The following is a 72,089-nucleotide window of genomic DNA, read 5'->3' as shown; positions in this document are numbered from 1 at the left end:
GTTTGTACTTAGCATTTATCGGAGAATGAAATGACGGAGGCAATTCTTTCTTCTATCCAAACACTTTAACCTTTGCTTCCCCTTTTGAGCCTTATTTATTATTTCATACCCCTCTTTTGAAATCAGTAATGAAAATGAAAGAAAAAGAGAAGAGAGAAAAATAATGATAATAAAGACAAAAGAAAAGTCACAAGAAAAAAAAAACAAAGGAATTGGGAACTACGTTTGACCTGATTCCTCAAAGAAGGATACGTAGGCGCCTCACGGCTCGGTCATGATGTAAAAAAAAAATCCCCAAGCAAGAAAACTGGGGCAGAAGTTGTGTTTGTAATTTTGGGAAGAAAGTTCGATTCCAAGAGTTGTAATGTTTTACCCATCAAAATGATTTTAAACCCTCTTGATACCCCTTTTTCTTTTAGCCATACCCAAAAACCCATATTGATGTCCAAAAAAGACCTCCCGATCAGTATCCGAGAAGTGACAAGTCATGCAAACGGAAGTCGGGAATAACACTCTGATCCCCAATAGAGAAGAGGATCATAAACTGGAAATGAATTGATAACCGAAAAGAATCCCCAGCAGAGAGAGTCATATCGGCAGCACTCCAATCCCCAGCTAAAAAATAAAATAAAATGAGAGAGTCTTATCGGTGAAAACCTTCACGGGCACCATAAGACGACGGGAGTTGAGAGAAACGAGAGAGTATTATTAGTGAAAACCCCTTGAAGGGCACTATGAGGCGACAAGACAAGATTGGCGGAAAGGATCCGCATTTGGCAAAGAGTTGAGTGCCTGTTTATCCCAAGCAACATGAGGCCGTCCGAAGGGTTGATTGATACAAATAGACTGGGTTGATTAATCCGGAATGCGCGACATGATCGTTGGGATCAGTTATATCATTCAGATAAGTTCTTTTCTTTCCTTTTCCCCAGCATTTGTTCAGAAAGACTTCTTCTTTTTCTATTTTTTGAGATCATCACTTTTTCATTTCTTGGTTTAAAGACTTTACCTCCCTAGCAGTTTGTTTTTGAAAAGGATTTTCAGAGCTTACTACCAATTGCCAAAATGATACAAAGCAAAATGCGAATAGGACAGGCCAAAGATAAGGCGATAAAGCGAAAAGAAGTTGGTCGCAAGACCAAATGATGAATGGGTCTAGATCCCAAGAGGACCAAATTTCCAGGGGAAGTTGGAGAAAAACAGGAAAACAACAGTTGAGAAAATTGTGGACCTAATTCCAAGAGGGCCCCCAGCAGATCATCGAAATGTAGGAGCATCCCCGACAGATTTTTGACCAAGTTCCAAGAGGGTCGGACAACACAGAGTGGGGAAGGAAGAAAAGGAAAATTCATCCCCAGCAAAATAATACCCAGCAAGTTTTGATAGCGTAATGAAACACAGAGCGGGGAAGGGAGAAAAGGAAAAACCATCCCCAGCAGGAGTGGCATGACCACTCACCATGGTTTAAAACTAACAAATTTTCTTTGATTTGAAGCAGGAAAAAGAAATCTTATTAATGGCGAAAAAACATGCCACAAGGAAGAGCACCAAAACTGGGGCAGAAAATTTTTTGCCATTGTCGAAAATTTTCTCGGAGGAACGAGAAAATCAATTCAAGTTTTAAGGGATAGTAAGACAACACGATTTTAAGAAAATAGTCGGAGGTAAGACAATTTCAAGTTTTGAAGTTGGGTTCATCCGCCCTCGAATAGGATATTTTGGGTTCATCCGCCCTCGAATAGGATATTTTGGGTTCATCAGCCCTCGAATAGGATATTTTGGGTTCATCCGCCCTCGAATAGGATATGATGGGTTCGTCCGCCGTCGAATAGGATATTTTGGGTTCATCCGCCCTCGAATAGGATATTTTGGGTTCATCCGCCCTCGAATAGGAAATTTTGGGTTCATCCGCCCTCGAATAGGATATTTTGGGTTCATCCGCCCTCGAATAGGATATTTTGGGTTCATCCGCCCTCGAATAGGATATTTTGGGTTCATTCGCCCTCGAATAGGATATTTTGGGTTCATCCGCCCTCGAATAGGATATGATGGGTTCGTCCGCCCTCGAATAGGATATTTTGGGTTCTTTCTCCCTCGAATAGGATATGATGGGTTCTTCCGCCCTCGAATAGGATATTTTGGGTTCGTCCGCCCTCGAATAGGTTATTTTGGTTTCATTCGCCCTCGAATAAGATATTTTGGGTTCATCCGCCCTCGAATAGGATATTTTGGGTTCGTCCGCCCTCGAATAGGATATTTTGGGTTCGTCCGCCCTCGAATAGGATATTTTGGGTTCATCCGCCCTCGAATAGGATATTTTGGGTTCATCCGCCCTCGAATAGGATATTTTGGGTTCATCCGCCCTCGAATAGGATATTTTGGGTTCATCCGCCCTCGAATAGGATATTTTGGGTTCATCCGCCCTCGAAAAGGATATTATGGGTCTATCTGCCCTCGAATAGGATATTTTGGGTTCATCCACCCTCGAATAGGATATTTTAGGTTCATCCACCCTCAAAATAGGATATTTAGGGTTGTTGAAATCAGGAGCCCGCCCTCGAATAGGATATGATGGGTCTATCCGCCCTCGAATAGGATATGATGGGTCTATCCGCCCTCGAATAGGATATGATGGGTCTATCCACCCTCGAATAGGATATGATGGGTCTATCCGCCCTCGAATAGGATATTGAATTTAATCCTTCCTCAAAAGGACATTTAATTTATTTCGACCCGAGTGGTCCTGCTTATATAAACATTGCCAAAATATATATTTTCATAAATCATTGCCAAATGCATTTTATTTTCAAAGTTGCTGATGAAGTCAGGAGCCCTTCTGGAGAACGGAGGTGTTACATTTAAGAAGTTGTTGAAGTCAGGAACCCGCCTGGAGAATGAAGGTGTTACATTTAAGAAGTTGTTGAAGTCAGGAGCCCGCCTGGAGAACGGAGGTGTTACATTTTAAGAAGTTATTGAAGTCAGGAGCTCGCCTAAAGAATGGAGGCTGAATTATTTTTAAGAAGTTGTTGAAGTCAGGAGCCCGCCTGGAGAATGGAGACTGAATTATTTTTAAGGTTGGAGAAGTCAGGAGCCCGCCTGTAGAACGGAGGTTGAATTATTTTTAAGGTTGGAGAAGTCAGGAGCCCGCCTGTAGAACGGTGGTTGTTGAATGTTAAGTTGGAGTCAGGAGCCCGCCTGTAGAACGGAGGTTGTTATATTTTAAGTTGAAGAAGTCAAGTTGGAGTCAGGTTGGAGTCAGGAGCCCGCCTGCAGAACAAATGAATACATTTCAAGATTAAATCAAAAATCAGTAATGAGGAGGGTTACAACAAAAATCCCCAACGTAACAAGTTTTTGAAGGAAGCAGTATCCCCAGCAGATCGAACAAAATGATGACACTTGTAAAAACAAAAGGCCAGTGTCATCCCCCAGCAATTTTTGGAAGAAAAAGCAACGGAGGAAACACAACCCACAAGAAAGCAAGGCAACAAGAACAAGTCGTAGATAGATACGATTTTTTTTTTTAAAATTCCTAGTTTAAGTCTAGCTTCTTGTTTTCTTTTGGCACGGTGTAATAATGAGATCGAAAAGCAGTAGTAACAACATGCAATAGCAGTAACAGCAAAAAGCAGTCCCATGGTAGTCCCAGCTACCAAAACTTCCCGAACTACATTAACCTGATTCCCTTCTAGCCAGAGATATGTAGGAAACCTTTGAAGCAAAGGTTCGGTTAAATCTTTTTCAAAAAATGCTTCGCACGGAGTACTCGGATGGGCAAAAATCGCTCACTTTATCTTTGCACGAAAACTCTTCATGTCTTCGGAAAAAGAGGGGCAGCTGTAAGCACATGATTTTTGCCCTATATGAGAATTACTCCCAAAAAATTCAAAATAAAACAATTTTCCTTTTGTGTGCAATTTTGAGAATTTCGTGGCATTTCTGGGATAATTATTTGTTTTTGTCTGTGCATGTTTATTTGTTAAATTAATAAAAAATACAAAAATATATCGCATTTGCATTTAGGATTTAATTCTACAATTAGGAGCAATTAAGTTTGTTTTACAAAAATGAAAAATCACAAAAAATAATGTATGTTTGCATTTTTAGCATTTAATGTCCAAATTGTGTGATTTTTTCGTAATTGCTATTTAATTGTGTGTTAATTGTTATTGAGAATTAATTTGCACTTTTATAAATTAATTATGTTCTATAGGATCATTTAGGATTTTTAAAATTTAGTTTTAGTTTAAGAAAAAATAAAAGAAGAAAAAAGAAGCATGTGAAATAAGAAGAAAATCGGATTGGGCCACCTTTTAATTAAAATCGACCAGGCCCAAACCATATAAACTCCTATAGGGTCGACCCGACCCGGTCCACCCCATAACCCCAAACAAACACCCCCTTCTTCCATTGTTCATTTTTTGAAAAAAAAATAAAAAAATTAAAAACCTAAACCTAAAAAACCTAAACCACCCGCCCCCCTCTCCTCTTTCATCTTCCCCAACTTCACGTCCTATGACTGCCTCTTCCCCATCACCACCATCTACTCCAAACGACCACCAGCCCACGACGAACAACACCCTTCTCCGTAGTCATTCTCTTATCTACACACACATCACTCCACTCGTCTCAGTCGCGAGCACCCCCCCTCCCGTCCGCCATTGACGAGCCCCAGTCCACCCTTGATGCTTCTTCGTCTTCATCTTCATCCTCACGACCAGCTGCTCCACCGTCAACCAAACAGTCCGTCGCATCCAATCACCGGAAAAAAATAGTCGACCACCCTCGCTGCTTCTTCTTCTTCGTTCAACATCCATGAACACCACCCAAAGCACCATTGCTGCCCTCCCGTCGAGCTCCAGCATCCACTGCTGCTGTTTCACCTCAACACACACACACGCACAGCCTCACATCCAAACACACAGCTGATGCTGCTTCATCTCCTCTCTCGTCAAACTGCTACTCAACACACACACACACAACCTCCTTCAACAGCCTTCCACGACCCACGCACACATATGGATAGAGCAGCAACATAGAGGTCATTGAAACAAAGTGAGAGATAGACGGAGGAAAAGCGAAGCAGTCCGGTTAAAGTCCGGCGAAGTTTTGTCAAGGTCTCGTTTGGTTTTGTTTGAGTCCGTCGTTGTTCGTCGTTCGGTGAGGTCCAGTCTGAGTTCGTCGAGGTTAAAAGAGAAGGTGGGTTTTCATTGAGTCGAGATCCGATACGTCGAGGTTGCTGTTTGAGTTCGTCGTTGTTCATTTTCGGTTAGTTGGTTTAAGTTTTATTTCTGTCCGTATTTTATTTGATATTCTCGTATTTGAAATCAGAATATGTTTGATTCTTTTCTTGTTCGTTGTTATCATTTCTTGATTATTTCTTCAGTTTGTTTATGTTCTTATTTAGTTTTAATATAGAAGTGTTTAGTTTAATCATGTTGTTAGATTTAATTTAAAGTTCAATTGATTATTGAGTTTAGTGATTTGAATCTACTTGTTTGTTATATTCAATTTGTTACTGTTATTGAATCTGAAAGTATGTTTGTTGTTAAAAATATTGTTCAGTCAAAAATATTGAGTTTCTATCCTAAATTTGTTGATGAAATCTGATTAGAAATTGGTTATAGCTGTTGTATTTTGGTTAGATTGATTAGGTGAATTGGTTATAGCTGATGGGGGTAGAATAGTAAATTGCAGTATTTTTAGGGGTAGAATGGTAAATTGTAGTATTTTCAAGGGCATTTTCGGGATTTTAAATGAGTCTTAAAAATAATTAATGAGTGCTCTGTCCACTAAGTATTAAATAATATTAAAATAAAACATAAAATAATACGTAGTGGGGGACAAGATATAATGATGGGGAATTAATATATTTATTTAATATAGTGGGGGACAAGAAATGTGATAGTGGGGAATAATGCATTTGTTTAATCAATAATGGGGAACAAGACATAGTGGGATTACGGGGCTCAAGAAAAGTTGATTAAATAAAATAACAATTGTATTTTGTATGTAGTAGTGGGTTTGGTAAGAGAAAGTGAATTGTTTTATTATTTGTTTAATTGATTAAGGGGTCTGTTATGAGGCATAAATAGAGCAGACTTGGACATAATTAAGGACGAGATTTGATCATCATAAATTTAGAGCTTAAGTTGAAAAGAAAACTGATTTGTCAGAACTTAAAAAATTCAGTCTTTGAGAATTAAAAACTGAAAGTAAAGCCTTTCTTTACTACTGAGAATCAGAATATTGTTACTGCTTCTGTGGTTTGCATTTGGTACTACTGATTTTCAGATTGGTCTTCTTGGGTTTTCTTTTGGTTCTGGAGTGCTGTTTCATTGAATTCTTGGGTTTCAGCTTGGGTTTTTGGTATTGTTTGTTGTTGGGTTATTCTTGAATCTGTTACTGGTTGTGGAATCATCTCTGTTGGTTTTAAGATCTGTCCCTGGGTGTTCAATTTGCTACTGTTGTTGATGTTGTTGTTATATGCTACTGCATTTCTGCTGATCTTCCTCTTCTTTTACTTCCAATATCAGGTACACAACTGACACGCTGGTTACTGTAAGCTGAAACATGAAGCATGAATATGAAATGAAGAGTTGAAGTTCTGAATTTATCTTAGTTATATTCTGAATTTTAGTTGTGTATATACATTATTTAGTTTCCTCTAATCAGAATCATGTAGTTGTTTAATATATAATGGAACATCTGACAGTAGCTTAGTGGACGAGCTGTCTATGTATTGCTAATAAATAAATAAATGGTGTAGTAATTCTGTTCAGTTAGTTCGTTATTGTTTGATGATTATCATGTCTCAAAAAGCATGTTAGCCGATTTAGACTATTTTTAAACATTCAACAATTAGCTCATTAAACGAATAGACCGTTTCGGAACTTGTAGGAATATTATTTAGCTAGATACTATTGGTTAATTTCAGCATGTAAATGGTTTGGGATTAAAATTAGATTGCCAAGTTTTTTTTTTTAATTTGACAAACTGTGAGCATGCCTAGTATAATGTAACTAGGTAGTAACATGTGAATGAGATGGCCCAGGTCCAGTTTTGTGTCATACACGTTGGGTCTGGGTCCACGTTGGTCAACGGGCTGTCCATATTGTGTTCTGATTTAACAAATTGCGTTCGGAACCCGACTATAACAACTCGTAAGCATGTAAATAAATTAGGACCTTTTCTCTTTCATTTTTTAGAGACAAATTTAATAGAAAAAATGTAGGCACTTTAGGATTATCCTTTTAAAATAAATGAGATGAGCCTCATCCAATAAAACGCACAAGTTGCGGGGCCCTCAATAAATGGTTAATAATTGTATAGACTTCGGGATAGGTCGTTTAGCAAATTTCACGGCCTCACCCAAAATAATGATACGCTAGTCGCTTTAGGAGTGCCTTTAATAATTTATTTTCTTAAACTCGGGTGCACATTTATGTGACCCAAATCCAAATCTCAACAGAGTCGAAATATGTCGATAACCACGGGTACATTGATGTGACGTGGTTCGAGATATATTTTCACAATGTTGCAATTCTCGATAAAAATAATAATAATGATAAAAGCGGTTAAAAGTTAAAATTCGCACATATGTTCAACATGTATTATATCAGATAATCAAGCCGAATATGACAGTTGAGCGACCGTACTAGAACCATGGAACTCGGGAATGCCTAACACCTTCTCCCGGGTTAACAAAATTCCTTATCCGGATTTTTGGTGCGCAGACTGTAATACATAGTCATTCTTTTCCTCGATTCAGGATTAAAACCGGTGACTTGGGACACCATAAATCTCCCAAGGCGACTCTAAAACAAAATAAATAAATCCCGTTTCGATTGTCCTTTAATTGGAAAAAACTCCCTTCCGCGTCCCTTCGCGGGCGGCGCGGGCAAAAAAGGAGGTGTGACACTAGTGATTTGGCACCGAAATGGTTCCCGCAAGTACCCTCGTGAATTTCTCGTAGGACGTAGTCGGTGTCTCCCAGACCTAAACATATTGCCAATGGCCCACCGAATATCCTTTTGTACAATGTTTCTTCTTCAGCCAATGTGAATCGTGCAACTTTCATTCGTAGAGTCCTCGATTCCTTAAGGTCTGATGGAAGTTTCCCATTCTTTAGATAATCGATATATTTGTTCCTCCAATCCCAAGTTAGGCTTGTGGAGTTTATTTTGGCATGGCCTTCTTCGACTACCGACTTTGAAAGATGTATGACAGTCCCCGAGCTAATTTCGTCATCTTCGACTGACGACCCCAAATTTGCAAGGGCATCAGCCTCACTGTTCTACTCCCGAGGTACACGTTGTAGGGTCCATTCTTTGAACCTGTGTAGGGTTACCTGCAATTTGTCCAAGTACCTCTGCATTCGATCTTCTCGAACCTCGAAGGTTTTGTTGACTTGGTTAACCACGAGTAGGGAATCACACTTGGCCTCGATGGCCTCAGCTCCCAAACTTTTAGCTAGCTCGAGACCTGCAATCATGGCCTCGTACTCGGGCTCATTGTTAGTCAACTTAGGGTTTTGATAAATTGTCTAATTGTATTGCCTATGAGTGGCTTCAAAACGATGCCTAGCCCGGACCCCTTCACATTTGAAGCACCATCTATGAGAAGGGTGTAAACCCTCGAGGATGTACCCCATTTTAACAATAGTTCCTTTTCGACCTCGGGCACGAGGGCTGGCGTGAAGTCGACCACAAATTCTATATGGTCGTTCGGGGTTTATACTCGATATCGTACCTACTGATTTCGACGGCCCATTTGGCCAGTCGGCCCGAGAGTTCTGGCTTGTGCAAAATATTGCGAAAGGGGTAAGTGGTTACAACACAAATTAGGTGACATTGAAAATACAATTTTAATTTCCTAGAGGCGCTTATTAGAGCAAGCGCTAATTTTTCTAAGTATGGGTACCGAGTCTCGGCTTCGCCTAAAGTTTGGCTAACGTATTAAATAGGATATTCCGTACCTTGCTCTTCTCGAACTAGGACACCACTTACCGCGGCCTCTGAGACTGCCAAATATAAGCAGAATTGCTCGTCTGCTTTTGGAGTATGAAGCAATGGTGGGCTCGAAAGATACTGCTTTAATTCTTCCAATGCCTATTGGCACTTCGGAGTCCAAGTAAAATTGTTCTTCTTTTTGAGTAGTGAGAAGAACATGCGACTTCGATCTGACGACCTCGAGATGAACCGGCCCAAAATGGCTATCCGCCTTGTTAATCTTTGTACGACCTTAAGGTTGACCATGACTGTGATGTATTCGATTGCCTTAATTTTATCGGGGTTGATCTCGATTCCTCGATTTAACACCATATAGCTGAGGAACTTGCCCGAACCGACCCCGAATGCACATTTCTCGGGATTGAGCTTTATATTGTATTTTCTCAATATGCTGAAGGTTTCCTGCAAATGTGTCAAATGGTCCTCTGCGTGCAGGGACTTGACTAGCATGTCATCAATATAAACCTCCATCGATTTACCTATTTGTTCTTGGAACATCCGATTTACTAGGTGTTGTTAAGTAGCACCAGTATTTTTTAGCCCAAATGGCATTACATTATAGCAATAAGTACCATACTCAGTAATAAATGAAGTTTTTTCCTGATCCTCCGAGCTCATTTGTATTTGGTTGTACCCGGAGTAGGCATCGGGAAAACTGAGGATCTCGTGGCCGGCCATTCCATCAATCATGCGATCGATATTCGGCAGAGGAAATGAGTTTTTAGGACATGCTTTGTTTAAGTCTTTGTAGTCTACGCACATTCTAAGTTTATTCCCCTTCTTGGGGACTACAACTACATTTGCTAACCATTCGGGATATTTCACTTCCCGGATGGATCCTATCTTGAGAAGTTTGGTTACCTCATCCTTGACGAATGCATTCTTTACCTCGGACTGTGGCCTTTTCTTTTGCTTTATCGGCCTGAACTTTGGGTCCAAACTCAATCGATGAGTGGTAATATCCAAGGGGATCCCTGTCCAAAATATGGAAGCAAACAAGTGTTTCCACAAATCTATGAAAAGCCCACATATAGCAAAATCTTTTTGTTGCCGTTGGAAAAGAATAACACGTCAAGGTGGGACCAAGCAAAACAATCCTTATTTTTAATAAGGAATTTAATGAGTTTTTTCCTGAGCTCGGGAGTTAACCGCGTGGCTAAGTATACTTTTCGATCGGGCAGATGCTCGATTAGTATGACTTGTTCCAGATCTTCGACCGTTGACTTCGTGGCATCATAATCATCGGGAATTACGAAGGTTCGAGGTATCGCATAATCATCATCCTTGAAAATTTCCTGTTGTTCCGATCTAGTCGAGGCCGACGACTGTGGTTGCTATTTGACTTCCTGCTTTTCCTTTAATTCGGTTCCCTTTGTTGATGTTAGTGCTGATATTGGTATTACTTCATCAATTGCAAACATCTCTTTGGCTGATGGTTGTTCACCGTACACCGTTTTGATTCCTTCCGATGTTGGGAATTTCAAGACTTGATGAAGTGTCGAAAGTACCGCCATCATGTTATGACTATAAGGTTTTTCGAGCAGCGCATTGTAACTCATATCACCTTCGATCACGTGGAACTTTGTCTCCTGTATAGTTTCGACAATATTTACTGGCAACAAGATTTCCCCTTTGGTGGTTTCACTCGCTACGTTGAAACCATTGAGCACCCGAGCTACACGCATGATTTGATCCTGAAGGTCGTGCTGCTCTACGACCCTCGATCGCCGAGCTACCTGGATTAATCAACACAGTTTAACTTGAATTTTATTCATAAGGATAAATATTATAGTGCGTCGTTGTGAGGCTGTTCTATTCCTTCTACATCATCATCGTTGAAAGATAAGGTATCCTCTGGTAGATAATCCCGAGTACATTTTTCCCTTGTGATTGTCACTTTGGTGCGTTTGAATATTGAGCCTTAAGTCTCATCTACCCCACCAACGATCTTATGAATCACGTGATACGGTTCTTCCTGTTCGTTTTTCTTGTTTGCGTCCTTGTCTTCGAAGTGATTTATAGCTCGGTCACTCAAGAACTCTCGAAGGTGAACCTCGTTAAATAAATGAGCTACCTCATCCCTTAACTGTCTACAGTCTTCGGTTGTGTGACCATGGGTTCCATGGTACTTGCACATTTTATTTGGATTCCTTTAAGCTAGATCGGTCTGTAGGGGCCTGGTCCACCTAGTATCCTTGATTCGTCCAATGACTGACATAGTACCTGAAGCATCGACGCTAAGTTGTATTCCGATATCCGTGGCGCTTCTTTAGGATCGACATGTTTATCGAAGCCACTCTTACTCATGAACCCTCGAGAATTTTGACTTTAATTATTCCTTTGATCATTTCGAACGGGATTACGTTCCGGTCCGTTGCTTCTACGATCTGCGCTATATAGTTGGTACCGATGTCTGTTCGATCGGGGCTCTCTATCGATGCCTCATTGAATCCTGCCTTCAGATCTACTTGGGTAAACGGAACCGTACGGGGCTCCCAAATGATCATCCTCGACTCTGATCTTTGACTGGTATCGATTATGCATATCGGCCCTGGTCACCGCTGGATATTCGATCAAATTCTGCTTTAGTTGACGTGATGCTACCGAACTTCGCTCGTTCAAACCCTGAGTAAGGGCTTGGACGGCCCAATCATTGGTAACCGGGGGTAGGTCCACATGTTTCATTTAGAATCGAGATACGGATTCCCTTAGCATTTCATTGTCCTTTTATCTCATTCTGAAGAGGTCCGACTTCTTAGTCGCAACCTTTATTGCTCATGCGTGTGCCTTTACGAAAGAATCGGCAAGCATGGCGAAAGAGTCGATGGAATTGGGCGGAAAATTGTGATACCATATCATTGCCCTCTTCTATAAAGTCTCTCCAAAAATTTTCAGCACGACAGATTTAATTTCATCATCTTCTAAGTCATTTCTTTTTATTGTGCATGTATAAGAAGTGACATGCACATTAGGATTAGTGGTTCCATTGTACTTGGGAATTTTTGGCATGCGGAATTTCTTCAGAATGGGCTTCGGAGCCGCACTTGGTGGGAAGGGCTTCTGCACGAACTTCTTCGAATCTAAACCCTTTAGAATCGGAGGTGCCCCCGGTATTTGATCAACCCGTGAGTTGTATGTTTCTACTTTTTAATTGTTAGCCTCAATTTTCTTTTCTCCTGATTCAATCCGTTTAGTGAGATCCTCGAGCATCTTCATGATGGTGGGGTGAGTTCCTGATCCATTATCGTTTAATTTCTCCTGTACATGTCCGAACTTATGAACAACTTCCCGTGATGTATCGAGTTCGATTCTGCTTGGTACACGATTCTGATTTTGGAGTTGCGCTATCGCAACCTGCTCAGTTTGTAACATTTCAAATATCATTCTAAGGCTAATACCACCTTCTTCAACACTCTGCACATTCTGATCGGCTGCCCGGCATCTCTGCGGATGCTATTTTCAGGGTCGACGCCTAAATTTCCATGAATCGCAACACGAGAATTAATATCCACTGGATCTAGAGTCTGTGGTACATCAGGATTGATTGGAGGTGCTCTGTTTCCCGGAGCGACCACGTGCTCGATCTCGCCATGAAGACCAAGGTCGGTATCTGTGTGAGTGGGTACTACTTGAGAGTTTGACAATGTTGATTCTTGAAATCAAAAACACTTACGAGAACAAGCGTAAAAGCAGTGTGTGTTATGAAGGTTAATATTAAGCAATCACTATTATCCTTAGCCCCACGGTGGGCGCCAAACTATTTACCCTAAAAATTGGATAACAATTAAACTTATAATATGGTTTTAAGGATATGTGATTTCACCAAATACCAATTGATAAACGTACAGATAAGTAATTTGAATTGACAATAATATAAAGCAAACCAACATTTGGATAGAGCCCTCGAGCTCGTATACCCTCGAGCTCGTATACCCTCGAGCTAGTTATGCAAAAATAGTTAAAGGCACAACAAGCCGATGAACAAGAAAGTAGGCTGAGAAATATTATATTGCTTTGATATTCGTGAATGTAAGCTCTCTACAAATGATGAGGACTCTCTTTATATAGTAGAAGAATCATAATTATGGCATAACTCTAATTACAGAAGTAAATCCCATGATTAGCCTAAACAACCACCTTTGATCTGATCCGTTCTGGGATCTCTGCCGTGATTTTCGACCGGTTACGGATGTTTCGCTTTCCCGTTACTGCGCTTTGCTCGAAGTCTGTCATATTCGGTCTCGATCGCTACTGGCCTCGATCTCTACAGGCACCTTGATCCTCGAATTAGCTACTTAGTCTTCGTGCTTTGGTCTGATCCATTACGAGGTTGACCCTCGACCTAATTCCGTGGTCTCGATCGAATAGCAAAATCGAGTAAGCACGGTTTTAACCGTATACACATTTTTTCTATGTTTGGTTATTGAATTAACTACTATTGGTACCAAAATCTTGATATAATCCTAGAGTTGTTCATCTTTAAATATCCCATCTTGTAACCAAATTGACTTAGACGAGTTGTTAATCTAGCAGTAGTATATAATTTGGATGTCGCACAAAGATATTTTGTCACCTTCCTAATTTGTAAAGGAGAATTAAATTTGCCGCACCGATATTAGTCAAACTAATTTCGATTCGGCTAATAGGACACCAAATCAAAAATCAAAAGTTGAATAAAGCGAGCTGAATTTTATAAGAATCGAACCGATCCGACCGACGCCCATCCCTATTCTGAGATGATTCTTGTATGCTTTCACTTGAGTTACTTCATGCTCAATCGTCTTTGATGAACAAAAGTTACCTTCCTAGAGGCTGCCCTTTCATTTATACTTCTTTACTACCTCTATACCCAAATTTTATTTACTTATCATAAAATGGCTAAATTTTAAATAATTATTAAATAGTGACTATTGATGCACTTCGTAAAAATAGCACGGTATAGTCAGTTTTTGGACTGGTCATTCAAAAATAACTAGCGTTTACCAAGTCAATGAAAAATAGTCACTATTTTGCTGCCAGTAAAGTATACCGGTCCAGCATAATATGCTGGAGTTCATATACAGGTGCACCGAACTCCAGTATATTATGCTGGACCGGTCTCTGTTGCAGCAAAATAGTGGCTATTTCTCATTGACTTGGTAAATGTTGGCTATTTGTATGAATTCCAGCATATTATGCTGGACCGGTATACTTTGCTGGCTCCAGTATAATATACTGGAGACTGGAGCATCGGTGCTCCAAACTCCAGTATATTATGCTGAACCGGTATACTTGCTGGAACTCCAATATATTATGCTGGAGTTCTAGTGTACTTATGCTGGAGTTCTAGCATATTTATCATGGAACTCCAGTATAATATGTTGGAGTTCAAATATAGTTATGCTGGAACTCCAGCATAATATACTGACGTATTTTTCGAATTTTGAACAGTGTTTCCGCTCAGATTTATTTTTACATGAAAAGTGGCTAAATTTTGATTACTTTTGAAATTGGACTATTTTTGAATGACCAGTTGTAAATGAGCTACTTTCATTAATATCACACTATTAAAAATATAATACAAAAGATTAGCATTAATTAATGATTAACAAATATGGCAGTAAAATATTTATACATATAGCAGATTTAATTCAATTCAAATCAGCAAGAATCAAGCTGTTTAAAAAGGCAGTCCTAGTATTTAATATATTTCCCTATTTTTTCTCTCCATTCTATACCATGTTTTATATTTTTTTTAGAAACCAATCCATAACAGATTTTTCCTTTCCATACATGGACTTTTTTATATAATGTAATGTAGCAAATTATACATCTTTATATTCTAACAAAATAAAATACATATATTTACAAAAAAATTTATAGTGTATGTTTGTGGTGTATATACATTATAAATCATATATTTTTTTAGGAAAATTCATATATATATATATATATATATGCATATGTTGTTTATATATGTCTTTATATTTAATTATATATCATCGATCCATTCCATAGTAATTTTTTTCCTTTTTACACATGGACCTTTTTATTCAACTTAATCCTAGCAAAATTATATATTTGTATATTCCAATGGAATAAAATACATATATTTCGTGAAAAAAATATAATGTATGTTTATGGTATATTATAAATCATGTGTTTTTTTTAGGAAAAATTATGTATATATGCATATGTTATTTATACACTTATTTATATTTAAAGAGATATTATAAATATGCATTTATATTTTGCACTAATATAACAAGCATATTTGTACAAATTATCCGTATATAAATAGTATATGTGACATATTTTTTTCTTCTATATACATATTAGTGGCATACTAATATTTTAGATTAAATTTTATGTAAGGTATATGCTAGCAATATACTTTGAATAATATCAATATAATAATGTAGTATGATATATATATATAAGTTATATATGTGGTATATATATATATATATGATGTATATATATGACATATTGATGGAATATTTACATTATAAATTATCACAATATAATATACTTTTAATATATTAAATGTATATTTTTAGTTAAAATAAAATTGTACAGAAAAAAGTTTAAAACTCAAAAAATAAAGAAATACTAAAATTCTCATTGTGTAGAGAGAATTATTTTTGAGATATTCTTCTTTTAGAATCTTTGATATATTTGGGTAAGTGTTATTTATGGAAGAGAAAAAAGAAGTTATAGAAGAAAGAGAGAAAAAAAAATGTAGTAAAAAGTGTATTAATGTAGAGTGATCCCCTATTTAATGGAGTTATCAAAATAAAAGTGCTAAAAAAATAAAAAAAAGTGCTGTTTTTAAAATAAACAAAGTCTACTATCATTTATGATAATAATTTTTAAAAAAGGACCAAGCATGTAAAAATCTCGTTGTAGAGCTGGCTATTTTTGGATTTCTCCCGTGCACTTCTCCCTAACCAACTGTAAAAAGCCCAATATTTTTCTGAATAAACTAGCCCAGAAGCCCAAAAACCCGAAGATCCGACTCTCATCACTATCGTTTGCTCCTCTGTTTTCTCCGGTTTCCAACTTCCAATGGGCGGCAAACCCTAATCCTCAGCTTTGGGTAAAACTCCATTTCTAAGTTTCTTTTTTGCTGACTTCGAATTGCTGTAATGTTTCTTATATTCGATGCAAATTGCGTATTTCTTGAACTATATACTTATGGTTCGTTCTGTCGAAGCTCAAATTGGAACTTTTTTTTCGTTCGGATCAGTAAATGCTGCGCTGTAACAGCGTATGTTTGCCATTTGATCATTTTCAGGCCCTGAAGTTGCAATTTTTCAACTAGCAGAACAAGGTTAATGTGTGAAATTACCTCTAAATTACTGTTTAACTGGATATGAAGCTTAAAATGTTAATTTGGCTTGTCTGTTTTATCAGTGATAGAACATTTTTTTAAGAAAATGTAGCTTCTAATGGAAATATCGAAACAAAGTATAAAGTTTGAAGCTTGAAACTAGTGAAAGTTACCTTCAATAATATAACTAGTGGAGTTGGAAACGAAGAGTATTGACACAGAAGGATGTGAAAGCATATTGTGCAGAATATATTTGTGTATGTGTTAGTTCTTTCAAAATCTTTAATATTGTTAAAGAAGTGGTGATTTTGTCATTTATTTGCTTGAAATGGACAAGATGTCTAAAAGAGTGATGAATTTTATACCTTTTGTCGAATAATTTTGATTTGGTTTTGCTTATGGTGTTTCTGGGGGGATTAATCCTATATTTTTTTTCTTGTAGTTTTTTGCCTTAGAAGATTTATCCGTCAACTTGACCTCCATAATGGGGCGCAGTGACTCTAGATCACCTGCTAGGGGTCGTGGATCTCCTCGTAAGAGGAGCCCTTCACGCAGGGATAGCTCACCTGCTCGGAAAAGGAGTTCGCATGCTGCAAAATCAGCTGGAGCAGAGAAGCCTTCTAGCCGTAATAGGTCCCCGAGATGTCCAAGGTCAAGATCTCCTGTTCCTCTTTCACCTGAAAGGGAGAGGCCTTCTAGTCGCAATAGATCCCCAAAACGCAGAAAATCAATCTCCCCTGCATCTCACTCCCCAATCAGAGAGAAACCCTCAAGTCGCACAAAGTCTCCCAAACGAGCTAAGTCAAGGTCTCCTGATTCGAGGTTATTACAGGTTGAGAAGTCTTCAGGCCGAGCCAGGTCTCCTAGACGTGCCAAGTTGCAGTCTCCTGAATCTCGCTCACGCTCACCCTCACCGCGAACAAAAAGGCTAAGGAGAGCAGAACGAGGGACTGAAGAAAAATCGAGGGAGCGGGAGCCTGAGAAAAATCATGGTAGAGCTAGTGATAAAGCTGCACATAATGAAAAGGGTTCCGACAGAATGGTGCCTGAATCTCGCGCGCCCTCACCACGAACAAAAAGACTAAGGAGAGTAGAACGAGAGACTGAAGAAAAGTCGAGGGAGCGGGATGAGAAAAATCATGGTAGACCTAGTGATAGGGCTACACATAGGGAGAAGGATTCTGAAAGAATAGTCCCTGAATCCCGCTCACCCTCACCACGAACAAAAAGGCTAAGGAGAGCAGAACGAGAAACTGAAGAAAAGTCAAGGGAGCGGGAGCCTGAGAAAAATCATGGTAGAGCTAGTGATAGGGCTACACACAGGGAAAGGGACTCTGACAGAATGGTGCAAAATGAAAGGAGAGAGAAAAGATCAGGAAAGGATGCACTGGAGAATGGATCTTCTAAGTCAAGAAATGATCGGTCAGCTTCACCTTCAGAACGTCAGCATAGGAGTCGACACAGATCGAGATCACCTGCAGCAGCAGATAGTAGAGCACACGATGAGGTGTCTGGTGATATTCGATCACATTAAGTGACCTTTAGCATTATTTGAAACAAATGATGTCTGCATTTCACCTGCCTATGACAAACCTTAAAACTTATAATGCTCCTTGACAAATTCACCACCGAGTTTTCCTTTCCTTTTATTTATTTTCCGTTGTATACTGGGGAAGCAGGGTAATAATGAAAGATGTTTCTTTAAGAATGGTAACATTAATAATGAAAGATGTAAATCAAGAAAATATGGTTGATATCCATTAATCTTCTTTCCGTACTTAATCTTTTCAAGGTTCTAGCAGAATGTTTACTCCAGAACAACGATTTTTAGCGCCCCCCCCCCTCCACCCCCCCTCTTCCTTTTTTTCCCCCTCGAGTACGTAAAAAACAGTCATTTTCCCCATTTTTGTGGTTGATTCTTAGGGAAATCCTTGCATAAGATGCTCTTCTTACAATTTGCAGAACAACGATAGTAGTAGAGTTTTGACCTATTAATTTTATGGTCAGGCAAGTTCATTCAACTCGGATGAGATCTGTTAAAACCTGTAATTGCATCCCTGAACAAAATAGCAAAGAAAGTTTGTAGATTTAAATTGCAATAACGCATCTCTAATTTCTTACAACTTTATCGAGGCCTACACAGTAAAGATCTCCTATACAACTTCAGGAGAGATTTATCATATAATTGCTGCATCGATAGTTGAATAATTTACACTTTGCTTTAGTTTTAAAGTTGTAGTTTTTTGTTTACTTCTGTCGGGACTTTTGCATTTCCATGCAGTTTTCTATGCTAATATCAATTGCTTGTTAACTGAATGCTATAATACAAAGCTCTTATTGGGTGCGGATGTTTTACAGGTGACAAACTCAAGGAGAGGTGAACACAGGTGAGTTGCTGAATTTGCCGGAGTAAATTGCCATCATTCTCATGCTTATTTGAGCAATATGATTTAGACTTGCTCCCTCCTGTCTCTTTTGTGAGTAGATTAAATTGTGCTTGAACATCAAGGAGTTAGCTTGGCTACAATTACATCTGTTCTAATAGAAAAAAGGTTAATTTAATTGTTTGTGTGTCTGCAAGGTCAGTCTGGAGGAGAAAGCATCACAATTACATCTTAGATAAATTTGCATTCTCTAATGAATTTAACTTTTGAGTCCTGGTGAATCGTGCATATATTAGCATCATCATTACAGATATTCCAAACATACTGGAATATTACATTTTTTTGATAAGGTAAATATTTTATTAACAATTGGGAGAAACCCCGTATACAAGCCATATACCAAAAGAAGAGAACCTACACCAAATATGGTTCTCAACAAAAGAGATTCAATCCTCTATACAAATAGGGAACTCATGAGTACACCAAAAAGAAACAAACAGTAGGCTATTTTGTAATTTTACAAAATCTTGTTCCACCCCTTCAAATGCCCTCCTATTTCTCTCATTCTAAATAACCCACATGATTGCTAATGGGGCAACACACCATGCCCTTGGACTTCTCTTCTGCCTCCTGTGAACCCAGCTATGCAACACGTCCTTCACTGTGCCCGGCATCACCCATTGCATCCCAAGCAAATTAAGGACCACCCTCGACAGCCGGTTAACCACCTGACAATGCAATGAGGAATGTTACATTGTAGAAAGCTTAACATGAGTCCTAATGAAAAGGAGTTTAAATATATGTACTAGGCTGTTAAACAATGGAAATTTGGGCAGTAAATCTCAGGGTCCTGTGTTTTCCTGTTGTACTGCTGATACACAGTGGTATCTGGTTATTATGTAAACATATATTAGGCACTAAGCTCTAAGCTCAGTACTCATAACTTTTTCTTTGAAACTGATTCTCATTACTTTTTGATTTATTAATTTACTCCATGGGCGTATATGGATATTGATACTAACATTTGCTTAAAATACTGTGTTTAGCGGAACAACATGTGTTGTATGGATGCTGCTGCTTATTGCTAAATTTTGAATCTCTCTTTTAGTTGGTGCAAAGCTTGCTAATGCGTAAATATCTGATTTTTCTCTCCTGATGTGCTTGCATATAGACTTGAATTTTTATGAAAAGTATATAGGCTTGAATTGCTGATAAGTATTCCTTTGCTTGGGCAGGAATGGTGATGATGACTCCTTATCTAAAATGCAGGCGGCCGAGGAGGCTTTGGAGTCTAAAAATAAAGTATTATTTATTTTCCACATTACCTTGAGTTGCATTTCATTTATTTAGACCCGAGGTTTCCTTTGTTTTTGTTTTAAATTACAAAAGAAAAAGGCTTTGTCCTACTTGGTGTTGGTGTGAGGATGATCTGTGTTTATTCCCACTGTATCTGATTGTTATTATGCAGATGTGTGGATCTTCAGTACCTTCTAATTTGTAGCTTTATTATTTGATAGTACTAACATAATTGTTTGGTGCTATGATATCCAGGACAAGCCTTCGTTTGAGCTCTCTGGAAAGCTTGCAGCAGAAACTAATCGAGTAAGAGGTCAGTGACTCAAGTTGCGTAAAGATTACACTTGATGAAAAAGTTTACATTCTTAATTGCAGTCGCTTCTTTGTAAGTTATATTGTCTGTCTCTCCCGAGAGTTAGTACACTTCAAACTTTCAGTGGATTTTGGGTAATCAGCCCGTCAAGCTTATTCTGTAATTTTATAAAAAACTTCCAGTTCATCATTCTATTATTACTACTGTTAAAACCACTCCACCTTAATTGGCTTCGTTGCTTTGGCAGAACATGTTCTGGACTGAACGGTAATTATTTTGATCTGCTCATTTTTCATAAGCAAAGTTCTTTTATGTTCCACAAAGTCATTATTTGCTGCCTGGCGAGGCGGGTTGTGTTCAGAACATGATTTTTTGGGCATACTCAACCATACAAATTGTTTTTGAGAGAAAATCCGTCCAGAATCTCAAGTATCTTATCTTAAGTTTGAGCAATGATGGAATTTGGAACTAAACTGTATAACCTTGATGTATACCTTGCTGCCAACAAATTGCTGAAACCCAAAGTTAGATTTTGAGGCGTAGATGAAACTGGATCAAGTGAGTTCGTGAGGCTCTCGAGCTTGTGTTGCTCTAGGCCTTCTCAGCTTCTAACATTCCGAGCTTGATCGCCTCACAAACTAATACAGTTTAATGATTGTCCATATTTCTGGTAACAAGATGTGAACTGTTAATGTATGCTGTGGATATCTTTAAAAAGAAATGGTTGAGAAGAAAATGAAGAACTTGTCGACGATAGGAGACTTTGCCCTATGTTCTAGCATGAGGGGACAGAGAGAGCATATCTTGGTCTTGTGTTTGTCAACTAACAAAGGGAATAAGCCTTTGTATTATATCCGCCTTACCTCATTGTGTGCTGTTTCATGCCAGGTATAACGCTTCTCTTTAATGAGCCACCAGATGCTAGAAAACCGGACATAAGATGGCGCTTGTATGTTTTTAAGGGTGGTGAAGTCCTCAATGGTACATTTGCTGGATCCTTCTATTTATTCATTCTTTCATCCTAGTGTATGTTTCTTTTGAATTGCTCCATATGTGGCTTCATTTATTTTCTCGTTATTTTATTCTAGTATGACTTGTAGTTCTCAAAATTTAATGAACGTATTCTATGTGCCTTCTTAAATTGTAGTGTCGATCTGCCAGTAATTAGCACATTGTATTCCTTTTTATTTATTTAATCATAGTGTTGGGACAACCTGCTTCTTGAGATGCATTATATGTATCATTTGCACCTACCAAGTACGCGTGCATCCTTTTATTTTGGGGGACGCTGTACGTATCAGTCACATCTGCCTACTGATATGTCTTTGTTTGTTGTAATGTGGTTAGTAGAAATCATAATCCGCGGATGGCATCCATTACACCTGATACTGCCTGTAATTCAAGTGGTAAACTTAGTTCAAGTTTAATGTCCTATCTGTTGCTTGCCTATAAAAATGAAATATGGCAGAACTCCCTAAGATTCCCAGCAGTTTAAAAAAACAAAATGGTCCTCCTCTTAGCTTGTAAAATTCCAGAAACCTGTATTTGCTACGAGTCGCATAGGATGGTATTCATTTTGAGAATAATTTGACTCAATTACTCTGATGTCTTATTTTGTAGGGTTTTTTGCATTTTTCAGCTGATTCATGCATTTTATCTAATTCTGTAATATGTCTAAGGTCGTGACTTCCTGCGATCCTACAATTTTCCATTCCTTTAGAAACAAGGGTAGAGAAAAAAACTCAGAAAATGCCAATGCCTTAGTCATTATGACTCCATAAAAAGCTTTGCTAAACTCGAGCCACATGTTAAAGTAGAGGGGTAGTTTCTCATTTCTTAAACTAGATGAGAGTGTGACGAAGTCACTTGGTAACTGCAGGAGAGGTATGTCTAATTGACCCTATAAATGTTGGCCGTACATGTTTCATTGAGCCGGAAAAACACACGGCTTTTGCTATATGGATGTTAGAGGGAGGGTGGGTGTCTTTGAACTTTTAATTTAAATTGTTAAAGTGGATTTTGGCACGATCAAGATGGAATCCATGACATTTCAAATGGAGGGAGTATCTCTTATATTATTTTTTGGGTGCAATTCTCGGTTATTCGTGATATCTTATGTTCCTTTAATCTGTCTGAATATCCCTCCATTGGGTTACCGTCCTTCACTCCCATCTCATTTTCATCTTTAATGGTAATGGAAAATGATCTATCTAATGTGTTTTCCATATGTTATAGAGCCTCTGTATGTTCATCGCCAAAGTTGTTATCTTTTTGGGAGAGAACGGAGGGTTGCAGACATTCCTACGGATCACCCATCTTGCAGCAAGCAACATGCTGTCCTCCAGTACAGGTACAATATAATCTCAAGTACTAGTTCAGCTTCAAGATTTGACAGTTTATTTGATTTTAATTTTTTTGGTTATTTGCTTTATAGGCAAGTTGAGAAGGACAATCCTGATGGTACTTCATCGAAGCAAGTAAGGTGCGACTATAGCGGTCAGTTGTTTGGTACAAGTTTGTGACATGTATCTTTATATATACCTTACTTACAATCGCTGTTTAATTGGTCTGTAGGCCGTACGTAATGGATCTTGGAAGCACTAATGGCACTTTCATTAATGTGAGTCATGATCTGCATTTCTGGTCTCTTCGTGTCTAGGTTGTGTAGAGGCTATGATTGGTTTCCCTATGTTTTGATGACATTAACTTGTGTGCAGGAAAATCGGATTGAGCCCCAGAGATACTATGAGCTATTAGAAAAGGATACACTTAAGTTTGGTAATAGTAGGTAAGTTGCTTTCATTAACTGTACCAATTCGCTTGAATTTACAGTATCTTTTTTATCTTATGAAAATTATGATAGTTTGAAAAGACTATTCCATGAGCTATACTTTTAGTTTTTTTTTCCCCTTCTTTTTTCCCCCCTTATTTTTGTGGTTTTAATGTAGAATCCCTGTTTTTGCTTGCTTCATTTCATATCTACAATTCCTATCAAGATCATCTACTCCAATTGCTAATTTTATCGTACATGCAATTTCTCGCACAACATAACATGATCTTTGAGTTGATTATAGTAGTTTGAATTAGCTTTTGTTTTCTGTTATTATTTCATTTACATTCGCTTTGCCTTTAGGAGCTTGCACTTGTTTGTTCTGAATTATGCTGCATCTAAAAGGTGATTTTAAGTGGATTTTTTTAGATACTCCCTTGGGACATTTTGCATTAATACTTTGACTGGAAAATTTGCAGCCGAGAATATGTGCTGCTTCACGAGAATTCAGCATGATGAGAGTCTAAAATGGTCGACAGAGGTGTCATTTGCATTGATTGGCTTTGACGTCGGAAGCTTTATCAGAAGATCAAATATTTGCTGTACCAAGTTACTAGCAGGATAGCCGTTGTAAGTGCTTAGCCGAAATCGTGTAATGTGGTCTAGAGATTTGGGCATTGCTTGCAAAGTTTTTCACTGCTAATGAAAATTTTGGTTTATGCATCAGTGATTTATCCTCCAGTTTGTTTATAAGCTCTTTGTCCCCTATATATGGGATATGTATTGTTCATTAGGTCTTAACTTGTGAATGTGCACACACATTTGTTCTAATTATTGAATGTTTCTCTTTGTCTTCTTCCATTTCTTTGTTATAGCAATTGAATCTAATGAATTTGGGTAGTCGATTAACTTTGATCTATCGGGAAAATAGCATATTTTAGTCTTTTTTTCTGATATCTTACTAAAAACAGCTAAAGCAACCAGTATTGCCAAATTTGAGAAGGAAAAGGAAAATTGGGAGGACACTAGTCGAGAAATGGTTAAGAAAATGCTAAATGGTGTGTGTGAGAGAGAGAGAGTGAGAGAAAGAGAGGGAGGAAGAGGCAGAAATACGTGAAAATAGTACGGGCAAGCTAGTTTTCGGATTGGTAATTGAAAAATAGCAAGCGTTTGTAAAGTAACTGAAAAATAGCTATTATTTTGCTGCAATACGGAAAGTTTCAGCATAATATACTAGAGATTGGTGCACCTGTGTATGAACTTCTAACATATTATGCTGGAACTCCAACACATGGAAAGTTATGAACTTCCAGCATATTATGCAAGAACTCCAGAATATTATGCTGGAAGTTCACATGTAAAAAATTTAAACTCCATTATATTATGCTGGAATATTTTCCGAATTTTGAACAGTATTTTCATTAAAATTTATCTTTACATGAAAAGTGACTAAATTTCTATTACTTTTGAAACTGTAATTATTTTTCAATCACCACTTGTAAATCCGGCTATTTTTGAATTTTGCCCCAGAAATACTATCTTTTGGACTAATCGACTTGTATTCAATGTTTTCTGTTCTCATTGGTTTTTGCTTTGGGGTTTGACTAATTCTGATTTATGGTGAGAAGTCCCACGTTGGAGGTAAAACGCTTTCTGCCAAAGAGGCGGTCCCATTGCTCGGGCTCGAATAAGAATGTAGGTGCAGGTTCTTGATGGGTAGAAACCTCAATGTTGCTGAAAGTGATCCAGAACAATTTAGTTGACTGGTTTAAAATAATCATTTTGCCTTGTTACTGTTTAAATTTGAATTTCATTAAACTTTTCTTTGTGTTTTTCTAGGATATTACCTTCAACCTTTCAACCCTAACAAATATGTATCCACAACTAGTATGAAAAAAAGGGAAGAATTTCCCCAAGTAAAAATTAGAAATGACACATAAAAGGCTAAAAAGTATTCACTATTTCTTTCCATTTTTCCCTCTTGTTTTTTCTCCCTTGATTTTTTCTAGGCAAAGAAAGGGATTTTGGTTGAGGATGACATCACTATTTACATATAACCTAATGGTATTTGGAAAGGTAGAGGTGAAAGATAAGTCCTATAAAACAACTATAAAACCGGCAATGTTATATGATACCGAATGATATTAAGGACGATCGAGGTGAAAGGTAAATTCTATAGAACTAGTGTCTGTCTGAATTTCTAGAAGTCAATAATGGGCTCACCAATGGTAAGATTTCTTTGGACAGTCCAAGGCAAGTTAAAGAGCTTGACCATAATGAATTTGAAGATCTTATTCACATTGATATTATGAGTTGCACTTGAGAAGAAGAGACTTGCTTTCATTGCTTTTGCATATGCCCTTGCCTGCAAATTAACACCATTTAAGTTTCTTAATAAACATTCCAAAATTTAGATTACCATAAACTTTATTCATAAGTAGTTATTACATGCTAAACTACACCTTGTAATCAAGGGCGGAGCCAAAAATAATTTAGGTTATAGGTTAAATTGTTAGAAGAGGAACCTTGGAGCAACGATAAAGTTGTCTCCGTATGATTTATAGGTCACGAGTTCGAGCTGTAAAAGCAGCCACTGTTAAGTCACTTATTATGAACCTAAAGAAGTACTAATAAGTTTTTTTTTGAGTTTTCCATCCGTTGTCCGGTACCCTCATTGAGGCCCAACTAAATCCAGATTCGCGTCGGGAAGTCTCACATTCGGGGGTAAAACGCTCTCTAACAAATGCAACTCCATATTCAAGGACTCGAATTCGAGACCTTTGGTTAAAAATGAAAGAGTACTTACCACTCTACTACAATCCTAGTTAGTAAAGTACTAATAGGTCACGAGACAACAGTAAATTTGTCTCCGTATGATTTATAGGTCACGAGTTCGATCTATAAAAGCAGCCACTGTTAAGTCACTTATTATGAACCTAAAGAAGTACTAATAAGTTTTTTTTTGAGTTTTCCATCCGTTGTCCGGTACCCTCATTGAGGCCCGACTAAATCCAGATTCGCGCCGGGAAGTCTCACATTGGGGGGTAAAACGCTCTCTAACAAAAGCAACTCCATACCCAAGGACTTGAATTCGAGACCTTTGGTTAAAAATGAAAGAGTACTTACCACTCTACTACAATCCTAGCTAGTAAAGTACTAATAGGTCACGAGACAACAGTAAATTTGTCTCTGTATGATTTATAGGTCACGGGTTTGATCTATAAAAGCAGCCACTGTTAAGTCACTTATTATGAACCTAAAGAAGAACTAATAAGTTTTTTTGGGTTTTCCATCCGTTGTCCGGTATCCTTATTGAGGCCCGATTAAATCCAGATTCGCGCCGGGAAGTCTCACATTGGGGGTTAGGGGGAGGGATAAAACGCTCTCTAACAAAAGCAACTCTATAAGGATTCGAATTCGAGACCTTTAATTAAAAATGAAAGAGTACTTACCACTCTGTTACAATCCTAGTTGGTAAAGTACTAATAAGTGAATATAACTTAAATCCTATACAGATTGAGAGGTTTTTAATTCTCCTCTTGGTGTTGAATAGTAAAGTGATATAATAATTGCTTTGTTAATAAATGCAAGTGTTATCCTAATCTTTTTCAGTTTGTGCTTATCTATCACGCCAACGTGGAAAGGAAGGAAAGAAAAATATTTGACGTTTGTCTTTTCATTTCTAGACTTTACTCACTTGTTTTGGTTTGGTCATTCTTTACTTTTCTACGTTGACGTTTAAAGAGAAAGAGACAGAAAGATAGAGAGGGACAGAAAGAGTAAAGAAGATATTATTACACCCTCCGTCTCGTATTAATATTCGTAGTTACTAAAAATAATTGTCTCGAAGTAACTGATAAAGTTATTGACATATGATCAGAAGATCACGGGTTCAAGCCGTAAAAACAGCCTCTTGCAAAAATGTAGGATAAGGCTGCATACAATAGACCCTTGTGGTCCGATCCTTCCCCGGGGCATAACAGAAGCTTAGTGAACCAGACTGCCTTTTTTTAAGAAGTTCAAGATAAAGCGGATATTTTTTACCCTTAGTAATAATTGTTCTTGAAGATAGAGATAACACATAAATAGAATAAATTTCAATAAAGAGAGATTATATCTTATGACATAAATAAGTAAAAATAACACGGTATAACCAGTTTTCGGACTGGTCATTCAAAAATAGCCAACGTTTACCAAGTCAATAAAAAATAGCCACTATTTTGCTGCAACAGAGACCGGTCCAGCATAATATACTGGAGTTCGGTGCACCTGTGTATGAACTCCAGCATATTATGCTGGACCAATATACTTTGCTGGTTCCAGTATAATATACTGGAGACTGGAGCACCAGTGCTCCAAACTCTAGTATATTATGCTGGACCGGTATATTATACTGGAACTCCAATATATTATGCTGGAGTTCTAGTGTACTTATGCTGGAACTCCATCATATTATGCTGGAGTTCCAACATACTTATCCTGGAACTCCAGTATAATATGCTGGAGTTCAAATATACTTATGCTGGAACTCCAGCATAATATACTGGCGTATTTTCGGGGTTTTGAACAGTGATTTCGCTCAGATTTATCTTTACATGAAAAGTGGCTAAATTTCGATTACTTTTGAAACTGGGCTATTTTTGAACGACCAGTTGTAAATCTGGCTATTTTTGAATTTCTCCCCATAAATAAGGGTAGAATAGTTCAATCCCTTTCCTAATTAATATTCCTTAAGGGATGTGTAAAAGAGAAACACGACACATAATATGAGACAAAAGGAGTATCTTTTTAATTTTTCATTCGGTATTTGGTAGCTGTATTAGGACATCGATTTATTCAAATTCGCATCACGTAAAGCTTATTAAAGAAGAAAATACTCTCTTCCAAAAAAAAAAAAATTACGGACTCATAACTCAAACCCGAGAGCTTTAATTAGAGTAAAGAGATCACATCTTTCCCACCACAATTCTTAATAAAAAGGTAGCCCGATACACAAAGTATCCGGCGTTCACGAAGGATCTGGGAACATAGGTGATTTCTAGTATTGAACCCATCATATTTCTAAAATTATAGGTTCAAATCTACTCGTTATAGCAATTTTAGTAAATTTTTACACATAAATTTATATTCTACGTCAAAAGGTATGGTTCAATTGAATATATCGGTGTTATGCTACATCCACCTTTCGGAAGGGCTGCACCCCAAATGAGAGTAATGCAGACAGCCTACCTTGATACAAACATTAGTGGCTGATTTCATGACTCGAACCCTGACTTATAGGTCATACGGAGACAACTTAACTGTTTGTTCTAAGGTTCCTTTCCCCACCACAATTCTTAATAATTTCCTTTTTTTTTTAATTTGGTATAGTGAAGAAAAGAACATTAAATGAACTTGTTCTTTGATAGTTTCACACGTCAAAAGAACTTTTTCTTTCTGCCTTTATCTTTTTTTCTTTGTTTTGATTGATCACAAGATGAGTACGACACTTTCACCCCCAAATAATGCATGATTTTCTGGAAATAAAGTTTAAAGTGGTAAAAAAGTGGCCCATTTAAAACTATTTTCTTAATTTAGAGAAAGGTTTTTATCGCAACGAACCAATAAATATATGACACATATCTTCATATATATTTTTATCACTAAATTATAATTATTTACGATTTAATCATAATAAATTATTATAATCTGGTGTAAACATCGAATGCAAATAAATTTTTACCAAAAGCTATAGCTACTACCTGCACCTTTTATCTTACTTTGGTAAAAAAAAAAAGAAAAAGAAAAGGAAGTCCAATATATTAGTCATTTTAAAGAACCAAAAATCATTAATTCTTTTTCTTTCAATTCCACTCTTACAAATCATTTATGGATCATTTGATTTAGAATAAGTTATACTGAAATTATAAACTAGAATTTAATTATAAGATTAGAATTATTACAAGTGAATATCTCATAATGTCATTAAATGATGATCTTAATGAGTGCGTCAAAAACTTAAAACGGCATAAAAAGGACTGAGGTTCAATATATTAGTCATTTTAAAGAACAAAAAATCATTAATTTTTTTTTGTATGAACTCTCAAAAGTTTTTGCAACAGCCGTGTCAGATCCTCCAAGAATAAATTATTTTTGAAGGATCCGACACACCCCATGACATTTTTAGAGAATTCAAACAACATACCGTCAGCCCAAAAATTAAAAAGTAATATGAGGAATGACTTTGTCAAGTGCAACATTTATGGAAGTGGTACCTGCGTGACAACAGACCATTGAATATCTAGTGGAAGCTGGACAAAATCATCAAACTTGGTCCCAATTAGTATTGGAATAGCAGTCTGCATTTTCCCCATCACAAACAAAACAAATAAAAAAGGATTAGATATTTAACAAATTAAACCTCAACTATTTAATAATCCTGAGGGGAGCTTTGGCGTTACGGTAAAGTTATCTTCGGATTCGAGCCATAAAAGTAGCCACTAATACTTGTATTAAGCTAGGCTGTCTATGAAGGGGAGCCTTGGTGCATCTGGTAAAGTTGCTGCCATGTGACCAGAAGGTCACGAGTTCAAATCGTGGAAACAATCTCTTACAGAAATGCAAGGTAAGACTGCATACAATAAACCCTTATGGTCCGGCCCTTCCCCAGACCCCACACATAGCAAGAGCTTAGTGTACCGAGCTGACTTTTTAATTTTATTTTTAAAGATAAGTTGTTTACATCAAACCCTTGGGGTATAGCCCTTTCACGAATCCTGCATAAACACCGAATATTTTATGCACCGGACTGTCCCTTTTTTATTTAAAAATTTCAAGTCTACTACATATCAATTTTTGATAATATAAATGAGGCTTTGAAGTAGTTCTATAATTATTGCCATTAAATTTTCTACTTTTTTCCTCTAAAAGAATGAAAGTAGTTACAACCACTGCCCTTATTCTTTCAGGCCATTCTAGCCTTTTTTAATCTGTCATTGAAGTCTCAACTACTGTATTTATATTCTTGTTATTATTTCATTGTTTTGTGGACATCCTCCCATTTTTCCTCTTTTTTTTTTGTACGATGGTGATGTTCGGACTAATTTGTGCATATCTCGACTATTTTATTCGAGGACCTATTATCTTCCATCAATACAATTAACATATCATATTTATCCGGGTTTTTTTTTTATGACAATGGGTTTCGGCTAGCTTGCACATACTTCGACTATTCCACAGATACATACTACCTCTTACTAGCATAATTACCGGTTCCTAATTTTTCTAGTTTTTTTTAATGACGGTAGTATTCGGATTAATTTGTGCGTATCTCGACTATTTTAATCGGGTACCTGCTATCTCCCACCATTACACTTAATCCCATTTTCCTATTTTTTTTCTTCTTATGATAGTGGTGTCCGGTCAGCTTGCGCACATCTCGACTATTTCAACGAATACCTGCTATCTTCCACCAGCACCATTACTAGATCTTAATTCTCCTAGCCTTTTTTTTACGACGGTGGTGTCCGTACTAATTTGCGCGCATCTCAACTATTTTATCTGGGTACCCGCTATCTCCCACCAACACAATTATCAGATCCTATTTTCCTAGTTTTTTTTCTTATGACAGGAGTATTCTGCCAGCTTGCGCACACCTCGACTATTCTACTAAATGTCTGCTACCTCCCACCTGTACAATTATCAAGTCATCTTAATTTTTCTAGTTTTTTAACTCCTGACCAGTTTACGTACACCTCAACTATTTCACTAGGTACCTGCTACCTCCGACAACATTCGTACCGGGTCCCATTTTTCCTAGCTTTATTCATCACACTAAGAAAAGAGAATAAATTCATGAGCCCAAAGTCTTTCTCCTATTAATTAAAGAAAACAACAGTAATGTAAAATAAAAGCAAAGTTTCGCACCTGATTCCACTTTCTTGCTTCACTGTACCAATCTATGACACTGCAATTACAAAAAAGGAAAAAAGTTTTTATTATTATATATATTTAATTAAGGAAAAAGAGTGAAAACCGTGTTATTCCCTGCTTTTTAAAAGACTATTATGGGAAATAATTGAGAAATTAAGATGAAAAGCATACTTGTTTAAAGTACTTCTACTAGTGAGATCAAACATGAAGAGAATTGCAACTGAATTTTTACAAGCAATTGGAATTTGATCATATGAATTATGGTTACCTATATCCAAAAAAAAAATATTAATCAAATAAATCAATTAGGAATAATAATTACCAACTTAAATTTGGCCTAAAGGAAACTAAAATGAAAAATGAATTAAAATTAATGGACATATACCTCCTACATCCCATATTCTAAAAGAAATTCTTGCACCACGTACAATTAATGTTTTATCCATTAAATTCAATCCCTTCATCTCCAAACACCTCTTTTCTTGTTCATCTCCCACATACTTTATCTAAAATAATTTTTTCCAAAATAAAAGAAAAGAAAATCATTAGTTTCCATATATATCAAGAATAAAACAAGTTATAAAAGAACTATATAAGGATATGGTGGAAGGTAAGAGATCCCTCCATTCTTAACCAGCGGTGAGCCCCTCCCTTACACATCGGGAAAAGGGGTCGCAGCGACCAAGTCAGCGCGAATGTTTACAAAAAACACGTCTCTATCAAGTAGTAAGACCTTATTGGCAATACAGGCAGACCTAAGATTTCAAGTTTATGAGTTCAGAATTTAACGCTTGAAGATACTGGTTCTATATTAATAATTTATAGATATTCAACGAAATTTTTAAGACAAATACATAGTTAAGCTACTGAATTCGGTCGAACACTCTAGCTCCGCCCCTGATAGGCAGGAATGAAGCTTGTCTTGAGATTGCGATCAAGACCAACCAATAGCTTTGGTTCAAATCCTATATTTGTCTTAAAAAATTTATTAAAATGATTGGAATTCAGAAATCATAAACTTAAATACCAAACGATTAACGAAAACAAGTTATAGAAGAAGAGATTAAAAGGGGACGAAGCACCCCGTGTTTAAGCACGGTACGGGAAAAAGGCACTCCAAAGGGTTGTAATAAAGCAACCTACCTTGATGTAAGTATCGGTGACTGATTTTATCCAGACAAGTAAATTAATCATAAAACTTACCACAAAACTCGTTTTCCCAATCTGGCAATCACCCAAAATACTAATCTTCAATGCAACTAAATCTGAATCACTATCATATCCACTAATTAATGTTTCATTTGATGACTCCACAGCTAATAATTCCTCAGAAAATTTTGAAGACAATCTTCTGTACCTTACTGAATTTCCAGTTGAACAAACCATAATTCTTTCCCAAATGAACCTTAAAAACTTTCTAAAAATAGAAACTTTTTCAACTATTTTCCACTTTATAGTGTTAACTTGAACAACTTTCCGGCAAAGCTGATGATGACACATCTTTAACCAGACGTTTCGAGTCGAGCCTGAAAAGGAAAGAAAATTCTGATACGGAGCGCTCCTCTTAAATGGATGGGGGAGTAGGGGACGGTTCTACGTGCAACACAGGCAACAACAGCACCGGTTCTACGAAGTCAGAATCGAATCTTTTTGTTGGTATTTCCAATCATGATCATGACTTACAACACGAATCTGAATTAGTCGGGTCAGTCATTTTTCTGGTGAATTTCTCATGAATATTTTGAGGAGGAGGAAGTGTATATGAGAGATTTGGTTTTTCAAGATTCTCGTGCTTATTTTTGGCCTTCTTTTGGGATTTTTAATTTGTTGTCTTTTGAAAAACTAAAGTATGGGAAGGTGTGTTCGTTGTTTTTAGACGACAAAACCAAAGTATGGGAAGGTGCATTCGTTGTTTCGTAGTTCGTGTGTTGGACAGTTGACCGGTGGTATATATATTTATTAAAATGACGAAAAAGTCCTACTTGCCGTTTTTTGTTTAAACGTTACTTGGGTATTTTGGTTTATTTCGTATAATTCTCACTAAAATTTGTACTCTTTTCTTTCTCTCATTTAGTTAATGCGTATTACTTAGGAAGCAAAATAAGAAAAACTATAATATTTCTTGTGTTTCATTTTTTTTTATAATCGTAAAATTCGAGTCAGTTTGTATGTAACTCAATAAATTTTAAAGGTATTTGTTATTTCCTATCAGTACAGATATCGAGTAACTCTGTCAATCAAAAATAACATAATTTATATGACAAAAAATATCCGGTAGTAGAGTCGAAATGATCCATTTTAATATATTCTTGTGTAGTTTTGGTCTTCTAGTTTTACCAAAAATAAGCATTTTTTGTTTCTTTTAAATATTTAAGAAACTCTAATTGTTAAATTTAGGAAAACTATGCGGGAAAAAAGATTTAACCAGATACAGTAGAAAAGTCCCGTCAAATTCTCGAAATCGAAACATCAAAAACTGCAACAGACACCAGAAATAGAAAAAAAATATGTACTAGAAATTGTACCTAAAAAAGTTGCACCAAGCACTAGATGTAGCAAAATTGCACCTCAAAATGCTATTTTATATTAATCTTTTATAATTTTTGTAAATCTAATAATCAAAATTCATTAAATATTCAACTGAAATGAAAATACTCATTTTTGATAAATTTAAAGGATAACTCACAAATATATTTAAAGGATCATTTTGAATGTACCTCCAAAAGACATTTTCTTCAACTAAGGGTACTATGGTAAATTCTATGAGTAATTGGATAAGATGCACAGTAAAGGCATAAGCATCTCGTGCGGAAGGTGTCTCCTAGACTGGAACACAATTGCAGTTTTGGTTCATATCGATAAGGTTTGTGGTGAGATGGATAGTATCTCTGGCTCTTAGTTAGTGATTTCGGGTTTAGGTCTTAGAAATTGAGTGGGCGTTTGGACATAAGAATAGTAAATTTTTTTAAAACAAATTAACAAATGAAAATGATATTTAAAAATTAGAGTTGTGTTTGGACATAAATATAATTTCGGGTTGTTTTTGAATTTGTGTTTGATCTGAATGAAAATTTGGAAAAATAGTTTTTTGGATTTTGAAAAATTCTAAAATTTATCTTCAAGTAAAAATTGCAAAATTTTATTGCCATACTGATTTCGAAAAAAAATGCAAATTTTTCGAAAAAAAGGAAAAAAATTCTTATATCCGCTCTTCGGGTTTAGGTCTTAGAAATTGAAATTTTCTAAATGGGAGTGTTTCTTCCTTTGAGAGAGCTTACACGCGAATTCAAATTACTCGGGCTCTAGAACGGATATTGAACACCGAATTTAAAGGACAGTTCGATGCATAAAGTATTCTGAATTCACGCAGGGCTCGGAAAATACCCGCACCCTAAAGAGTATAATATAAACAGTCTACTATAATACAAGTATTAATGACCGCTTCCACGAAAGTATGGAGGAGCATCTTAAAATTTAATTGGCAGATCTAGATCAGGTAATTTTGTATTTAGAAGGATTTTGGAAATAAAGTTGAAGCTCCTTTTATATATTTAACTAGAAATTAATAAAGTTCGTTTAGATCAAAGTAAATCATTGCCCATTCTTTTTCTTTAGTCACTAGTGTAATTCTTATTATGTTTTGTGTTTTTTTATGCTTGTTAATAATGTCATTAATTAACTTGGAAAAGAACATGGCGCATATATAATTTAGCCCCCCCCCCCCCCCAAATTATAAATCATTTTAATACAAAAGTGATCTAGTTCAGGATTTGGACAAATGGCACTTAATATTAAACAAAGAAAAATATTCCCATGCATAAACTACTTGGATATTTTACCTATATTATATTAAAAGCACGAAGGTTCTTAGCGAAATTTCGTTCGTCTTTTTTATCCTTTTAAAATAGAGTTCACACTTGACAAAATAGTCATTTACTATTTTCTTAATGTTTAAGAATACTCATTTAAATAATTCCCTATTATTTAAGAATAGTCATTTAAATAATTCCCTATTATTTAGGAATAGTCATTTAATTAATTCCCTGCTATATATGAATTGTCATTTTATTACTCCTTTAATATATATTTTTTGGTTATAGAATTTCAAGTACACGTTGTAGGAAAGATTATCATTCACTGCATAATAGGAAAGTTTCCGTCCAACTCCATTAATATTTATGAGTATTATTAAATTTTTTACTTTTAAATTTAGGAGGGTCTTTTTTTAGTTAATAAATTTTGTTTAATTCGCACACAATAGGAAGGTCTCGGTTTTTTTAGTTAATAAAATTTTCACTAATTCGCATACACTATGAAAATTTTGATACTTTCAACTATATTCAAATTTAGAAGTATTAATTTTTTTCACACTTGGAAAATTCTTTTAGTAAACAAAATTTAACTAATTCACATACACATACTATTTAGTATAAATGTTTGACACTAACTTTTATAAAATATATCAGATGAAAACGAGCTCTTTGTGAACTTTTTTTTATTAGAGTTTTTTGAATAAATTTATAAACCATTATATACATATAGGTACTTCTATAAAAGAAGTTATAATTGCACCTTTTCATCATTATAAAACTTTGTTTTGTTGAACCAGCAACTATAAAATTAAAGGTTCCAGATTCTCTCTTTTTTTTTTTGAGTAAATTTTATTTATATTAGTAGTTAAATTTTGTATTCATGTATTTGTATTAGTAGTTGAATTTTACTTTCACATATTAGTAGTTGAATTTTGCATGCACATATTCAACCCATGCATCTTTATTTTGATGTTCTTGATTGTGAACTTGACTGCATAATCGCCTTTTTGCATTAGAGGGTATGATTCAATCTTTTGTCAAGTTATCTTTTCTACTATTTTTTTGTGCTCTCATTGGATCTTTTCCTCTGTTTTTAATAACTTTTAATAGATCTTATATTGGAAAAAATTGTATTAAATTATTTTTTAGAACATATTTTTTTTAAAATTATTTTATAACTTAAACACAGGTTTTAACATTGAGACAGACACACGCGCAAAAAGCGTATCTAGGACTAGTTTAGAGAAAAGCATTTAGGTAGAAGATGTGATCAGGAAGAAAACGCCACAAGTATGATTGCGAGTGAATACAACTGAATTTTGTAATAATTAATTTAACAATCATGATTTTTTAGACCTTCATAGGCCCCTTAGGACTTAGGAGTGTATTTTTTCTTTTTTATACTCCAACATTTTAATGATTTTAAAACTCGGTAAAAAGTCTGAATTAATCAAAACTATTCAAAAGAAAAAACAAGTGGATCTAAAATTAAAAATATACAAAGTTGTGGGCTTTTTGTGGGGCCGATAAGAAAGGGGTGTTATTACTTTTAGCTCGCGCTAGAAATTATTTATATTCGGTAGCCAAAAAAGTGATAAAATTTGTATATAATATATATATATATATATATATATGAAAAAAATCGGTTATTATTTTGAGAACGGCTATACAGTATAATTTTTCTGATAAGAAATGAGGAGAACATACTCCAAATTAGTTAAGCGCAGTGACCTCGTGCTGCATTCATATCAAAAAGTATTTATAGAATTAAGTCAATGTAACTCTAAATAATTACACTATTAATTTAACCCCCAAAAAATTGTAATATGTTATAACCGGTTAGATTACAATTGTAGAGTAAAAGTTCTTTACATTTAAATCTTTTCCTGGTTATCTCTTGTTTGAGCTTTCCATACTTTAACTAGTTTGGAAAATCAATAAATAATCCCAAAAGAACAAGAAAAATCCAAGACTCAGCATAGGAGATACTCAATTTTCCAGTACAAGGTAAATATTGTGTTTCTGCATTAGTCTTTTAACGAAGGGAAGCATTAGCGTAACTGGTAAAGTTGCTTCATTATGGAACAACCTCTTGCAGAAATGCAAGGTAAGACTGCGTGCAATAGACCCTTATGATCCCGTCCTTTTCCGGACCCCGCACATAATGGGAACTTAGTGCACCGTGCATTAGTCTTTTAACATTCATTAACTTGATACTATATAAATGAAATGTGCTTATGATCAAATAATCGAACCCAACTTGTTCGTTATTGAGGCGTAGTTGTTATTGTTGTTGCTTATGATCACATTATTGTTTCTTCAACTATGAACAAGAACCATGGCAACAACAACAACAAGAAGCCCAGTGTAATCTCACAAGTGAGGTCTGAGGAGGGTAGGATGTACGCAGACCTTACTTGTACCTTGATAAGGTAGAAAATGTTGGAAAAAATAACAGAATCTGGGACAAAATAATTAGGCCTGATTTGTAGTCACTGTCCTTAAGGAATTTAAGCCTCTCAATTTCGGTGCTGCAGGGATTATGGCAGAATTCCTCTAGGATTCTACAAAGCCTATAAATTCGAGTACCAACAATTAATTCGAATTTCCACTCGAACAAACCTTGCGAATGCGGATAGCAGTAAGAGAAAAGATGGAAAACTGTTGTTTTTCTGATGAAAACGTAGGAAACAAGAAACTAATAATTCACCAGCAAATTAAGCAAACATAAATACTTGGACAAACGTTTCGCTAAGTACAATTCTGAAGCATGAATTACAGCTCATAACAGCAAATAGCAGAGCTTACATAAGAAATAAGAGATGGTAAAAGGGTGTTAATCTAAATAATGGCATAAAACAAGAAGATGAACAAAACTAATGGCTCACAACAAAACTTGATACGCCTCAACAGGCCGGCCCTCCTTCACGCCTTCTGGACCTTAAAGTTAAGGATAAAGTCCTTGATTTCATCGCTAGCAGCCCTATCAAGGGCAGTACGTCCGTCTGCATCCTTGACTGTGTAATCTGCTCCGGCTCTCAGTAGCTCTTCAATTTTTGGCAAGTCGCCTTCAGTGGCAGCCATGAGCAGTAAAATATCGACCGGGTGTATGTTTTGGCTCAAAAGAGCCTCCATCTTATCATAAGTACCCTCAACTGCAAGCATGCCCATATAGTTGAAGTACTGCAGAAAGTAATAAGTAATTCAGCGAGTTGTTTCCATGATAAATAGCTTACTATTATGAAACTAGCGCTCCTCGCACAAAATAATGCACAAGTAGGCAGCTCAACTTGTATAAAGTTGAACACGTAAACACAAATGCTGACGTAATACATAAATTTTGGAGATGTCTAGATGATCATTTTGTAAGTTGGAGCGTTCAACGGGCAAAGTGGAGATAAGTTGAGTTGCCTACTTGGGCACACCCAAAGTTGGAGGGCATACTTGCCAGTTGAGGGCCTGTTTGTATATTATGCACAAAATAAAGCTGCAACTTTGGCATTCATAAGTACATGAGCAGCACATACTACTTTCAGAGAAATACCTCCAACCAAAGAAATTTCTCACTATGTCATATGTCAAAGTACTTTCGTTTAGTTAGCATAAAAAATGAGGATTGACAGAACTATATGTCATATCTGAACATTCTCGTGTGAATCAGCAGATCTCTGCAAACCAAACTACAGAACTATATGTCATATCTGAACATTCTCGCGTGAATCAGCAGATCTCTGCAAACCAAACTACTTCTATATATAGACTATACACATTGATCAAAGGGTTGAGGGACTCATCTGCTAAAGTTCCCATGCTATTAAAATTAAAATGTTGGATTATGCCGATCAATGTTTCTTTTTACTCCAATTTAAGTTTTACTAATTAGATTCAGTAACATACTAATATGCACATAATATTTTGGATCATTGTTAAAAGGGGAAAGTTTTTGTCACACAATGCTTTTGTCAATTGGATTCTGTTGAGTGATCATTCACCGTAATAATGTAGCTTTCTTACTGATAAAGCTCACGACTTTACCGAAACAAGTATCCTTTCTTCATCATTCCTTTTAGATGGTTGCTCATCGATACTGATGGACTATAAGATGTGTCCAAAAGTATTACTTTAGCACTGACAAGTGCCCTAGAAAACAAATAGAACATTAGCATATGTGAAAAACAACAAAATTTTAACAAATATTAGATCTTGAACGCATAATTATAAAAGTATAATCAGTTCAATACTAAGAACTTTAAATAGTATTAAACACATAAAGTTAAAATTCCGGATCCTCCTCTGCTCCTACGTATATGACTCAATGTGAACTTATTGGCTCTCTTTGTTCCATTTTAGGTGTCACTATATCCTTATAATCCATTCCAGAAAGAAGGACAATTTAGTATAGTTGAAACAATTTACCCTTAAATTTTTTCATCTTACCCTTAAAAGGGCCGGACCACAAGGGCCTATCGTACGCAGTCTTACCTTGTATTTCTACAAGAGGTTATTTCCACGGCTCAAACTTATGACCTCCTGTTACCCTTAATGGCATATTATTCATACAAATGTCATAGCTATTAAAAGTTTCAAAAGTTTTTCCTTCTGTCTAAACTCCATCTAAGTCAAACTACAGCAACAACAACAACCCAGTAAAATCACACAAGTGGGGTTTGAGGAGGTTAATGTGTACGCAGATCATACCCCTACCCTTGAGAGCATAGAGAGGTTATTTCTGATAGACCTCGGCTCAAGAAGACGGAAAGAGACAATATATCAGTGTCAGTAACAGAAATTATAATAATAATAACAACATCATAAGAATTAGAAAATAGATAAAACGCAATAACAATAACCACTAGAAAACCGGTACTATGAAAAAGAGCACAGTAACATTTAGAGCAGAAGAAAGAAATAGAAAACAAACCTGCTCAACATCGTCGCGGTCAAAGTCGTCACGAGATTGACTACCATAAACGCCAGCAGTTTCAGCATTTTGACGGAAGTTAAACCAGCAAGTAGTTCTTGAACCACAACTTGGTCCAAGTCCATTTGGTCTGCTACACCATCCTATTCTTTTCAGTTTTGAAGCACCCACAAAGCAAGAATTCAATCTAATTGGTGGACATGAAGTAGAAGAAGAAGATGAAAAATTGGGAGTTGAGGAGGAGAATTTTAGTTGGAGAGTACAAGGAATTGAGGCCATTGTTAGAGAAGAATTTCTGAAAAAAGGTAGCTCAAATCAACTACCTTATCACTATGGCTATCGCTGTTGGGATAACATTTGAATAATAAAAATAGACTGCAACAGAATAACATCAAAATCAGAGTGGCGCAGCGGAAGCGTGGTGGGCCCATAACCCACAGGTCCCAGGATCGAAACCTGGCTCTGATATTATGTGTAAGAGAGCAAGCTTCCCAGACCACCTTTTTTGTTTAACTTTATTTCCTTATTGGTTTTTAATCTTTTTTTTTTCTTTTCAAATTCTCAATATTAATGTGAAAGAGAGCAAGCTTCCCAAAACAACCTCTTTTTTATTTTTGACTTCCATATAATTAGGCGTTAGAGTTTGGAATTATTAAAAAAAAAAGTTGAAGTTTTTTTTCCCTTAGTTTTGAAGTTGTGTTTATTTGATGTTTTTGCCACGAAAAAAACATTTTTTTTCTTCTAAAAACACCTTGAAAAATGACTTCTAGAGGTTTTCACCTTGTTTCAAAATATTCTTTAAGAAAGTCATTTAATAATTTAATCATAAGAGTATTTGTCTAAAGCCGAGAGTCTATCGGAAACAACCTCTCTGCCGCATTGGGACAGGAGTAAGGTCTGCGTACAGACTATCCTCCTCAGATCCCATTTGTGGGATTTTACTGTGTCGTTGTTGTTCTTGTATTTGTCTAAACAATTCTTTGTTTTTCTCTTAAACTTTTCACTTAATTAACAATCTACCAACAACAACAACAACCCAGTGTAATCCCACAAGTGGGGTCTGGGGAGGGTAATATGTACGCAGACCTTACCTCTACCCCGAGGGGGCAGAGAGGCTGTTTAATTAACAATCTACCAATTAAAGAAATAATAATGAATTTGGAAAAAATGACAAGTAAATACTTTTTGTTTTTCTAAAACGTCAAATACTTTTGGAACAAAATGCCAATGTAAGAGTAAACCTTTTGGATGTAACCATAGCAAATGGAGTGACAAATTTGGACATCGCAATTCGCAATTAAATGGTAGACTCTGTTTTTCTTTTTAATCTTTTCTAGTTTCCTTAAAACCCCTTATACAACTTATAGTTATTAAGTTGTAAATATATTAAAATAAATAGTGAAAGAGCAATAAATTGATTGGTACACGAGTTGGACCAAGTTAGGCACTTCACTACCAGGCCCCCTCCCACCCAAAATGACATGCACTTAATCGTTTAAACTAAAAATAACTGATGAATACTGTTTATAATCTATATATAAGAACTAAAAGAAATAAACAGTAATTTTGATCGGCTATTTGTGTAAGAATCCCGGAACCCTAAAGACCATCATCTTCATTATTTTTCCATTCAATAAGAAAAATTGACATTAAGGACAAAAGAGGTGAGTTTCTGAATTGCTCGTGATTTCACATGACCACCGCAACACAAACATAAGAAACTACCAATACTAATTTCAAGAACAAATCTCCTAGAAAAGTTTTAAGGACCAACCATCTATTTTTAAGAAAATAACGGTGGGCGTCGTGGCCGATTTATGTGCACCTCAACTATTTCATCAGGTACCTATTACCTTCCACTAGCAGAAGTATCTAATTATTTTCCCACCCGGGTTTAGACAAATGAGAAAATATAAGTTCATTTCATTATTGTCTCTGCTAAAATTTAAATTTTGATCGTCAACGATTTTCACTCAATTCATTCGTTGACGCTAGGCCACACGCTTAGGTGCAAAACCCAATCATCTATTTTCCATCTCCATTGCCACTTGGGAGAAATTAACCACAGAATTAAAAGCCTGTGGCCCTACAAACATCGCTCATTTACCATAATTAATTCTTATATCAACTTGTAGTATTAAGAGGGCTAAAGCTATAGGATGTTTAGGTTCAACAGCAAAAACACAAGTTTTCAAACAAAAGGTTATAGTTTGTTTGGATGGTTCTTATCTGTTGTATTGTATCATATTATTACTTTAAATACATTGTTTATCTTGATTGTTACTTAAATTTTTATTGTATCGTATAGTTAAATCTATTGTTACGTAACAACGAAAAGAGTTACCTTATGAAACAACCAATTTGGTGTAGTCGTATTGTTCCTTTATTTTATTTTTTTCTCATTTAGCCCTTCCATATTATTAAATAATCATATTTTATCCTAATACCACATCTTTTCATATAATAGTTCTACCTTGTACCTTACTTTTTCTTTATAATATTGCAAATTTATTATTCATATTATTGGTGCATGACATCATGAAACGATGAAAAATAATATAATCTATACAAATATTACGGTGACATCAAAATGATATAGTACAATATAATACTATACGATACATTATGAAACGATACATAACAACCATCCAAACAAGCTGTTAAAGACAAATAAATTTATCACCCCCCCCCTTCTAGTTTTTTAAAAAAAAGGCAATACGGTGCACAAAGCATCCCGCATTCACGTAGGATTCGAGGAAGGACCGCATCCTAAAGGGTATAATGCGATAGCCTACCCTAATACAAGCATTAGTGACTGCTTCCACGGCTCGAACCAGGTATAATGAAAATAAAATGAATGGACAAGTAGTTAGAAGTTGGTACACAACTTGAGCAAATTTAAAGTTTTTTAACTGTAAACACATGAATAAGGTGGTCAGAGAGCCTTTCCCATCTTCATTTAAGCCATAGGTTTCACTTTATGAGATAAAGGATATAAGGTAAACAAGTCGTGAAAATGCTCAAAATGACCAATTCTCATATCAAGAAAAAACACCAACACATTTCTCTTCAACCTCATACCATAACTTTCTCTCATATCATGCAAAAATCTGAGTATAAAGCTAATGGCTTAGGATTTACAGTTGCTGAGAAGATGGCTGCGAATAATCCTCTCGTTGAGATAGGTAGCAGAGGAACCGTTGGATCCCTCGTGTTACAAGAAATTGAGTACTTCAGTAGGCTACAACTAAACCATCACAACAGCATGAACAAGCCATGTCGTCAAGTTTCAGACGTGGCTTCGACTAACAGTCACTCTAGACCAAATCTTGGATCGTTAGTCACGAATCTTAAAAAGAAGAGACGGAGCTGTAAGCTGATGCCGAGCATGTGTTCAATGGTAGAAGTTGCAGAATGTAATCCACCAGCTGCTATTTCAAGATTCACTTACAAGAATCTAAAGGCTGATATTTGAAGTTCGCGTACTTAGACCGCGTTTTCAGATAGTTTTGTGAAACCAAGCTTCTTCAGGCTATTTTTTATAGGATTTGTCCAAGTTCTGTCCATACTTCTGCATTTTATGTCCACAATTTCTACCATGTAAGGTCCCTTTCTGTCGGTTTTCTGGCTAATAGGAGTTCCATCAACTGAAGTATTTTCGGATACTAGTATTGGAACTTGATGTGTTTTTCTACTGTAGTGTTTCGTCTTCCTGACAAATTCAGGGCTTTTACTACTATTATGCTTTGATGTCCCGCTGCTGCTTGCTTCGTCGCCTGATGTTCTTGGCTTCATTCTCTTTGGACTGGTCGCGCTACCAGGAATGAAACCACAAACACTAGGAGACTTATTCTTGGATGACGTTGGCGTCTGAGAATCAGGTTTCTTGGAATCTAATTCTCTTGACATCAAGGCGCTAACTTTACCAGTAGTTCCCACTTTAACAGAACCTCCGCCGATCTTGATGGCTTCTAATGTTTGAGCCATGCTTTTTGAATTTTCTGGGATTGATAGATATTTAGTTATACCCTGCAAGACAATAGAAATTAGAGCACGCGTAAATAAGTTCGTATCATGGGATGAGCTACATAGCCTAGATTAACTTGAAATCCAGGTCGGCATAAATTTCGTTGCTTCTTCAAATTTTATGATTTTTCCATCTATACACTATTATGAACAGCAACCAAAAGAGCTAAGGGGAGATTGAGAAATACAGCTCCTCCAGACAGAAGCGGAGCGTGGCAGTGAATGAAGCTTATGAGGTTTGGGATTCTAATACTAAGTTACTAGTATCTAAATTAATAGTTTATACACATTAAATAGATTTTTAAGACAAATACAGGTTTTGGACAAAAGCTACTGAGTTTCGCCAAACCCATTGCCAAAGAGCTAGCTCCGCCCCTGCCTCCAGATAAATGTCAACTGTATTATTTGCGATGTAAAGGCAAGCAGCAATATCATATAGTAATTGGAGGGCGTAGAAAAGATACAACTTCAGGATAATAGTGATTCGGAAACCACTATTATACTCACCAGAACATAATCTTCACGCCAATGAAAATTCTACTAAAATGTGAGCCAAGTTCATCAAAATTTTGAAAAATCACAACACAAGGGGAGACAAACTGAATTCTTTAGTAGGAAAGTACGCGACTGGGAGAAACTTTTTTCTCATCCAGTTCTGATCTGCTTAGACAAAAAGGAGAGTTATTTACTTATATTACCAGCTTAGATATATGAATATGCTATCCAAACAAAAAAAATCCAACACGAGTACCCAATTACACCTATCATCATAAATGGAAAGGAGACAGAGTATTGCACAAAATTGAATTCTAACTGTAGATGAAGTACAGAACATTGAAATCTAACTCTCAGAGCTACACAGTTGACCATCTTGGTATCGGTAATATTTGGACTAACAATAAGAGGCTTAAAAAGGGTGGAATCATGTCACTTGGGAGGATAAAGGGCAGATATAAACTGAAAAGTTCTGTTCAGATTTCTCAGATTTACCAACAAAAGTATGTCTACGCCCAAAGGTTTGTCCAGATTCGATCATTTTCAGCTAAAATCTTCTCGTGATAGAAAATAAAGTTTAACCAGCTGATCCATGGAAATTAACTAGCAGGGTTAGGCTGGAGAGAGCAGCAAAAACAAACAACAAGTACGCCTCAATTCCAAACAAGTCGGGGCCAACAATATGAATCATCACGGACCACGTTACTTCATATAAACTTATATCATCCTTATATTATGCAAATACGAATTAAAAGTATTAGAAGTTATGCATATTTTATGAACAAATAAATCTCTGAAAGGCTAAATCACTCCTTGAAGCAACTGGACCTATAGTAAAAGTGTTAAAGTCTAAAACATGATTCACCAGTGCAAGATAACAGTGAAACATATACCCGATTAGTGCTTTCGTTTCTACTCAATCGCCATCTTCATCTGTACAACTTAAAATCTGTCATTTCTGGACAGCATCACAACTATATCCCCCCACCCAATCCTATCATCAAAAGCAAACAAAAACGAACAGCGGAAACAGACTACATAACCTATGACTCATGCAGAAAAAACAACGGTTGATGCGAGGCTATATATTATACAGTCAGTCAAAAACCAAAAAAGATCAAATTTTGCAGCGACCCAAAAACCATTAAAGCTCAAAACTTTAAGTTATCAGCTGAGGCGCATTATGCAACAATTACTTTTTTTGGGAGTATAAGTGCAAAGTTTAGAAGGGGAGCCTGTGTGACCAGGAGTTCACGGGTTCAAGCTGTGGAAACAGCTTCTCATAGAAATGCAGGTTAAGGTCGTGTACAATGGACCCTTGACATTGCGGGAGCTTAGTACACCGGGCTACCTTGAAGTGCAAAGTTTAGTAAAAAAATTATATGTTTTTAAAAGCTTCTATAGATAACACCAAAGCTTTACTGTAAAGACCCATATCCCAAATAGTATTCAAGATCATAAAGAGGAAGCCAAAATTGCAAAACACACAGAAAAACTGAAACTTTATAAAGTCAAATGAACAGACAGATCTAACTAAGTGACCAGAATGTATTAAACATAATCAAAGAATAACTCAAGAACCTCAACAAGAAACTATGAAAAAAATTGGTGCTAATAAAATTATGATTCGAAAATTACCAGCAAGAAGTAGCAAATGGAGCTCAGAAAAATGATTGTCGAACAAACCCCACAAGAAGAGAGAGTTGAAGATGAAAGCAAGAGTAATGCAACACAGACCAGTTCATCAGCAAAAGCAGTACTATAATTTGTTACTACTATATAAGTTTTCACGGGAGCTTAATTGACTTGAATTTTCAATGATTTTATGTCAATTTCAAGGTATCTTGTGCTAAATGACGCATCAATCTCTATGTTTTTTAACTACTACTGGGGCCTCTATTTACATTTCTTGATAGCAACGTATCTCACTGGTCAACCACATGTGACAGCAGGTTAAGCTACCCTTTGATTTTGTGTGCTTTATTTATTCATTTTCCTGGTTCTTGAACGTGACTTTTTTTATATTTTTGAATTTTTGTGAGCGGTGAAAATTTTGAAAATAGCTACTACCTCCGTCTCATAATATGTGTCATGGTTATTAAAAATAATTATCTTAAATTATTTGTTATTTTAGAAGTTCAAGACAAAATTGATTATGTTTTTCCCTTTTTACCCTTAATAATCAATTACATTCATATTTAGTAAAAATATGGATAATGTCATTATAGAGATGACACATAAATTGAGAAAATATTTAATAAGGGTAAAATAGTCAAAAAATATTCTTTCTTAAGGAGCATGCACAAAAGAATTACGACACATATTATGAGACGGGGGAGTAATTTTTTTTTGGAGTTTTTAAAATTTTTAAAAAAATTCAAAATATATTTTAAGGTGAAAATCAAAAATTTTATAACCAACCACTGATTTAAAAAAAAAAGTAAAAAATTTATACGTATTTTAATTATTTTATCAGATATTTATTACCTTCTATCCTCATTGATTGTATGGCGGCAAAATATGTCTCATATAACTCGCAAAAAAGTGTGTGATCGTGATAGATGAAAATAACCATCAAAGTGGATCCATCTGACTGTGTGTAATGGATAAAAATGATCTTTTTTTAAGTTTTTATTTTCTCTTTGTTGCCTTTATTATGTTTTAGATTCTTCTTTATTTTTTTACTTATCTCACACTTTTCTCCATCTAGTTTCTCTCTGAAAATTTTTCTCCCTCTTTTGTTTCTCATGAAATTATTTATTATGTTTCTTGTTTTAATCTTCTTTTATTTCTTACCCATATATTGAACGAACACTTATTTAAATTTTCTTATTAAACCCAGCACATTGTAGGCAATGGAGTTGCTGTCCATCTTGTTTTCTTATTTGTTGAATCTTGTTTTGTAACATAGGATGACAACGACGACAACAACAAAAAAAAAACCAATGCAACCCCATACACCAATAGACCATCGGCTCAAGAACAGTGAAAATGACACAATAAACAAAACAATAATAATGGCAAGAAAATAAGATAACAGAAACAAATAACACAACCTATAATAGGAAAGGAACTAGGAATACGAAGCTACAAGAGGAGTGCAAAAACTACCCCCAATAATTGCACATTGTCTAACAACAAGGAACTCTCGACTCCTTTGCCTATACTCATTCACACAGACACAACCCACTCTCACTACAGTACTAGTACTCTCACTACAGTACTAGTACTACTAGTAAAACTAGAAGAGTCTCTCGACTACTTGTCAACTCACAACCCTAATCCTCGATCTTCACACCTCTCTATCGAGGGCCATGTCCTCGGTAAGCTGAAGTAGTGTCATATCCTGCCTAATCACCTCTTCGCAGTACTCTCTAGCCTCCCTCTACCTCTTATCTGCCTCGCTATGGTCAACCTCTCGCATCTCCTCACTGGGACATTGGTGTCTCTCCTTTTTACATGCCCGAACCATCTCAGTCGCGATTCTCGCAACTTGTCTTCCATCGGGGCCATACCCACCTTGTCCCTAACAACCTCATTCCTAACCTGGTCTTTCCTGGTATGCCCATACATCCTTCTCAACATCCTCATTTCTGCTACTTTCATCTTCTGGACATGAAATTTCTTGACTGGCCAGCACTCGGCTCCATACAACATAGTCGGCCTCACTACCACTTAACTTGTCCTTAAGTTTTGGAGGCACATCACATAAAACACTAGACGCAAGCTTCCACTTCATCCACCCCCTGAATTATATTATGTAACATAAGATGATTTTCAAAAAATGCAACTCTATATGCTTTCATTTGATTTTTTGCTACAAAGTAAATGTAAATAAGTATTTCTTCAAATAATTAGGTTTTTTTAGTGTATTCACTCAATATAATTTAGGGGGTCTTGGGAATACTGAATTGTTTAGATAGGAAATTTGAAAAAAGTATAATAGTTTAGGTTTTTTTTAATATATTCACTTAATATAGTTCCGGGGAACTTGGGATATTGAATAGTTTAGATAGGAAACTCACAAAAATGTAATAGTTTAGGGGTCGTTTTGTTGGAAAACAAGTTATCCCATGATTAATTATTCTAAGATTAGCTATCTCGGGATTAGTTATTCCACCCTCACATAGGGATAAAAAAATATTAAGTATCTCGGAATTAACTATACCACAATTTTATCAAAATCAAACATGAGATAAACTCATTTCAAAAATAATATCATAATTAATTATATCTTATCCCTCGTGCCATATTTTTTATGCAAATAAATGCGAAACTAATTAATGTAAATTGATAGGATGAATCTCAATTGAATTTAATAATCACTAGATTAAATGAGGACTAAACTTCTGTACGATGAGTCGCGTTTATAGCATTAGATAAAGAAATCGTTATGTTATGAGTGACAAGATGTATAATATCATAAACATGTAATAAATGCAAAAAATAGTAGTGATTATGGTATAGAGGAATAGTCACCCAATGATCATATGATTGGATGTTTCCTTTTTCTGGCGATGTGGAACGGAAAGCATTCAATGTCTAAGTGGGATCTTGTGATCTATGGATAAAAATGATGAACAACAAGTATATGGATGCTATGAATAAGACAACTTTCTGGTATATTCTTTTCTCAATCTTACAATATCTCTCAATAGTAGATAAAGGCAGTTCCCCCTTGTTTACTATCTCCTCCTATTTATAAGGGACATTCCCCAAAAAACCCTAAGAAGTACAGCACAAAGAATATTCCAAAGGTATATTCGTTCTGTCTCTTTCGGAGGTGACACTACCGACCCTACCTCACTTCGGTTGCTCGTCTCTGGTCGTCGTCCTCTGCCACGACGATTGTCAATCGTCATATTGTAATGACTCTGTTCCCTAATCTCGCTTATCCGTCGTCGTTGTGGTAACCAAATTTGGACCAATACAGTTAGTCCCTCCGCTTGTTGAGGTCGTAGCCTTAAACGTCCTCGATGAGCGGATATCACTCGTTCCCATCGCTGAATTTGGCTGTCGTCATGCTGGTTCGGTCGGGGTCGAGAGGTTGATGTGATGACCCAAAATGTCATCTTTAATTTAAATAATTACCTCGGTATTTTAAGACCTTGAAAAGCACTATCAATAATTCCTTGACTTGTGTGCATAGTCCATATAATTTTTCGGAAGGCTCTTATGTAGAACAAAATGGATTAAATGGCGAACTAGGGCTTTAAAAAAAACTCAATTGAGTTAACTTCGGTCAACATTTTGAGCAAACAAACACGGATAAAAGTTTTGACCTTTTCGGTAGTTCCGTATCGTGAATTGGGACTTGGTCATATGCTCGAGAGCGAATTTGGAGGTCCCTAGATCAAATTATCGCTATTTAACGAAATCTAGAAATTTAAGGCTAAAGATTTCTTAAGTTTAACCGGAGATTTGACTTTTGAGGAAAAAACCCCGGAAGGGAATTTTGATGATTCCAATAGTTTCATATGGTGATTTTGGATTTATGAGGATGTTCGGATTTGGATTTGGAAGTCCGTAGGACAATTCAGCGCATTTTGGCGAAAGTTGGAAAATAGTAGATTTTTGGAAAAAATTGACCGAGAGTTGACTTTTTGATATCGGGGTCGGAATCTAGTTCTGAAAATTTTCGGAACTTCATTATGTCATTTATGACTTGTGTGCAAAATTTGAAGTCAATCGGACTTGATTTGATAGGTTTTTGCATCGAATATAGAAATTGAATGTTCTTAGTTTCATTAGGCTTGAATTGGGGTGTGATTTGAGGTTTCGACTAAGTTCGTATGATGTTTTAGGACTGGTTGATGTATTTTGTTGAGGTCCCGAGGGCCTCGGGGGGATTTCGGAAGGTTAACGGGCGGAAAAAGTTGCTGAAATTCTCTTTGGGCAGCTGCTGCATTTTTTTCAGCAATATGAACAGTACCTCGTGAATAGTGCCTCGTGAATAGTACCTATGAACAGTACCCCCGTGAATAGTAAAAACGCGTGAACAGTACCGACGATTTTCTGGACAGGACATTAAGTTCTGAAAATGGGCCATTTTTAACGAATTGGAGCTCGGGAAGAGGCGATTTTCGGGAGATTTTCAGAGAAGACAACGGGGTAAGTGTTCTTAACTTAATTTTGGTTAAATTACCCGAATCTATTACTAGTTTTGGTATTAATTCTCTGAATTTAGTTGGAAGAGTTTGAAAACTCTCTCAGATAGATTTGAGGATCTGAGGGTCGAAATATTATCGAAATTTAGTAATTTTGGTATGGTTAGACTCGTGGTTGGATGAGGTTTCATATTCCGTAATTTTTGTCGGGTTCCGAGACATGGGCCCCACGGGCGAATTTTAGTGCAATTTCGGATTTTTAATGGGAAAATGTAGAATTTTATATGGAATTAATTCCTATAATTTTTATTAACTGAATCGAATTGTTTATGACTAGATTTGAGAATTCGTGCACGAATTCGCAAGGCAAAGGCTTGTTGGAATTTCTAATTGGTTTCAAAGCGAGGTAAGTGTTTGGTCTAACCTTAGCTTGAAGGATTAGGAGTTGTGTCCTATTTTATGTGTGTTAATTGTTGAGTACGATGTATAGGCATGGTGACGAGTATCTATACATTGGTGTCAAACATGCCCATGAGTCTTATATTATGATTAATGTGATTCTGTTTCGTATTGTTTATGCTCTATATGATAATTTCTATTAAGCAATATAACTTGTGGAAGTATTATGGTTAATTGTTGAACATGGTAGAGCATTGGCTCAAGTTAAGAATTGAATTGTTGAACATGGTAGAGCATTTGCTCAAGTTAAGAATAGAATTGTTGAACACTATAGGGCATTGGCTCAAGTTGTGAATCGAGTTGTGAAGTAAATGTGAAAAAGAGAAGAGGTTGATGATATTATATCCCTTGCCGGGATATTGTTGCTTTGATATTCTCTCCTTTGCCGGGACGTTATTATTCATGATATTGTTTCCCTTGCCGGGGTTTTATTGTGATATTTTTTATTTTCCCTTGCCCAAATTGCTTTGTGATTGTTGCTTGGGTGAGGAAGAGTGATAAAGCACGAAGGGTGATGCCGTGCACATTTATATTATTCATATGGTGAGGAAAGAGTGATAAAGCACGAAGGGTGATATCGTGTCGCACGATGTACAATTCCCTGCCAATTACATTGATTTTATAGCGAGGATGAGAGTAAAAGCACGAAGGGTGATGCCGTGCCGCACGATGTACAATTTCGTGCCAAATTACATTGATTTTACAGTGAGGATGAGAGTAAAAGCACGAAGGGTGATGCCGTGCAGTTTATATTGATCCTTATTGTGAGGACGAGAGTAAAAGCACGAAGGGTGATGTCGTGCACTTGTCCTTGATTTTTCCTGATTCTAATTGAGTTATGTTGTCCTTTACGTTTATTTACTGATTTTCTGTTGTTACTTGATTTTATTTCGATGTTATAGATTCCCTTGCCCTATTTGTCTTGTGTTTGTTGCTTGGGTGAGGAAGAGTGTAAAGCACGAAGGGTGATGCCGTGTATTGTTTTGGTGAGAGAGTGTTAAAGCACGAAGGGTGATGTCGTGTATTATTTTGGTGAGAGAGTGTTAAAGCACGAAGGGTGATGTCGTGCTCTTTATATTTGCTGTGTTTACCTGTTATTAACAATTCAAGTGTATTAACTGTTTAGATCCCTTTACTGTTGTGATTCTATGTGTTGGAATCCATAATGTTTATAGTATTTCACCTTATTTTTTTATATGTTCAGTACTTCAAATTTTAACAATTGTACAGTTTTTTTTAACTCAATTAATTTCTCAACTAAAGTTTCCATAAACTGTTTGAGGTCGTACTTTACTTAAAAAGGAATTTCTACTATGTTTTGATTTATTGATTTCTCGTATTAAAGGTAATAACTCATTCGATATTGTAATTTAATTGAAAAGGGGTATTTTCTTTATCAAATGATTTCAAAGAAAACTTCATCTTTTCTTGTTGATTTCCTAATTGGGTTGGAAGTTGTACTCTACTTTATGTTAAGTGAATGAGGCGTCACAAGGTGACCTTTACTCAAAAGAATTATATTCGAAAGATGCTTATTGGAAAGATATTTATTGAAAGGAAATATATTCGCAATATATTTATTGAAAAGCATATTATCTTAGAGATTATTACTTGAAGGGTTTATAGGCGAAAAAGTTATATTTGAAAGACTTGATTAATTGATTGCACTTGTATTAATTATTTGTTGAGAAACATTTATGTTGTTCTTGTTGCCTGCTATTTATATCATTGGTTAATCATTGTTGCCACCATTGTTATTTGCTTCCTATTATTTTTGTACGCTATATTACACAGGTTTATTTGGTAGTTTGGTCCTAGCCTCGTCACTACTTCGCCGAGGTTAGGCTAGGCACTTACCAGCACATTGGGTCGATTGTGCTGATACTACACTTCTGTACATTTTTGTGTACAGATCCAGGTATTTGATCGATAGTAGCTGTTCGTTGTGGTGGAGACTCAAGGTAAACCTGCTGCATCGTTTGCAGTCATCGGAGTCACCTTCAATTGATCTTATTTCCATATGTTTCCTTGTTTCGGAACAGTGATGTATTTATGTTATATGACTATTCCTAGAAAAGGCTTATGACTTGTACTACCGGTTTTGGGAATTGTATTTTGTTCAGAGTAATTTAATTTAAAGTTAGTAAATACCTATATTATTACAGTAAATGTTAGGCTTACCTAGTTTAGAGACTAGGTGCCATCACGACTTCTTTGGAGAGATTTTTGGGTCGTGACAGTTGACATATCTTATGGAACCTTAATTGATATAATTATTAGGATGTGACGTCACTCCCACGTGCGTCATCATTACACACCTTCCTGAGACACTGTCTGATTGCTTGTCACTTTGGTTTTAGCGCCATTGGCGGTCTTCCTCTTCGATTCCTGCGCCATCCAGCCCTATAAATAAGTGAAGGTTTTGTTTCTTCAGAAACTTTTAGCCATTTCTCTGTGTATCTATTTCCAACACCGATCATTTTCCTCTATTCTTCAGATCAGTTTTCGTGGTCTCACTTCCCATTATTTTTTGTTTAACCACCGTTTCTCATTTTAAGTTCTACCAACACACCTTCTATTACCACGATGCCTAGAACACACCGAATACATGAAGAGGTTTCCGACGCCATTCTGTTATCCACGGCTCCCCCTTCCGGTGGCGATGATACAGCGGTTGAAGAGGGGGATAGTTTCCCCAAGAGATACTACCAAGAAACCTTATGTCCAGGAATGATTTCCACAAGAAACCTGCCCCTTCTCCTACTCCGGTGGTCTCTGAAACTGAGACAGCTCACATAAATGAATTCCGATCTACGTATAATATTTATCGTCATGTAGAAATGGTTCTGACTGGGAGGGACCTTGTGGAGGTCCATAGACCAGGATATTGTGCTTTCTACATGTACCTTTTTGTGATTGGTCACACTCTCCATCTTTTTCTGTTGGCGGAGGAATTTTATCAGTTCTATGAGATCTGCCCGGCACAACTATCTCCATATACGTATAAAATCTTTCTAGTGTTGACGAAGTATGCGGAGTTGGCTGGGTGTGAAGTTAGCCTTCACCACCTTTTATATTTATTTTCCCCGAGTTTTCATAGGGGCACCATGGTACACATGCGGCATCGGGGTTGGTGGAATGGATGACCAGGCGAGCCGCAAATTTTGACACAAGTATCTTCATCAAAACTAAGTACTTGGTGTCGGATCCTGCTGGATTTCCAGAATGATGGAATCACAATCGTAGGAGTCGGCACTAATCATTTACTTTCGTTCTTTCTAATTTGTATTCACTTGTGACTTTTCTGTACAACTAGGAGACGTGCACCTCTTCCCATTATCGGTATCGAGGGTTGGGTAGCTCGCGTACTTCCTTATATTAATCAAAACATTGTATCTGTCAAACTCTAAGGGAAACTACTCCATAATCATGGAAATTCATCACAAATGAACATGGAGACTCGAGATTGGCCCGCCTTCCTCAAACGCTTTGGGCCGAAAGTTTCATCTGATAAGTGTTTCCTTTACTTTGGCCTTTGATTGTTTGCTATCGTTTGCTGACATGACCTCTTTGTGGTAACAAGTCATAGGGCTTCTAAGAAGAAGGCCCCAGTCCTGGCATTTCGCCAGGCTGTTGCATCGGCGGGGGTGCAATTTGTCTTGGCTGAGTCCGTCCGAGAAGGTTGTGCTCAGACTGTACCGGCCATAGACTCTTCTCAAGGCATCATTATACCAGATGAGATATCCTCTCGACCCATCTACCACCTCATGGACGAGCCCTTCAATGGAGATGAATCACCATCGAGGAAGAGGGGGAGGGTAGAGCTCACCAATATTGGAAAGAACAGAATTAGTGCTTCGGGAGCGGTGCCTTTTCCTGGGTCGGGCACAGGTCCCATTTTATGGTGGACGCCATTTTGGCGGGGAGGTCCCACAGAGCCGAAGGAATATATCAAGGCAGGGGATCTGTACGATCTACCGAGGGTGGTGCGTTTTCTGCTATCGGAGGAGTTGTGCATGCCGAGGATGACGATTCAAGTTCGGACATCAACCCCGAAGTTATACGAGCTTTCTCGGAGTGACATACTCGTGTGGAAGTGAGGATGGAGGGTCCTGATCGCCGCATAGTCATCCATGTAGATTACGGCTTGTTGGCAAATTGCGAGCAGGCAGCACCGGCGTTTGCGCCTTTGTGCGCTACTTCCGAGAACGTGGCGCTTACGGCGATGAGCGATGCAAAGTTATCGTGGAGTGTTTCTGGCATGGCTTTGCGGGTAAGTGCTTCTTCTCTTTTTTGTTTTGTTTTTGGATTCGTTTTGTATACTTAACCCACTCCTTGTTTCGAATTTGCTTTGCATGCTAGACCCTCATCATGGAGGTTGAGCGCGATCAGAATGATAGGTGGTAGGAGGCCATTTTTAGGAGAATGCCCTCCAAATACAAGGAGTACCGCACAACACATTATGCACTGGACGATCTCTTTACTTAGGACAGTGATTTTTGGTTGTTCCATGACGGGCTCAAGCAGAAGGAGAAGCAGTTGGCGCAAAAGGTCGAAGAGTTGAAAGAGTAGGACGAAGACCTGATGAAGGCCATTACCCGATGCAGTGAACTTGTGGAAGCTCTTAGGGCCAAGGAAGATGAACTTGAGATGAGCAAGGGGGTGATGGCCGAGAACGCCGACCTCCAGGCACGGATGGCCACCTTACTACTGAGCTTGACAGAAGGGCGATGGAGGCTATTGACCTGAGGGGCGAACTAAGTGCTAGGGCTGATGAATTGGCTCGTGCTGAACGGGATAGGGCGACTGCCATCTCTGAGGTAGCGACTTTGGAGGACGCCCTTCGCATTTTCAGATCCAAATGGGACAATAAGGTGGAGACGTTTGCACTTATGGTAGCGAGATTTGAGGAGCATATCCGAGATTTGGAGGTAGAGCTATCCGTGTTGAATGAGCAAGTCATTGCATTGAAGGCGGAGGATGCATGACGGCGGTCGCAACCCTCTACATCTCATGCTTCGGCTGATCCTGTTGTGTCGCGGAACTTATATAAGATGTGGGTTAATGTTGAAGTTCGACTTGACGTATACCAGTACCTTCATACTGATGGGAAGGCATCTAAGGCTGAACTTCGGGATGTGTGTGCTAAAGCACGTGCGGCTCGTGAGCCCTGTGAATACGACCTCAGTATGCCTGGCGAGGACGATATTGATTATGATGATGTGGACAAGCTCACATCCGATTCCTAGTATAATGAGAAGTATGCCACGGGGGATGATGTAGTGTAGACTTTATTGTATTCATTTTTACTTTGCTATTTTTGTGAGGGTGTTCTTGAGCCCTTTGTAATATATCAGTCGTAATGGAACAATTACTTTTCGTTGCATGTCTCTCAATTATTATTTTTGTTTGTTTGAAGAGGGGGCCTCGAGTTTTCCGGCCTCGTGTGATGTTTTGTCGTAGGTGATTGCTAAACTTAGTAATTCGAAGTTATAAAGTGATTCGGGCAACGTCGGATGTCAAATAATCCGTGCGACGTCGAGTATTAAATGATTTGAAAGAGGTCGAATTCTCCTTTTTTGGTGATGGCCCTTGGCCGTAGGGGTGTTATTTCGAGCTGGTCAAAATGTTAACCCATCATGGTTCGAACAAAGTCGAACTCTTCTTTTTGGCGATGGCCCTTGGCCGTAGAGGTATTATTTCTAGCTAGTCAAAATGTTAACCCGTCGTGGTTCGAACGAGGTCGAACTTTTCTTTTATGCGATGGCCCTTGGCTGTAGGGGTGTTATTTCGAGCTGGTCGAAATGTTAACTCGTCGTGGTTCAAACGAGGTCAAACTCTTCTTTTTGGCGATGGCCCTTGGCTATAGGGGTATTATTTCAAGTTGGTCGAAATATTAACCCGTCATGGTTCGAACAAGGTCGAACTCTTCTTTTTGGTGATGGCCCTTGGTCGTAGGGGTATTATTTCGAGCCGGTCGAAATGTTAACCCATCGTGGTTCGAATGAGGTCGAACTCTTCTTTTTGGCGATGGCCCTTGGCCGTAGGGGTGTTATTTTGAGCTTGTCAAAATGTTACCCTATCGTGGTTCGAACGAGGTCGAACTCTTCTTTTTGGCGATGACCCTTGGTCGTAGGGGTGTTATTTCGAGCTGCTCGAACTATTAACCCGTCGTGGTTCGAACGAGATCGAACTCTTCTTTTTGGCGATGGCCCTTGGCAGTAGGGGTGTTATTTCAAGGTAGTCAAAATGTTAACCCATCTGGTTCGAATGAGAGGTCGAACTCTTCTTTTTAGTGATGGCCCTTGGCCGTAGGGTTGTTATTTCGAGCTGGTCAAAATGCTAACTCGTCGTGGTTAGAACGAGGTCGAACTCTTCTTTTTGGCGATGGCCCTTGGCCGTAGGGGTGTTATTTCGAGCTGGTCGAAATGTTAACCCGTCGTGGTTCGAACGAGGTCGAACTCTTGATTGAGAATGGAGATCAATGGAGAGAAATTTTGAGTAAAATGTTGCATTATTTCATTTACTGAAGTATTGTACATGTCAGTTTCATACACATTAGAGAAGTTTCCTTGTATCTAGTCCCTTCATCGTTCGGCCTGGAAATATCATCGGCAGGTGGGGCGATGAATCATACTTTGAACTTCAAGACGTCCCCCTCGTCGCCTCGTTAAAAACCTCCCCGGGAAAACCCAATTGGGACAAAACCTGGGTGAGGGGAAAAGAGTACGACTCGGGTGGCATCATTTTTTAGAAGTGGAAGTATTTGAGGTGAGCGACATTCCAGTTGTTTTGTAGTAGTTTTTCCTCCATTGTTTCTAGCTGGAATGCCTCTTTGCTTGTCGCCGCTGAGATTTTATACGGCCCGTCCCAGTTGGTTCCCAGTTTTCCTTCTTTTGGGTCTTTGGTCGCTTGTGTTTTACCTTGAGGACGTAATCCCCGAATTTGAGTGGTTGTATTTTGGCCTTCTTGTTGTAGTACCTTTCCGTTTATTGTTTTTGGGCTACCATTCTTACATGAGCCAAATCTCTCTATTCTTCTACTTCGTCGAGGTCTTGTATTATGTTCTCGTCGTTGTTTGGTCCACTTTCATTGGAGTATCTCAGGCTGGGTTATCCGACTTCAACGGGTATATCGGCGTAAGTGTCGTAGACTAATGAATATAGCTTTTCGCATGTGCTGGTTTTTGGCGTGGTACGGTAGGCCCATAATACCTCCTATAGCAGTTCCGGCCATAACCCTTTGGCGTCCTCAAGTTTTTTCTTTAGTATGTTCAATATTGTTTTGTTAGAGGATTCTGCCTAACCGTTGCTAGTAGGATGATATGGCGTGGAGAGTATTCACTTGATGTGCCATTTGTCGAAGAACTCGATCATCTTTTTTCCGATGAACTAAGGTCCATTGTCGCATCTGATTTCTTTGGGGATGCCGAAGCGGCATATGATGTTTTTCCATATAAAGGTGATGACTTCCTGTTCGCGCATTTGGGCGAATGCACCTGCTTCCACTCATTTGGAAAAGTAGACAGTTAAAACTAGAAGGAAGCGTATCTTACCACGACCTATTGGAAGGGGTCCGACGATGTCCATTCCCCATTTGATGAACGGTCATGGTGAAGTGATGGAATGTAGGAGTTCGCCCGCCTGATGTATCATTGGTACTTTTGGCATTGATCACACTTTTTGACGTAATTCGCTGCTTCCCTTTTCATGGTGGGCCAGTAGTATCCTACCCGAATAAGGCATATGACGAGGGCCTGGTTGCCTATGTGGGCACCGTAGTGACCTTCGTGTACTTCTTCGAGCATACGCCTTGTTTGATTTGGTCCTAGGCATTTAGCCAAAGGGCCGCCGAACGTCCTTTTGTAAAGATCATTGTTTATGAGGCTGTACCTAGCCGGTTATATTCAAAGCTTTTTGGCTTCCTTTTTGTCTTGCGGGAGTGTTCCTTCCTACAAATATGTCATGATACGGTTCCGCCAAGTTAAATTTATAGAATGTACCTCTACTTGGTCTATTGACGAATGGAGTAGGGTAACCATATTCTCCTTGGTGATATTTTTGGTCGTTGCTGCTAGTTTGGCGAGGCCATCTGCTTCGATGTTTTGCGCCCGTGGTAACTGATCGAGTCGATATTCATCGAATTTTGGTAGTAGTTTATGGATTTCTGCACGTACTTCTGTAGCCTTTGTTCCTTGATTTGGAAGGTCCCAGTAACTTGGTTGACGACGACTTGTCGTGCACCATATTTGAGGGCCAATTTCAATCCTGCAATTACAGCCTCATACTCGGCCTCATTGTTAGTCATATCGGGGCATTGTATGGACCAACGAATGACTTTGCCTGTTGGGACTTCAAGTACGAGTCCAAGTCCAGATCTCGACGCATTAGATGCATTATCGGTGTAAAGGACCCAGAGGTCGCATTGTCTAAGGGAGGTGCGAAGCTCTTCTTGCTCGACCTCGGGCAATATTTCGGCACTAAAGTCGGCGACGAAGACTTTATCGCCGTTCGTGGCTGATAGGTGATATCATGCTCGCTTAATTCTATGGCCCATTTGGCCAAATCTTCCTGACAACTCGGGCTTATGTAAGATGCTTCTGAGGGGAAAAGTTGTCACCACCGATATGGGGTTACACTAACAATATGGTCTAAGCTTTCGTGAAGCTATGACCAACGCTAGAGCCAGTTCCTCGAGGTGGGGGTACCTCGTTTCGATGTCAATCAAGGTTTTGCTGATATAATAAATCGGGGATTGTGTACCTTTGTTTTTGCAGACCAGAATCGCGCTCACCGCAACCTCTGAGACGGCCAGGTAGATCAGAAGGCATTCATCGGGGTCCGCTTTAACGAGCAGTAGTGGTGAGGACAAGTACGCTTTTAGTTTTCTCAGGGCCTCGATGCAATCAGAATTCCACTGGAGCTCGTTGTCTTTCCTCAGCACGTAAAAGAATTTATGGCATTTGTCGGACGACAGCGAGATAAACTTCAACAGGGCATAGGGGTGTTCAAAACCGATCTGAAACCGAAAACTGAAACGAACCGCAGCTTAATGGCTTACTAGTAACGGGTTAACGGCTTAACGGATGGGGAACAGATTGAAATTTTTTTATTAACGGCTTATCGGTTTGGGGGCGATTATTTAATATTCTTAACGAATAATCCGTTAACCCGTTAAGAATATATATATTATTTTATTTATATGTATTAAATATAAAAAAATAAAAACCCTTGACCCTTCTGTAAATGACAAAAACCTTTGACCCCTTGACTTTCCAGAACTCTGTCTGTCTCTAAGACTAACGCACCTAAACCTAATTCCTAAATAATCAAAAAGATAGAATCATAGAAAACCCTAACGCCTAAACCACCAGCCACCAGTCCTCGTCGACTTGCACTAGCCACCGGTCTCCCTCTCGCCGTCTCGCCTCTCCCTCTCGTCATAGACAGAGCAGCAGTCAGTAGATGGTAAGTTTCTTTTCTTGTTGGGTGTGATTTTACTCCCAAAAGTTTCCACCATCAGTCAATGTATGCCACTGGTAGATAAGATAGTTTCTAGAATCAACTGTTGGACCTATAGATTCCATTCATATACAGGTAAGTCACAACTTATAAAGAGTATTCTGTTTGAGATGCAAACCTAGTGGAACGAAGGTAACTGGACTAGTAACTGGAATCTGCAGAAAGTTTCTTTGGCATAGAATGAACGAAAATAGCCAAAAAAAAACCCATTGCTTGGGGGATACTTTGCCAACCTAGATCAGAATTTAGAAAATGTCCTTCCTGTATTGGGGTCTGATCGAATTCAGTGTTTTAACTTGTTACCGAATTTAATTTGCCTTAGGTGCTTGGTATTCGTTACTAACTTGTTGCTAAACGACTTGTTGGTTTACTAATTTTTGGGTATCTGAGTATTGATTAGCTGATTTTACATTCAGTTTGACACATTTGTTCGATGATTTCATTGTTTGATCAATGGAAGTAAAGAAGGTATTCCCTGCTTATCTATGACATTTAACCAAAAATTTGAAGAAAAAAATGAAATGTGAAATGATACATTCCATCAATTGCATCAACGGAAAATAGGATACATATCATATAGAAAGAAAAGAAGAGACTATAAGTCATAGCTCAAACTCAGCGCAAGATACTGGTTTAGATAACTGTGTCTCATGCGCAAAGATAGGTAGCCTAAGAAGAGTCCAGGAGAATTAAAAACGGAGAGATGATATTCAAAATTGCATACCAAACTAGTCACAACATCCTTATTCATGAGAAGTGATTGTGAAAGTTGCATCTTAAGAATTCCAGTAGCTTTCCGGAGCTAGTACGTAGATCTTGATCAATCATGTCAACATAAGAAGGTATCAGGTCTTGGAGAAGTTGTGTTATAGCATCTCGACAGGTTTTACACTCCATCACCTATTAGAATTAGAACTAAAATTAGAACATAATAATAATTGTTTCTGTTCCAAAAGCTATTGAAATAAGAACGTGCCATTGATTGTTTCACGAAATGAAAGAAGAGGAGATCTTTTTGACAACATGGAATGCTTTGTGGTCCATTACAAATGAGACATGTAAAATTGAACTAGATGAGTTTTACTTTGTCTTGTGCCCAGTAAAAATGTGTCTTACAAATTCTATGTACTACTTTTTTTCTCTGTCAATATTTGTATATTCATCAAAAAGTATCAGCTGTGTGCACTTCTAAAGTAGTAAAGAAACTTTTTCTGGTTATTGAATCATGGCTATTGTGGTGGGACTACGGATTCTGAAGAATTGGAAGCATATAAAACAAGAGTCTCAAGTCTCAACTAAAAATAATTGAAAGCATTGGAATAATCATTAATTTGCAAAACCTAAATGAAAAATGAAGGCTTGTTGAACTGATGGTAATAGAATAGCATGTAATAGGGTCTTATAGATAGGGCCTAGGGGAAAATGTATGAGGTAGGGGGAATTATTATTATTAGATGTAGAGGAGGAAAAGGAAGATTACTCTTTTTCTTCCACTTTGCATTTTACATTTTCTTCTAAGTGGTTGTGATGATGGAGTAGTGACTAATTTTAGACATTGTTTTGTTTTTTCAACTTGGACAAGAAAACAACTAGGACTATTATATTTATAGGTCTCTCTTGATTGAACAAGACGTGCACCTAATGTCTTCACTCAATTTTTTGTTAGTTTTCTAGTTTTAGTGCAGAATGTTTTTATTTCTATTTAAATTACAGTAAGGTGTTTATACCAATTTCTTTAGAGCAATATTTGTACAAAATTCATTTTTTCTTCTATTGTATCCTCCATTGCCTCTTCCATTTTAATGTGTTTGTTTCTTTTTGCTTATTGAAGGGTCGTTTGACATTGTTGGAGCCAAGTTCAGCAACACCTTTTTCATTCTACAAGTTGCAGTAACTTTAGGAGAGCAGAGAGACATGTAATCTTGTGTGTTGTTTTTACTTCTTGTGTAAACTGTAAAGTAAACTTCTCTTGTGCCCTGAGGCAATTCTAAATGCCCCTAATACGTCACTGGAATATATGGGATAATCATACAGTTGTACAACTAAACATTGAATGGCAGATTGTTGTTGGATCATTACTTCAGGGTATTGCTAGTTTTACTCTCAAATGATTTGTTCTGATTTTTTAACAGACATGTATGTCTGGTGTAATTTCGATTTCTAAATATGTATGTTAGGCCGATAAACCGCCCGATAAAAGCTAAACCGATATTAATCCGTTCGATATCTTATTGGGTGGCTAGCGGATTAATATATTTATAAGACGACAACCGATAAGCCAAACCGTTAAGAGTAAATAACCGCCTAATCCGCCCGATAAGCAGCCCTAACAGGGCGGTTATCCGACCCATCAGTTTTTGTACCTGTTTTTTGCTGGTCAGTATCTCGGGTATCCCTTCGATGGCTTTGATTTGGTCTGGATTGACCTTGATGCCTCTTTGTGATAAAAGGAAATCAAGGAATTTACCCGAGGTTACGCTGAAGGTGCACTTTTCGGGGTTCAGCTTCATTCCATATCGCCTTAATATGCTGAATGCTTCTATAAGATGGTCAATGTGGTCCTCTTTCCTTTTGGATTTGACTAACATGTCATCGATGTAAACCTACATTATTTTGCCGAGTTGGTCTTTAAACATTTTGGTTACTAACCTTTGGTATGTTGCCCCCGCGTTTTTAACCTGAACGGCATAACTCTGTAGCATTACATTCCTTGATGGGTAATGAAAGTGGTCTTCTCCTGGTCTTCCTCCTCTATGAGGATTTGGTTGTAACCCAAGCAGGTATCTAAAAAGCTCAACAGTTCGTGCCCTATCATCGCATTAATGAGTTGGTCGATATGGGGCAGTGGAAAAGCATCCTTCGGGCATGCCTTGTTTAGGTCTGTGAAATCGACGCACATCCGCCATTTCCCATTTTTCTTTTTTACCATGACCACATTTGCGACCCATTGAGGGTATATTGAGTCTTGGATAGAACCATTGGCGAGGAGCTTATCAACTTCAATGTTGATAGCCTCATTGATTGCGGCATTGAACTTTCTCTTTATCTGTCGCACCGGCGGATATAGTGGGTTGACGTTTAGCTTATGCATAACAATGTCTTTCGGAATACCCGACATATCTAAATGGGAGAAGGCAAACAGGTCAGCATTGTTAGTTAAGAATTTATGAAATATACTTGGTTCTGAGAGATTGTGTCTGATATAGTCCTTTTTGTGTTGTCGTTGTTGTCTAGTTGGACGGGATCAAGATCTTCTATGGTTGACCCAGTAACCTCTACGACGTCGGGCTCCTTAATGACGTCTGTTTGTGCATCGAGTTTGGTTCCGACATTGCTAATTGCTATGCTTCCACGTTTGCTTCCTTTAGTTGCTGGGTGTGTGTGTAATCTTGGGTGATGCAATAGCATTCTTGTGTGGTGCGTTGTTCGCCCTAGATACTAAATATCCCCCATAGAGTGGGGAACTTGATTACTTGATATAGACTTGATGGGATGGCCCTCGTGGCGTGTATCCATGGTCGCCCTATGATGGCGTTGTAGGTTGTGTCTTGGTCCATAATGTGAAACGTTGTTTCCAGGGTGACCCCTCCGGCTAGAACGGGCAGCACGATTTCCCCAGAAGTTCGCTCGACTGCATTATTAAAACCTGTTAGTGTTATGCAATGCGGTATTATTTTATCTTCGAGCCTCATCTGTACGAGGACTCAAGGATAGATAATACACGTGCCGCTTACGTCGTCTACCATTATTCTTTTCATATCAGTATCTGTTATGTGTAAAGTAATAACAAGAGCATCATAATGAGGGAAAAACAAACCGTTGGTATCTGACTTATCGAAGACGATACTATCTTCGAGGTCATCATACCATTCATGAGTGATTGACCGTTTGAGTTTGTGTGTAGTGATGAATTTCACATGGTTGATTGTTGTCCTGTCACCTCCACTGATGATCATTTGTATGGAACGAGCGGGAGAGGGCGGTTTTGGTGGTCTTTGGGGTTGCTCGCGTCCACGGGCAAAGTTAGCTCGTCCTCAATCACTTATCAGTTCTCTCAGGTGTCCCTGATTTAGCATTATCACTACCTCCTGTCGTAGACCTATGCATTCCTCGGTCTTATGACCCCGTTCCTAGTGAAATTCGCAGAGGGCATTTGATTTTTGACTACTTGGATCGGACTTCATCTTTTGCGGCCATTGTACCTTTGTGCCGAGCTTCTCTAGCGCGTACACTATTTCTGAAAGAAAAACAAAAAAATTGTGAGCAGATAAGAGTGGAGGCATACCTCTTTCGTTTCGCAGTGTCATGGTATGTAGAGGAGGTCCATCCATGTGCCGCGGGGTATGTGGGATGGTTGTTCTGATATATAGGGCCGATGTCTCTCTCGACCGAGACTGGGGCCTAACTTCGACCGTCATTACGTCGATCCTTCCTTGCTTCTGCTTGAACTGATGTCAGTCGTTGGATCGGGCTATTGAGATCATCTTCGTCGGCTCTTACCTCAGTACAATAGGCGTTATGAATTTCTTCCCAAGTCGTGGGAGGGTATTTCACGAGCCTACTTACTAGCTTTCTGGTTACTCTCGACCCGTTTCTGCTGTCACACCTCCTTTTTACCTACACCCCGGAAGGGTATAAGGGAGTTTTTTTTCAATTTAAGTGACATTATTCGAAATGGAATTATTTATTTATTTTCAGAGTCGCCACTTGGAATATTTTAATTGGTGTCCCAAGTCACCGATTTATTTTAAATCTCAATTCAAGGAAATTTCGACTTTCCTTTTTAAGTCTGCGAACCAGAAATTCTAGATAAGGAATTCTGTTAACCTGGGAGAAGGTTTTAGGCATTCCCAAGTTCCGTGGTTCTAGCACGGTCGCTTAGCAATTTATACTTGGCTTAGTAAAATTGTTTAATTACTGGTTTTAGAACCTATGTGCATTTAACTTTCACCGCTTTTTAATTAAGAGAATTATCTTGAAACGGGTCACGCGCACGTGTACCCAATGACCATAGTTCATTTATTAATACATGCCTAAAGCATACAACCGATTTGTGAGTTATTCGTTTCATGTGTTTGATTTAAGGTTAGGATAGATATGGAATTATTAAGCCCAAAAAACAAACTTCTTAGTGAACTTAATAATTCCAAATACCTTATCCAACGTTATTTTTTGTTCTTTTCCTTTTTTAAGAAAAAAAAATATTCCTACTAAATTAACACTTGAAAATTTTCAACTTTTATGGCTAAGTGGTAAAGAATTGTAAACGCATTTCTTTAAAAGAAACTTACTATAATCTTATAAAGAAAATTTATTAGTTTATGGTCTATTCACAAGAATGATTAAAAAAATTTAACTGATTTATGACTTAGGGATACTATATAATTATTTCGTCCACGATTAACGATGCTCTATTATTATTTAAAAATTTGGCCGAAGTTGCGCGAACGGATACTCCGATTTATTTTGAAAATCATAATTATGTCACGCGAACATGTACACAATCACAATAATACAGTGAACATGCCTAAAGCAAACTACGATCATTTGTTATTTTATATCTAAGTCATAAGAAATTAATACGAAGGCCATAAATTATTTATGCTCAATTAAACAACCTATGAATTGCAGCAAGATTCTTTTAGCATTAACCTCACTAATAGCCAAATTCAAATACTCAAGCATCACAAATTAGCACAAGTAAAGATTATACGATAAAAAACAATTCGATGCATTGTTATTGTTCCAAAATAAATAAACTTCTCTTAGCATGAAGGAACAATTCTAACTTTTTAGAACAAACACACTGAAAATGAAGATATGACACCCCTTCAACACAAAATTATTTATATTAACACCGTCAATTGTAAATATAGGATGCGGATGGTAAATTAGGCTTTGTGTCAAGTAAGAGCTAAGTCATGACTTAAAATTACTAGCCTAAGTCATGTGAGCTTGAGTAATTATAGCCGACTCCAAATTAACACAGGTAATGGGATACAAATGAACATGCAAGACTTACGTCCATTTGAGCGCAACAAACGATTTAAGCCAAATTCGAGAGAATGCCTAATAAAAATGCATAATATCAGAATGATTTATAGTATTGATGTGAGTCCTATTTTCATCTCAAATCTAGGCTCAAAAGGGAGCCCAAGTCACGTTGTAAATGCTACTGGCCTAATGATTTCTAAGTGGCCTGAATTAGGCCCAAAAGAAGCCCAATTCAGCAACTATTATGCATTGACAAAAAAACAGGGATTCAAGGTCGAATTCCTTCAGCAGCACAAACAGTATCCAAACTCAAGATTGAAGGACCCCAAATTGACTTACAACACACGAAATGGTCCAGACTCAACTCAAAAACAATCATGAATGCTCATTTAATAATTAACCCAAAGCTGACCCTATGTGAATCAGTTAAAATCTATAAGACATACGCATATTCGTCCACTTAGCCTCCAAAGTTAATTGCTTCAAAAAGAACGAACAACTAAACAGCCAGGAGAGATTCAGAACTAAACACAATAGCAATTCTATAAACTAATCTGATAAACATTAAAAAGAATCGAATTTACCTCACACTAAATGCATTCACAAACCTATCATAAATGTATCAGTATGAGTTTACTAGTAGTTTTAGCATGGATATCATAGCTAATCATGATTCGAATAAAAAATTTAGACAAGAAAACAGACAACTGATGCCTCAGATAGTTTATAACTTAACAGAATCACTTGGATTCAGCTGATCCATATTTGACTTGAATATTTTTAAGATCAAATACCTATTATTTCTAGCAGAATTTAAACACAAACATGCCTTTCATGGCTCAAATAAACCTTTACTACAGCAAATGATAAATGGTCCTTAAATCACACGGAAACTAACTAAGAAATGAAATGAACTACAACGCAATATCAAATAAACGAAGTACAGCACTAGTTGGAGCCATATTCTGAATCTCACTCTTTCATTTCATACATCAAACCTGACTACACATATTTAATAGAGCTCAAAATATAGTACCTGGATATGAAATGAACCAAGGAAGTGAGGTCAGTGATCAGCAACAAAAGCAGCAACAAAACAACCCAGATTTAGTAAATGAAACCAGAAAATCAATTCAAAATCCAATGGAACAATGGTCTTCAGCACAACTTGATAAAAAAAAATCTTCCAAAACTAATATCAAACCAATTCAAATCCCTTTACTGAACATTATTGTTTGCAGAACTTAAATGAATCAAAACCTACTGAAGCAATGGAACAGTAGAGAATTCCTAACTATTTTTGTATTTTTCTGGACTCTATCTTTTCAAAATCTCTGTATTTTGCAGTATTTTTCAGAACATATTCTCCTCTTCCTATTTTTTCTTGTTTTTTCAGAATCTCTTTTCTCTTCTCAGTATTTCAGAGTATCAGAATCTATGTATTTCAGAGTATCAGACTGTTCTGTCTATGAACATCAGTGCCTATCCTTCTGTCTCTCGGAATGTTCTTTTTTCTTCCTCCCTGTATTCTTCAGCCTTTTATAGGCATTCAATTAATGACATCCCCATTACGAGTGCCCCTTCCCTTATTTTAATTATCCCCACTAACTTATTTTCCCTAAATTAATCAATTAATGTCATTTCCATTATCAATTTCAGTTTTTTTAAAAAAAATTATCTATACTAGCTTAGTGCTTTTTAGTTAATTCAGTAATGCAATTTCTGCCCTACCGCTATTGAGAAGCTTCCTAATTCAATTATTGACAGGTTTCCTCAGGCTAGACTACCCAAATTGCCCTCAAAGCTTCTGTTATTTATCACTCCTAAGTTTTGAATTATCACAGTTATAGTAAACAAAAGACTAAAACCTTCAACTGGATTGAAAAATCAAATCAGCTATTAAATTGATTAACGACATACATGAATATGAACTAAAGACAACGAATGGACAGTTCACAATTTTAAACCTAATGCAAAACTTAATTAAATTGCTCAAAGAAGAGAAGAAAACGAGGCAAAAGTGAAATAATGACAAGAAAAAAGAAGTAATACTGGAGACTCACCAATTCAACGGGTTCATTTGGCACTCGAATTTTTTCCGATTTCATCGCCAAATGATGTTAGTCATTTGTTCTTTGTTATAACAAGTGATTAACACCATTTTGCGATGAAACCGGCCCTGAAATTATCAACAATTCTTGGGTTTAAATCTGTCTTTTAGCATGCGAACTCAAGATTTGAAATTCGACCTATTTCAACCAAATTCGAGGGAAACCAGATATGTATTGGGTATGAGGAGGTCAAGGAGGTTATGGGGTGTTATTTTGGGGTCGATTGGGTAAACTAGGGTTTGGGGTTCAAACTTCGATCGAAGATTCGACGAGTTCGGCTACGATTCGAAGGAAACAGTTTGGGGATTTGGGATGAGGAGGTGAAGGAGAATCCATAGTGTTAATTTGGGGTTGTTTGAGCTACCTGAACCGCCGTGAGGCGATTTCCGGTGGGCGGAGGGCGGTGGTGAGACAGGGTCATCTCAGAAGAGAGGTGAAAGATGAATGAGGAGGGGTTCTAATTTTTAGGTAGGGGATCGTTTGGAGTTTTGTATTATTAAAATGGGGGAATTAATGTGAACCGTTGGATGATAGAAATCCAACAGTTGTGATCCAATGGGCACAAAACGGGGTCGTTTGGAGTAGCAACTAGGCAGACCGGGTATGGGAGTGATGGGTCAGGTCAGGTTGGGTCATGGCTTTGGGACCGTTTGATCAAGTTAATTTCAACGGCTCTGATTAATTGAACCCAAACGACGTCGCTTAGCTGAGGCTGGAGACGGACCAGGTTGGGGGCTGGTTTTGGGCTGGACTGGGGTGGGTTTCAGGTGTATTTGATTTGGGTCTCTTGAATTAAATTGAATTTGGCCCAAATTTGATCTCCTTCTCTTTTATTTAATTCTCTTATTTTTCTATTTATTTCCAAACTATTTTGAAAATTAAAACTAAAATCCTAAATTAAATTATAAGAACCCAAATTAACTTAAAAATACTGATTAACTTTAAATAATACTTATCACAAATGATTAAATACCAAACTAAAAGAAAATCACAAAATTTGACATTAAACACAAAAAATGCAAAAATACGTTATTTTTTGTGAATTTTTATTTTATTTTTGTAAAACAAAATTTTAATAAATTAACCCAAAAAATGTAAAATCAAATCCTAAGTGCAGATGCTATATTTTTTGTATTTTTTTAATGCATTAATAAAATTAAATATGCACACAAAAATGTGCAAACAATCAGGAAAATTGCACAGTAATTCCTAGAATAACACCTAATTAAGGGGGGGGGGGAACCTAATTTTTGGAATTCTTTTGGAGTAATTCATGTGAGGCAAAAATCACGTGCTCACAGCTGCCCCTCTTTGCCCAAAAACATGAAGAGTTTTCGTGCAAAGATAAAGTGAGCGGATACGAGCGATTTTTGCCCGTTTGAATACTCCGTGGAAGCATTTTTTGAAAGATTTAACCGAACCTCTGTCTCAAAGGCTTTCTACATATCATTAGCTATAAAGGAATCAGATCAATGTAGTTCGGGAAGTTTCGGTAGCTGGGACTACCATGAAGCTGTGATTTTACTGTTGTTGTTGCTGATGCTACAGCTTACTGACCTCCTTATTACACCAAGACAAAAATAAAGAAGCTAGACTAAAATATGATCTATGCATTACAAAAATCTACTCTATACTTCTCAAGCTTGATCTTGTGATTCTTGTTGCCTCATTGACTTGTGTTTTCCAACGAAAGTTCCTTTGCTGCTAATTTGAATTGTATCTTTGAGATGCTTTCTCTTTCCTCCAGGCAGGAACCTCATTGCTGAACCTTTAAACGTCTTCTTTTGACCATTGTTGCCTATCCTCTATTCTACAGGCGGGCTCCTGATTACTCGAACTTGAATTGCTTCTTCCCCTCATTCTCCAGGCGGGCTCCTGACTACTTGAAATTTGAATTGTATTCCCTTGTTCTCCAGGTGGGCTCCTGATTGCTGAAACTCGAAATGTATTCCCTTGTTCTCCATGTGGGCTCCTGATTGCTGAATTTGAAATGTATTCCCTTGTTCTCCATATGGGCTCCTGGTTTCAACAAAATAGACAAAACAAAGAAAATTCTCTGCCCCGATTTGGTAGCTGGACACATATGTGAGTTTTAACCTGAATCATATTACCAAATATCAATAAGAACTTGAAAGCTAAAACTTGAATTGTACTCCTTTGCTCTCCAGGTGGGCGCCTGATTGCTGATACTTGAACTGTTGTTCCTTGTTCTCCAGGTGGATGCCTGATTGCTGATACTTCAACTGTTGTTCCTTGTTCTCCAGGTGGATGCCTGATTGTTGATACTTCAACTTCTTTTCCTTGTTCTCCAGGTGGACGCCTGATTGCTAGTACATGGTCACACTTTTATCTTTAACATCCGTGTTGTTCTCCCTGTTCTTCAGATGGGCACCTGACTTCAACAAAATAGACAACAAAAGAAAATTTTCAGCCCTAGTTTGGTAATCGGGCACATCTGTGAGTGTTAATTGAATCCTTTTACCAAATATCTCTAACAATCTGCAAGATATATCCCATTATCTAGGAGGGTCCTGAAAATCTCTAGTAAGTTTCCAAAGCTACATTATATATTTTTTAGAGGCATGATATCTGTCGAATCTTGTTATCTAAGACAGTCTTAAAGCTACATCCCATTATCCAGGAGGGTCCTGAAATTTCGAATTAAAGCTTATCTTACGAATGACAATTTCAAAGCTAAACTGTACTCTCTTATAACAACACTTACTTATCTAATGGAATGCTTAAAGTTACGTCCCATTATTTAGGTGGGTCTTGAAAACTCTTATGCGAACTTTGAAGTCAATTTATATTCCTTTTGGTGCACATTTGTCCTATATTTACTACTTATTATTGTTTTGGATTTTAACCTAGGTCCCATTTTCCAGGAGGGTCCTGAGAATTTTGTGATCAAACCTGCTTGGTACTTGCTTTCCTTACGGAGGGCTTCCTGAAACAAATGCCATCTTTGCCCCTGTTTCAAATCAAAGAAAATCTTGTCAGTTTAAAACGTGGTGGTTAGTTGTGGCATTCTTGCTGGGGATGGTTTTCTCTTTGCCATGCTTTGCTTCGACTGACTGCCTTGAACTGGTCAAGAATTGTTTTGACCTCCCAACTGATCCTCAACCACATGATCCCCAACTGTTGTTTTTCACTTCTGACCCCTTTATTCGAAACCATACATCTCTCATGACATTACTGAACCATTCTACCGATTTAACCTTTGCTCACACTCTATGTCCCACTTTTCATCATAGTATCTCTAGCATGTCCTAGCCGCATTTTGCTTTGTGCAATTTTGAATCTGGTAGTACACTTTGACATTCCTTCTTATTTGTTGAAACAAGGCTAACTTTGGAAGAGCTTTAGAGGAGTAAAATTAACAGCAATAAAATGCAACGATTTTGAGAATTAAGAATAAAGAAGAAAATCCAAATTTGGATGACTGTTAGAGATAGGAAAAGAAACTTATCTGAGTGGAGTCACTGGCACCAATGAACATGGTATGCATTTTGGATTAATCAGCCTAGTTTATTTAACCAATCTCTTTCCAATCATTTTACGTTGTGCTCCAAGATCTCTACAACTCAATTTACTTTCCGCCAACTTACGGACCTTGTTCGACTTGCAGTGCCTGGGTTTTCACCGA

The 72,089-nt window shown here is 37.2% G+C and overlaps 4 protein-coding genes across 7 annotated transcripts; 1 reads left to right on the top strand and 3 right to left on the bottom strand.

Annotated features, from left to right (window-relative positions):
• The first annotated feature begins 15,919 nt into the window (after window positions 1-15,919).
• On the top strand, window positions 15,920-23,947 carry LOC107783579 (uncharacterized). 2 transcript variants are annotated; one of them, XM_016604571.2, is made up of 11 exons: window positions 15,920-16,089; window positions 16,766-17,830; window positions 18,682-18,710; window positions 19,943-20,009; window positions 20,259-20,316; window positions 21,205-21,297; window positions 22,552-22,666; window positions 22,751-22,798; window positions 22,891-22,936; window positions 23,034-23,104; window positions 23,566-23,947. In XM_016604571.2, exons 2-11 carry the CDS (start codon window positions 16,808-16,810, stop codon window positions 23,600-23,602), a joined length of 1,587 nt encoding a protein of 528 aa, XP_016460057.1. In that variant the 5' UTR covers window positions 15,920-16,089; window positions 16,766-16,807; the 3' UTR covers window positions 23,603-23,947. The 2 variants fall into 2 exon arrangements, with proteins under 2 accessions (XP_016460057.1, XP_016460060.1); XM_016604574.2 differs by lacking the exon at window positions 15,920-16,089 and adding an exon at window positions 16,197-16,323.
• LOC107783601 (septum-promoting GTP-binding protein 1) lies at window positions 19,293-32,758 on the bottom strand. 3 transcript variants are annotated; one of them, XM_016604591.2, is made up of 7 exons: window positions 32,201-32,758; window positions 31,383-31,503; window positions 31,169-31,265; window positions 30,992-31,031; window positions 29,341-29,424; window positions 25,310-25,451; window positions 19,293-19,435 (listed from the first exon to the last, which is right to left on the bottom strand). In XM_016604591.2, the coding sequence occupies exons 1-7, from the start codon at window positions 32,495-32,497 to the stop codon at window positions 19,428-19,430; spliced, it is 789 nt and encodes a 262-aa protein (XP_016460077.1). In that variant the 5' UTR covers window positions 32,498-32,758; the 3' UTR covers window positions 19,293-19,427. The 3 variants fall into 3 exon arrangements, with proteins under 3 accessions (XP_016460077.1, XP_016460068.1, XP_075113073.1); XM_016604582.2 differs by lacking the exon at window positions 19,293-19,435 and having other exon boundaries at window positions 24,977-25,451; XM_075256972.1 differs by lacking the exons at window positions 19,293-19,435; window positions 29,341-29,424 and having other exon boundaries at window positions 25,139-25,451.
• Window positions 32,759-37,493: 4,735 nt separating this feature from the next.
• On the bottom strand, window positions 37,494-40,034 carry LOC107760099 (protein LHCP TRANSLOCATION DEFECT). Its single transcript, XM_016578119.2, has 2 exons — window positions 39,731-40,034; window positions 37,494-37,992 (listed from the first exon to the last, which is right to left on the bottom strand). Exons 1-2 carry the CDS (start codon window positions 40,007-40,009, stop codon window positions 37,735-37,737), a joined length of 537 nt encoding a protein of 178 aa, XP_016433605.1. The 5' UTR covers window positions 40,010-40,034; the 3' UTR covers window positions 37,494-37,734.
• Window positions 40,035-42,699: 2,665 nt separating this feature from the next.
• On the bottom strand, window positions 42,700-46,048 carry LOC107760098 (uncharacterized). Its single transcript, XM_016578118.2, has 2 exons — window positions 45,890-46,048; window positions 42,700-43,759 (listed from the first exon to the last, which is right to left on the bottom strand). The coding sequence occupies exon 2, from the start codon at window positions 43,715-43,717 to the stop codon at window positions 43,217-43,219; it is 501 nt and encodes a 166-aa protein (XP_016433604.1). The 5' UTR covers window positions 43,718-43,759; window positions 45,890-46,048; the 3' UTR covers window positions 42,700-43,216.
• Window positions 46,049-72,089: the final 26,041 nt, after the last annotated feature.

The sequence above is a fragment of the Nicotiana tabacum genome, chromosome 1, assembly GCF_000715075.1.
Source record: "Nicotiana tabacum cultivar K326 chromosome 1, ASM71507v2, whole genome shotgun sequence".
NCBI classification, from domain to species: Eukaryota; Viridiplantae; Streptophyta; class Magnoliopsida; order Solanales; family Solanaceae; genus Nicotiana; species Nicotiana tabacum.
The sequence above is the reverse complement of the archived record's forward strand: the minus strand, read 5'-3'. Positions and strand labels throughout refer to the sequence as shown.

Excerpts from the sequence above, each read along its gene's own strand:
- LOC107760098 (XM_016578118.2), bottom strand. The coding sequence starts at position 43,717 with ATGGCTCAAACATTAGAAGCCATCAAGATCGGCGGAGGTTCTGTTAAA.
- LOC107783579 (XM_016604571.2), top strand. The coding sequence starts at position 16,808 with ATGGGGCGCAGTGACTCTAGATCACCTGCTAGGGGTCGTGGATCTCCT. Across the intron at positions 17,831-18,681 it reads ATAGTAGAGCACACGATGAG|GTGACAAACTCAAGGAGAGG; the intron begins GTGTCTGGTGAT and ends GATGTTTTACAG. Across the intron at positions 22,667-22,750 it reads CATGCTGTCCTCCAGTACAG|GCAAGTTGAGAAGGACAATC; the intron begins GTACAATATAAT and ends TTTGCTTTATAG.
- LOC107760099 (XM_016578119.2), bottom strand. The coding sequence starts at position 40,009 with ATGGCCTCAATTCCTTGTACTCTCCAACTAAAATTCTCCTCCTCAACT. Across the intron at positions 37,993-39,730 it reads ACCGCGACGATGTTGAGCAG|TACTTCAACTATATGGGCAT; the intron begins GTTTGTTTTCTA and ends TACTTTCTGCAG.
- LOC107783601 (XM_016604582.2), bottom strand. The coding sequence starts at position 32,497 with ATGTGTCATCATCAGCTTTGCCGGAAAGTTGTTCAAGTTAACACTATA. Across the intron at positions 31,032-31,168 it reads AGTAGAAGTACTTTAAACAA|TGTCATAGATTGGTACAGTG; the intron begins GTATGCTTTTCA and ends TTGTAATTGCAG. Across the intron at positions 29,425-30,991 it reads AAGCAAGAAAGTGGAATCAG|ACTGCTATTCCAATACTAAT; the intron begins GTGCGAAACTTT and ends GGGAAAATGCAG.